The 51,713-nt window shown below is 37.5% G+C and overlaps 2 protein-coding genes across 2 annotated transcripts; one reads left to right on the top strand and one right to left on the bottom strand.

Annotated features, from left to right (window-relative positions):
* The first annotated feature begins 14,864 nt into the window (after positions 1 to 14,864).
* On the top strand, positions 14,865 to 16,454 carry LOC109239111 (berberine bridge enzyme-like 18). Its single transcript, XM_019405633.1, has one exon. The coding sequence runs from the start codon at positions 14,865 to 14,867 to the stop codon at positions 16,452 to 16,454; it is 1,590 nt and encodes a 529-aa protein (XP_019261178.1).
* A 5,964-nt stretch (positions 16,455 to 22,418) lies between these two features.
* LOC109239122 lies at positions 22,419 to 37,490 on the bottom strand. The gene is made up of 8 exons (XM_019405644.1): positions 37,177 to 37,490; positions 36,949 to 37,084; positions 34,953 to 36,247; positions 33,032 to 34,515; positions 30,824 to 30,954; positions 29,961 to 30,730; positions 27,424 to 27,536; positions 22,419 to 23,099 (listed from the first exon to the last, which is right to left on the bottom strand). Exons 1-8 carry the CDS (start codon positions 37,246 to 37,248, stop codon positions 22,793 to 22,795), a joined length of 4,308 nt encoding a protein of 1,435 aa, XP_019261189.1. The 5' UTR covers positions 37,249 to 37,490; the 3' UTR covers positions 22,419 to 22,792.
* Between the last annotated feature and the right edge of the window lie 14,223 nt (positions 37,491 to 51,713).

Genomic DNA, 51,713 nt, shown 5'->3' with positions numbered 1-51,713 from the left:
TTGGGGGACTTTTCAGTATACTTTAGTTTTGCTGATGCTAATATAGCTGCTCAGATAATGACATGACCATCACTAGATGGTTGCCTTGTTCAAGGGAACGAAGACAGGTTGAAGGAAGAAGAGACGGCTACAGAGAGAGAAGGGCAGGGAATTCAGCAAGAGAGCTAAGTCTGCAGGAAATTTCAGCCATGGGGGATCTCAAGCATGAGGCAATCGCCAGTTCTTCAGGAAATCAAAATCAGGACCTGCTCCATCTTCAGCTAGTGCACCAGTGCAGAGGTCCAAGTTTAATAAGAAAAACCAAAATTGCAGAGCGACAGGCTCACAGTCACAGACTAGTGTGGGCTACAGAGTCCTTGAGTATGATAATTGCAACACGTGTGGTAAGAAGCATCCAGGGGTGTGTCATTTGGGCACAAAAGGTTGCTTTGGGTGCGGTCAGCAGGGCCACTTCTTGAGGGATTGTCCATCAGCAAAGCAGAACAATGTAGGCAATGTAGCTCAGTCCACTAATTCAGCAGCCCCTCATAACTCTCAGGCCCAATAAGGGCGTGGTGCAGCAAAGTCTAGTAATGTAGGCGGTGGTCGAAACCGCTTGTATGCCCTGGCAGACCATCAGGATACGGAGGCTCAGGGAGATGTTGTCACAGGTATGCTAACGATATTCACTTTTGATGTTTACGCTCTTATAGATCCGGGATCCACCCTATCTTATGTAACTCCATATATTGCTAAGAAATTTGGGATAGAACCAGAAAAGTTGTGTGAACCTTTTGAATTATCCACTCCAGTTGGAGAATCAGTTATAGCAAGATGTGTCTATAGGGATGTTCAGTCAAAGTGTATCATCGTCTTACTGTAGCAGACTTAGTAGAATTGGACATGGTAGACTTCGATGTGATCATGGTCATGGATTGGTTAGAGTCTTGTTATGCCACAGTGGGTTGTAGAACCAAAATAGTAAGTTTTGAATTTCCCGGTGAACCAGTCTTAGAATGGAAGGGTGGTGCAGTAACACCTAGGGGTAGGTTTATTTCCTATCTTAAAGCCAGAAAGATGATCTCCAAAGGGTATATCTATCACCTGGTTCGAGTTAAGGATGCAGATGCTCAGATTTCCACTCTCCAGTTGGTACCAATTATAAATGAGTTCCCAGAAGTGTTTCCCGAAGATCTTCCCGGAGTCCCTCCCGATAGAGAGATCGACTTTGGAATTGATCTACTCCCCGGCACTAAGCCTATATCTATTCCACCTTATAGAATGGCTCCAGCAGAGTTGAAACATCTAAAATTCCAGTAGAAAGATCTTCTAGATAAGGGATACATAAGGCCAAGTGTCTCACCTTGGGCTGCACCTGTCTTGTTTGCCCGGAATAAGGATGGGTGTTTGCACATGTGCATTGACAATCGTCAGTTGAATAAATTCACCATCAAGAACAAGTACCCTCTTCCCAAAATAGATGATTTATTTGATCAACTTCAGGGTGCCCAGTGTTATTCCAAGATTGACCTCAAATCGGGATACCATCAGTTGAAAGTTAAGGAAGTCGATATTCCAAAAACAGCTTTCAGGACTCTGTATGTGCATTTCGAATTTTTGGTAATGTCATTTGGTTCAACGAATGCACCAGCAGCTTTCATGGACCTTATGAATAGGTTCTTCAAGCCCTATCTTGATTTGTTCTTTATTGTGTTTATTGATGACATCTTGATTTATTCCCGTAGCGAGACTGACCATGCAGAACATCTCAGAATTGTGTTGCAGACACTGCAGGATCAAAAGCTATATGCGAAATTTTCTAAGTGTGAATTCTGGTTGAAATCAGTAGCGTTTTTGGGCCACGTCATCTCAGGGGAAGGCGTGAAAGTAGACTTTCAGAAAATAGAGGCAACCCACCTCAATATCCGATATAAGAAGTTTCTTGGGTCTAGCAGGCTATTATAGGCGTTTCGTAGAGGGATTTTCTTCTATCTCGTCCTTTGACTAGATTAACTTAGAAGAAAGCCAAGTTTCAATGGTCGGACGCTTGCGAGAAAAGTTTCGAGGAGTTAAAGAAGAGAATGACTTTAGCTCCAGTATTGACACTACCGGAAGGAACCGAAGGGTTTGTTGTTTATTGTGATGCTTCAGGGGTTTGTCTTGGGTGTGTATTAATGCAGCATGGTAAAGTCATAGCCTACGCATCGAGACAACTCAAGGCTCACAAGAAGAATTATCCGACTCATGATCTTGAATTAGCAGTTGTGGTGTTTGCGCTTACGATCTGGCGCCATTATTTGTATGGGGTGCATGTTGACATTTTTACAGATCACAAGAGCCTCCAGTACATCTTCAAGAAAAGAGAATTGAATCTACGTCAGAGGAGGTGGCTCGAATTACTTAAAGAGTATGATGTTGATATCCTCTATCATCCGGGGAAGGCTAATATTGTAGCCGATGCTCCCTGTCGGCGTTCTATGGGAAGCTTAGCTCATGTTGAGGCAGACAAGCGAACTATTATGAAGGAAGTCCACCACTTAGCAAGTATAGGAGTTCGACTTTTGGACTCCGAAGATGGTGGCGTTGTTCTTCAAAACAGGGCTGAATCCTCCTTAGTAGCCGAAGTGAAGGAAAAGCAGTTCAGTGATCCCTACTTATTGCAGCTGAAGGAGGGAATTCACAAACACAAGACTACGGCTTTTGAACAAGGGGGAGATGATGGTACTTTGAGGTACAGAGGCAGACTATGCGTTCCAGACGTAGATGGGCTCAGAGAGCGGATTATGTCAGAAGCCCACAATTCCAGGTATTCTATTCACCCAGGTTCCACAAAGATGTATCATGATCTTAAGGAGATTTATGGGTGGAACGATTTGAAAAAGAACATAGCAGATTTTGTGGCTAAGTGTCCAAACTGTCAGCAGGTGAAAGTCGAACACCAGAGGCCTGGTGGTTTAACTTAGAGTATAGAAATTCCCGTTTGGAAATGGGAGATGATAAACATGGACTTCACAACAAGTCTACGTCACTCGTTTCGGAAGCATGATTCAATTTGGGTGATTGTAGACCGACTTACCAAGTCAGCTCACTTCTTGCCCGTGAAGACTACGGATTCAGCCAAGGATTATGCCAAGTTGTATATACAAGAAATTTTCTGATTGCATGGGACTCCTTTGTCCATCATCTCAGATCGTGGTGCTCAGTTCACAGCGAACTTTTGGAAATCCTTCAGAAGGGATTGGGCACAAGGGTGCACTCAGCACCGCTTTTCATCCTCAGACAGATGGCCAGGCGGAACGCACCATTCAGACTCTTGAGGATATTTTGAGGGCGTGTGTTATCGATTTTAAGGGTAATTGGGATGATCATCTACCCCTCATTGAGTTTGCTTATAATAACAGCTATCACTCTAGCATAAAGATGGCACCGTACGAAGCTCTGTATGGGCGAAGGTGTAGATCACCAATTGGTTGGTTCGAAGTTGGCGAAGCGGAGTTGTTAGGACCCGATTTGGTCTATCAGGCGATGGAGAAAGTCAAATTGACTCAAGAGCATTTGAAGACGGCTCAGAGTCGCCAAAATTCCTATTCGGACGTGCGGCGTAGAGACTTAGAGTTTCAAGTGGATGATTGGGTGTTTTTGAAAGTTTCCCCCATGAAAGGCGTTATGAGATTCGGGAAGAAGGGGAATCTTAGTCCCCTCTATATTGGGCCATATAGAATCCTGCGAAGGATCGGAAAGGTGGCTTATGAGTTAGAATTGCCAAAAAATATTGCGGTTGTACACCCAGTGTTTCACGTGTCTATGTTAAAGAAATTCATGGGAGACCCTTCTCTTGTGGTTCCTACGGAGACTATAGGGGTTAAAGACAGCCTGACTTACGAAGAAATTCCAGTGGCTATCCTTGATCGTCAAATCCGCAAGCTCAGAACTAAGGAAATTGCTTCGGTGAAAGTGCTTTGGAGGAATCAAAAGGTTGAAGAGGCTACGTGGGAAGCCGAAGAAGACATGAAGTCAGATACCCCTATCTCTTTGAAGAGCAAGCAGAGAANAATTGAATGACTCGCTGGCTGATGATTGCTCACTCCTCTTTGATCCTCCACAGCTAAGCTGCCGATGTCGCCGCCATCGAGCGCTCTGTTTCTCTTCCATCAAATCAAGAGAAAGAGAGCTCTCTTCTTTTTCTTTTCTGTTTCCGGGACTCAGATTGTTTTGATATGCACACATAAGTTAATTTTTCAACATATTTTGAATTTTATTTTTGGTTGTTACTGGTTGATGCTTGACTAGATTAGTATGGTTGAGCAGACCCACAAATATTTGGAGGGGGAAGGTTAGAAAGAGGGATCCATCTCCGGGTTATCTCTTTCCATATTATGTTTCTTTGTCGTGTAGAAATAACGACAACAATCTAGTAAAATTTCACTAGTGGGGTCTGGGAAGGATAGAGTGTACGCAGACCTTATCCGTATCCCAGAAAGGTAGAGACGACCCTCGGCTCAAAGACAATAGATCCGTGACAACAACAGAAACCAGAAAAATAATATCAGCAACATGAGAGACAGCAAATAAATAGAAAAGCAGTAACACAAATATTATGCAAAAGTGTGAAACATAACATATACCGCTATCAGTGCTAGATAAAACACTATCATACTAGAGGGTACAAAGAGAAAAACCAGGACAAAGAGGAAAATCGCTCGACTACCCCTTGACCTACAACCCTAATGCTCGACCTCTACACCTTCCTATCAAGAGCCATGTCCTCGGGAATCTGCAGCGCGTCATGTCCTGTCTGATCACCTCGCCCCAATACTTCTCTGGCCGCCCTCTACCTCTTCTCGTACCTGCCAAAGTCAATCGCTCACACCTCCTAACCGGGGCATCTAGGCTTCTCCTCTGCACGTGCCCAAACCATTTAAGCCGCGCTTTCCGCATCTTGTCGTCCACCGGAGTCACACCCACCCTCTCCTGAATATCTTCATTCCTAATCTTATCCAGCCTATTGTGCCCGCCACATCCATCTCAATATCCTCATTTCTGCTACTTTCATCTTCTAGATATGTGAATTCTTGACTGGCTAACACTCAGCCCCATACAACATGGCCGGTCTAACCACCGCTCTATAAAACATACATTTGAGTTTCCATAGCACATTCTTGTCACACAGGACTCCAGACGCTAAATTCCATTACATCCATCCCGCCCCAATACGATGCGTAATATCCCCGTCGATCTCCCCATCTCCCTGGATTATTGACCCTAGGTACTTGAGGACATGAAAAAAGGAAGAAGAAAAAGAAACAAGATTTGTCTGTTTCATTTTTGTCGTGAAAATCCTTTTTGTTTTTAACTTATGATATGCCATTCAATGTGTCTTTAGTTTTCATTTTATTACGAAATCTTCTAAATTTTTCAAATTGCTTTTAAGTTTGCTGCTCATAATATTTTCTTTTTGATAAAAATTTTAGTTGGTTATCTTATCATGGCCATAATTTTCCAGCCATAGATGAAAGAGAAAAAAGAAGGAAGAACAAGAACTGGAAAAGACGAAACAAGGAAGAAGAAAAGTTATGGTTGAATACTTGAATTAAGAGAGAAAGAGATGTTGGAATCATAAGGTGGTTGGATAGTTGGGTCAACGGAATGGGCATGAGTCTCTTAAAATTTGGGTTGATATTTGTCCGGTTGGCAGATTAATTGAGGGGTCCATTGCCACATTGGAGATCTGTTAGGGTTAGGGTCGATTTAATCTACTTTGCTAACGGTAGGGCCATATTTGACGAAAAGTAGAACGAGGGATAAACGTGAAAAATTTACCAAAGTAGAGGTACAAATATGACCTTTTTCCCTTTACTAATATTCAATGGAGGACAAATACATAGTAGAATTTTAACCAAAATTACATCATTCAACGAAACACTTACACACTAGCTCCGCCCCGTGGACTATCTCGATAGCGCCCGATGCTAGTGTTCATGGTTTGATTTATATGATTTTTAATGAGAAAAGGTCAAAAATTGCCTTGTTATCATAAAAAATTAGTCAATTTTATCTTTTATTACACTTTTGTTTTATGTCTACTTTTGTTGTTAACAAATTCGTCTTATATTTACCCTTATCATTAAGAAAATTCCAACGTAGAAATGAACGGATTCTAATAGGAAAATCATATTTACTTTATAACAAACCAGGCTGATCAGGTGATCCATTCTTTCCCTCATAAGCAAAATCATTTCGGAATCAGTTCGAGAAGCAATGGATAAAACTGAGAGTATTTAAGAAGTTTCATACGCCAAAAAAATCTGGCTGTCAAGATTTCTCTTTTATCATCATGTATCACGACACAAATCGCACTAACTCGTGATGCCACCTCATCTCGCTAGGTAAGCCAACTAACATATAACATTATCCAAACCGAAGATTATCAATAAATAAAAAGATAAGAATAGGAAATCTGAGACAAATTATCCAAGATCTAGCGGTACAAGTCATAAGCAACTACGATTAAGATTTACAACTTTGGTATGAAGAACATACATAAACAGAAATATAGAATTCTGGGCTACCATGAACAAGTGGCAGCTAATAACTGAAACGTTGATATCTTCAATGCTCGTCCTCAAACACTGCACCGGCTAAGCTCCAAAATCTGCATGCAAGATGCAAAAAGTGTAGCATGAGTAATTTCAACCTCACGTACTCAGTAAGTATCAACATTAACCTCACCGAAGTAGTGATGAGGTTTTAGGTCAAAGATACTTATTTATCAAACATGTGCAATATATATATATATATATATATATATATATATATATATATATATATATATATCAGATAAACAGGTTGTTCATCATTCAGAAGAGGGAGTATTCATAACCTTACTTCCTATGTTAAGTTCAGTTATCAGATATCAGTTATTAGTTATCAGTTATCAGTTATCAGTTTCAGTTTCAGTATTCACAGTTCTTTCCTTCAGTTGTTTTACATACAAGTGCAATTCAAATGTACTGATGTCCCTTTTTTCCTGGGGCCTGCATCTCGCGATGCAGGTAACGATTTACAGGTTGACGACTCTGCTTGCTAGGACATCTCGTATCAGCTATTGGTGAGCCCCAGTCTTCCGGGGCATTATCCCTCTCTTTTTCAGTCATTATAGTATTTCAGTTAATAAGGTATACCGGGGACCTTGTCTCGGTAAACAGTTAGCATTTCAGTATTCTTTAGAGGCTTCGTAGACTATAGTTCAGTCAGTCGGATGTTAGCAGGCTTTTATGTGTTAGCCTTGTCGGCTACCTGTTTATACTTGCAGACTTTTCAGTATTTTCCGCATCTATGATATTTGAGTCAGACTCTTTAGCAGATTATCATGTTGTATATTTACATCTAGTTTATAGATATACCACATGTTCATCCAGCCATACAGTTGGTTCGCTCGGTCACATGTAGTCAGGCACCGAGTGTCGTGTTACGGCCAGGCCATGGTTCGGGGCGTGACATGAGTTCGGCCGTGGAATCGAGGTAAGTGTTGTGACTAACCTTAGCTTAAGGGATTAGGTATTGTTGCCTTTTTTGCTACGTGTTTAGTTGTTGAGTACGACGTATAGTTGAGGTGACGAGTATCTATACGTTGCTGTCGGGTCATAGCATGCGAGTGAGTCTTGTACTTGTGACTGTTTTATTTCTTTATACGTACTGTTCATGCTTAAACTGGTTATTCTTCATGTTAAATAAGTCTTATTATGTTTTCGTGATATTTGATATTGGTTGAGTATTGACTCAAGTTTGAGATTTATATTGTGAAGTTAAATGTTGAAACGAGGTTGGTTATTGATGATTCCCTTGCTAGGTTGTTATTGTTTCTGTTGTTTTGGGTGAGGAAGAGTGTAAAGCACGAAGGGTGATGCCGTGCAAGATATTGTGAGTGAATGTTAATGCACGAAGGGTGATGTCGTGCCGTATTCTGATATTGATAATGCACGAAGGGTGATGCCGTGCCATGCTATGAGAGAGTTAATGCACGAAGGGTGATGCCGTGCCGTTTCTATTGTTTCTTATGATAAGGACGAGAGTAAAAGCACGAAGGGTGATGCCGTGCCATTCTTATCTGATTTATATGGTGAGGTTGAGAGTAAAAGCACGAAGGGTGATGTCGTGCATTTTTTCGTTACTGTATTTACTTGTTGTTACTGGTTCAAGGTGTACTAGCTGTTTAAATCCTCTAATGTTATGGTTCTTATTTTTGCAATCCCCTCAGCTTGTTTTCCCCTTCCCATTATTTTCTGTTAAAGTTCCGTTATTGTTATTTCCTCGTATATGATTTAACTGCACAGGTTCATGTTATTTGTCGTGTCTTAGCCTCGTCACTACTTCGCCGAGGTTAGGCTCGGCATTTACCAGTACATGAGGTCGGTTGTACTGATACTGCACTCTGCACTTTCTGTGCAGATTTCGGTGCTGGACCTCGTTGATTAGAGTTGGGTTGCTGCCTTCAGTCCATCAGGAGACCCAAGGTAGATCTGCCAGCGTTCACAGACCTTGGAGTCCCCTTCCCTCTATCTTAGTTTATCCTGTTTTCCTTCATTTCGAGAACAGATGTATTTTCTTTAAACCAGTATTTGTAGAAACTCTTAGAAGTTCATGGATTGTGACACCAGATCTTTGGGTAGTCGTGTAATAGTGTTTTAAACTGTTATAGAATTTCCGTACTTCTTATTGGTTTAGTTTAAATTATTATTAATTACTGTTTTGGTTAGTGATTGGTGTGATAAAACTGCATCTGTTGGCTTGCCTAGTATTCTAAGAGTTAGGCGCCAACACGATCCCGACGGTGGGGAAATCCGGGTCGTGACAACACTCCGCAATAGCGGGACCGCAGAACCAGAGCCAGCCTGCCTAAGCACTTCCGCAGAAGCGGACTTCTGTCCGCAGAAGCGATGACGCAGGTGCGGCCGTGCGACCGCAGGTGCGGAATCGCTTGAGGCAGTGTGGTCTTTTAAAACGGGAATTAGGCATTTTTGCTCATTTCTTACACATCTTGGGGGCGATTATGGAGCTGGTTAGAGAGGGATTTTCATCAACTAATTGAGGTAACTAATTTTTATCAAATGTGAGTTAAATACATAGTTCATGGATAGATAACATGTAAATTAGTGAAAATTATGGGTTTAGGTGAAAACCTAGGTTTTTGATAAAAATGAGATTTAACCACGAAATTTGTTATGGAATTCAGTAAAAATTATATATTTGAGTTCATGAGGTTATGGCCTTATGGGTAACAACTTTCTTCGAAAATTTTCGAAATCCGGGCACGTGGGCCCGGGGTGAATTTTAGGGATTCTTCAAATAGGCTTGGAAAATCCCTTTGATAGTTAGGATATGAACTTCTAAAGATGTATTAATGATTTTATATAATATTTGACTAGTTTCGAGTCGTTTGGCACAGAGTTGAGGGTTTGGGCACAATCTTGGACCGGAAAGTAGGCTTTGAGGCGAGGTAAATCTCTTTTCTAACCTTGTAAGAGGGAATTTACCCCATAGGTGAACTTAATTAATATATGCTTCTATTTGTGGGGGCTACGTACGCACGAGGTGACGAGAGTCCGTACGTAGCTACTAGTCATGCTTATGTCCGGGTAGCTTAGGTTTACACCATGCTTTATTGACATCGTTGTTTGATTATGATTATTAATTGTCTTGAATAGAGCAGAGATTGAGGACTTTTAAGATTTTAAAAGCTTCTAGTTGAATTTCTTATTTTGGAAAGAATTGAGGGATATTTTGATGACTTGAGAAATTTATGTTCAACCGCGTCGTAAGTATATTCCGCGAGCGGGGTAAATTTTCCACTACTCTCATGGGAGCGGGTTGTTTGCCTCGGCAAGTTAATAGATGCATCTATGGTTCGTGCCGTTCGACCCTCAGCAGTGCACACAGTATATGTATATGTATATTTGGATCGGGCATGTATGTCCTCGGCATAATTCGTGCGTAATAATACTGGAAGTCCCCTTTATATTTGATATTAATTCATTTGCTGACAAATTACATGTTTAAATGAGGGAAATGATTCGGTTCTTACTAACGGTGAAATGATTGTTTATTTATTTCATACTTTGAGTTCTATTGGTATTTATATATATCATGTTTAATTAGAATTTCATATTATTATATTGTTGACCCATAGTAAGTGTCGAAGTCGACCCTTCGTCACTACTTCTTCGAGGTTAGATTAGATACTTACTGGGTACATGTTTATGTACTCACGCTACACTTCTTCACTTAAATGTGAAGGATATGAGGCAGTTGCTTCTCAATATCAGTCTGGCGCGCACACTTGATTACCACTTTGAGACTTCACGGTGAGCTGCCTTCCGAGCCGTTCTGCAGCAGTTGGAATCTTTCTTTTGCTTATATTTTCTAGCTATTTCACTTCAGACAGTAGACTAGTATTCTTTTGTATATTCTACTAGAATGCTCATACACTTGTGACACCAGGTCTTGGCACACACTAGTAGACTTGTGGTTTTGTTTTTATTTCTATGGTTATTATTGCACTCAGTTGCTTTCGTTTTAATTATTTTAAATCTGTTATTTATTAATTAAAATTAAGGAAAGTTGTTTGCTTGAAAAACTTATTAGAAGGGGAAAATCACAAGATCGTTCACTGTTGGTTTGCCTAGCAACGGTGTTGGGCGCCATCACGACCTATAATAGAATTGGGTCGTGACATTAACTATTTCCTTAGGCAACTTAATTATCAGTTACACAATCTGAACAAACAAATTTCTCGTATTTAAATAAGAAACGAGGAACAAATTTCTATTTCGTGAATCATCAAACGGAAGAAATTAAAGTGACCAGAAATGGTTACTCTTGGTTCAATATTTTTTACCCTATTTATTCTAGGTTCAACAATCCCAATGTCCCCAGGGTAAGCACGCCACTACACAAATATCAACAACAACAATGTCCCCAGGCCATCACAAGTCATCACGAATAATCCCGACATAGCCCAGCTTGTCTCGCCACGTGTGCAATAATAAAGTAAATGCCCGCCTTGTCTCACCACACGTGCATAGTAATATTCGCACCTTGTCTCGCCACATGTGCAAACACACAGATATAGCCCGCCTTGTCACGCCGCATGTGCATAATCAACAGTAACAAATAGCACGGCGAAAACCTCGTGCAAACACCCGAACAAAATATCCCAACAACATCACGTGCCAACAACACAACAACGCAATAGAATGGCCTTCACAACATGTACCCATATTCCATATTATTTTCACTAAACAATCTCAATACCACAACCGCGCATAGCCCTCGGCTCAACAAACTGAGTACCACAGCAACAACCACAACAATACACGAGAATAAGACAAGTAAATCAACTCAAAAGCTTTAGAACACAAAGAAATGGTAGAACGAACTCACAAAGAATAAACACAATAGATAATACCAGTCACAATAAGAGTAGCTCAACAAGGGAGAATTTATATGTAACAGTAACTTCACAAGTACAATTCGACAACAAGGGAGACGACATGAGTCATGAATTCCAAATAAGGATAAGGCAACTATGATAAAGGATAACTAACTTCTTTTATGTTTGAGCAAATTACGGAAACGGTAACTCAATTAAGGATAAACAACGGATAAGATAGCATGGTAATTAAAGAGGCAACAACTTCACTTAAGGCACATGAGAGTAAAATAGGCAATAAAGGTGGAACATGAAGCAACTAATTTCAATTTAAAAAAACATGTAGAGGTGAAACTAGTAAATAGGGAACTTAACATAACAAAACAACTTCATATCTAATGAACATAAGAACCTAAGATCCCTAGAAGGTCAACTTTCCACAAATAAGCCCGAGCACGTACTCGTCACCTCGTGTACACGGACTTTACATGATACAATTAGCATAGAAGACTCAAATTCTAAGGGGTACGTAGTGAAAGTACAAGAGGGGAGTGAATTGTATATATTTCTTTTTTAAACTTAAACTCTATTAGTTGACTGATTTACCAATTAGTCGACTTGATGCAATTACCTAACAGTTATAGTAGCAGAATATAAAACACAGAAAGTAAGTGCAGGAATCAAAGACACCGGAATTTTATACTGGTTCGGATTCAATGTGAATCCTAGTCCAGTCCCCTTGGGTTGCACGGGAGTTCTCTTTAGTAAATGCGTTTCTTCGAGTACAATGGAAATGATGTGATAGCTCAGTTCCTATAACACTCGTCTTCTTTTGATACAATGCCTCACTAGTGTTATACTCTCCTTTTTCTCTGACTTGTTACACAGCAGGTCTCAAAGAACTACAATGTTTGTTTGCAGTAGAATAAAGAGAGAATTTTGGTTTGATCAAAGTATATTTTTTCTAAGGTTGAAAACTAAGTATAAATACTTTGGTGAAGACTTTGAGCAGGCGATATTTGACAACCCAAGGGATTTGATCCTTGGAAAGAGATTGATTCTTTCCAAGAATAAGATTGCTAGCCGTTGCTCTTCCTTGATGAGAGGAGATTGATCACCTTCCTTCTACAGCCGTTGAAGATGAGGATTTGCTCCTTGATTGTTGGTCTTTCCAAAATTGGCAGATCAGCTACTCTCCTTGATTTGCTCCTTGAATATATTGGCCTTGATTGACGCCTTAGTTTTAGGCTTTCAAAGATTCTTTCCATCGCAGCTATCCACAATCTTTGCCGATTGATATCTTTCCTTAAGCATTCAGATTGGCTTCAACAATCTCGTAGTAGCTCCTTGATTCCTTGATCTCTTCTGATTGATTTCCCTGCACAAATATATTATTGGTATTATTAAAATTAGATCTAACACGTAGTTTCCCCCACACGAAGTTAGGCAAGATATTTATCTCAAAGAAGATAGACCGACACTCTAAAATGAACTACTCGAGTGAAATGACCTGCGGACGGCTCAAATCTAACCAAAATAACTTCAAAGCATAAATAAAACTCATAAGAAACCATTCCGGATAATAAAGCTTCAATTTTTATCAAAAGCTAAAAATCAACCCCAAAAGTCGACCCCCGGGCTGCACCTCAGAACCCGACAAATTTCACAAAACCCGAACACCCATTCCGATACGAGTTCAACCATACTAAAATTATCAAATTCCGATACTAATTCGTCCCTCAAATCACCATTTTACATTTTGAAAGTTTTCTTAATCCCCCATTTTTCCTCAACTCAAAACACTAATTAAATGATAAAAATAAAGATAGAATCATGGAATATAATAAATTCTAGGTGAAGAACACTTACCCAATTTTATTTGCTTGAAAACCCCACAAAGAATCGCTCAAAACCAAGCTCTAGAACTCCAAAAATGTTAAAAATGGTTAACCCTCGGAATAGAGTACTTTTATATTCTGCCAAGTGATTAATGCACCGCTATCGTGGAATTTCAATTGAGATCGTGAAGAGGAAATGAATACCTCCCAAATTAATGCTACGCGATCGCGATTAAGGAAATCAGGAACCAGCAGAACAGCAATCCAAAAATGGAAGGAAACGGCCCGTAGCCCATCCGAAACACACCCGAGGCCCCCGCGATCCCGTCTAAACACACCAACAAGTTCCATAACCTAACACGGAATCGCTCGAGGTCTCAAACCACATCAAAGAACGTCGAAACTACGAATCACACCATGAATCGAACTCATGAACTTTCAAATCTTCCAACTTCTAAAACTCGCTGAAACCTATCAAATCAACCAGGAATGACGTTAAATTTTGCAAGCAAGTCCTAAATGACATAATGGAGCTGTTTCAACTTTCGAAATCGCATTCTGACCCCGATATTACTCAAGTCAACTCTTGGTCAAACCTCTCAACCCTCCAAAACTTCAACTTTTCCAACTTTCGACAAAATGCTTCAAATTACCCTATGGACCTTCGAATCTAAATCCGGACGCACGCCTAAGTCCAAAATTACCATAGGAGCTGTTGAAATCATCAAAACCCCATTCCAGAGCCGTTTACACAAAAGTCAAATTCCAGTCAACTCTTACCGCTTAAACTTCCAAAACTAGAATCCTTCTTCCAAATTGACTCCGAATCATCCGGTAACTGAACTCGACCACACATGCAAGTCATAGCACATAATACGAAGTTGTTTAAGACCTTATGCCGCCGAACGGGACTTTAATTCTCAAAACGACCGGCCGGGTCGTTACAAAGAATCAATAAGAATATTATCCTATTATACCTTTTTTCTCTCGGCTGCAATCTTAATATCTAACGCATTTTATTAATGAGTTTAATTTTTATATACTGATAGTTTAAAAATATTTGTATACTATCAAATCGTAAAATAGGCTATGATATGTTAAATAACACTAAAAATTCTTAACACTATCAATAAACATAAGTTACATATTTTATTGATATGAAAATTAAAGTTCTAGTTGCTCTTCCAGCTAATAAACCCAAAAAGAGAGAGTTTTCAATGAATCTATTTGTTCAATAGTAAAAAAGAATAAATATAAAAATACATGATATAACGTCAATGGTACATCGATTGCTATGTCGTCCTTTAACAAGCTAATAGTTGATTGATTCATGCACACAACACATCGAAGTAAAACGGAATTGAAGATTCTTTTTATTACCCAAAACAAAACCAACAAATAAGCAAATTAACAAAGACCAGCATTAATTTTTTGTTTTAATTAAGAAGGTTATTAATGGTAGTCGTATTAGGTTCAATGAAAGTAATAATTTTTTCCTAAGACAACTTAATTATCAGTTACATAATCTGAACAAAGAAATTTCTAGTATTTAAATAGGAAACGAGGAACAAATTTCTATTTCGTGAATCATCAAACGTAACAAATTAAAGTGACCAGAAATGGTTACTCTAGGTTCAATATTTTTTACCCTATTTTTTCTTCCTTTCTTAGTCAGCTCTATACATCATCGTAAACTTGATGATGCCAATGCCAATTTCTATAGCTGCCTCTCCCTTGAATCTGGAAATCAACCACGCATTTACAACATTGTTCATACTATATGGTCAAAAAATTACCAATTTATACTCGAATCTTCGATACATAATGCTAGGTTCAACAATCCCAATGTCCCGAAACCTTACTTCATAATCGTCCCAGAAATTAAAGAACAAGTACGAGCAGCCATGATTTGTTGCAAAAATTCTGGATTTGAAACTAGGGTTAGAAGTGGTGGACATGATTATGAAGGTCTTTCTTACATTTCTTACAAACCCTATTGCTTAGTTGACCTATCGAACCTTAAAAGCATCGATATCGACGTGCAAGGAAAGACTGCTTGGGTGGAAGCTGGGGCGACACTAGGGGAACTTTACTACAACATTGCGAACAAAAGCAAAACCCTAGCTTTCCCAGCTGGAACTTGCCCTTCTGTAGGTGTTGGAGGTCATATTAGTGGTGGTGGACAAGGTCCATTGATGAGGAAATACGGCCTTGCAGCGGATAACGTGCTAGATGCAACGATCCTCAACGTTAATGGTACGATTCTTGATCGTACTGGCATGGGCGAAGACCTATTTTGGGCCATTCGAGGTGGTGGTGCAGCTAGTTTCGGGGTGGTTCTATCGTGGAAGTTACAATTAGTCGAAGTTCCCCCAGTTGTTACTTTCTTCAACATAGCTCGAACTCAAGAAAAAGGTGCTACAAAGCTTGTTAGGAAATGGCAAAAGCTAGTAAATGAATTCCCTAAAGAGCTTTTCCTAAGAATAAATATAAACCCTAAAAAGAATTCTTTAGGGCAACCATCGATAGAGGCTACATTTAACTCGTTATATTTAGGGACAAGACGCCAACTTCGAAGATTAATGAGAAGGAAGTTCCCTGAATTGAAATTAAAGTCGAGGGATTGTGAAGAAATGAGCTGGATTGATACAACAATAAGGATAGATCATTACAGAAATGGATCAACAATTCAAGATTTGTTAGAAAGGAAAGACAAGAGACCAACATTTTACAAAGTCAAGTCAGACTATGTAACAAAGCCTCTATCTAAAAAAGCATTAGAAGGGTTATGGAATGTGTTCAATTCAGGATTTGGACTAATGATATTCACCCCTCATGGTGGAAAAGTGAGTGAAATATTAGAGGATGCAACTCCATTTCCACATAGAAAGGGTTATTTATATAACATACAATATTTTGCAATGTGGCTTAAACCAAACCAAACTGTAGAACAGATAAAATTGGATTGGATCAAAGGGATTTATGATTACATGGGAGAGTTTGTTTCAAAGCCAAGAACAGCATATCTAAATAGCAGAGATTTGGATTTGGGAAAAACATTAAATGGGAATGAGAAATACTCAGAAGCAAAAAGTTGGGGTGAAATGTATTTCGGAAGTAATTTTGAGAAATTGGCTCGGGTGAAATATAGTGTTGATCCAGGAAATTACTTCAGGAATGAGCAAAGTATTCCACCTCTTGCTCCATAAATTTTTAAAATTTGGTGGATAAGAGATCGAGCTGAAGAATTTTCAAGTTTAGTTTCTCCTTTTCTTTTTCTCTCTTTTGTTAACTATATAAATGAGATATAAATGAGTTTTTATCAGAAAAATGTAGATAAATTCCAAATATATATATATATACACACATATATAATTTGTGTTAAATTTAAGTTAGTTCTATAGCTGAATTATGTCTTTTTCAATCTATGTTTTTTTGCCTATATCACTTTAATTTGCCACTCGAAGTCTGTGATTTTGTCATCTAAACTGTAGAAAATTGGTTTTTTCGCCATTAAATTGATGTTCGAATCAGATTAAGGTGCAAATGCGATGATCTTATAAAAGGTAACAAAGTAATGTATTGTTTTTAAAATAATAAAAAACATCAATAAGACAGAAAAATAACCCCTCGACTAAGGTAGCCAATCCTCCGATCGATGGTACACATTTGGAAAAAATATAGTACAATTATTAGAATATGCTCGTCTATAGATGTATGCAATTTTCCACTTCAAAGTAAAGTTTGGATTGTGAAACTTCGTTTGTTTCAAATATTATTTTCTTTAATAAAATGGTCGTGTACCCTGTCGAAGACCTAGTGTTAATGAAAAATTAAATGACAAGGGTAAAATTGTTGGATAGTTTTAGAAATCCCCCTCATGTTTTGTTCCATTACACTAACTTCCTTCGTGATTTATGATATTATGCTTACCTCATTTTTTATTTTTCTTTGTAACAATTCTTTTTGTCTATTATTGTTAATATAAATATGATAACTTGACTAATTTGTCCTTTCTAATATACTCTTTTTTTAAAATTTATCCTGTAAACACTTACCAAAAGTGAAGCTTTTCAGAAAATCTTCATCTAACAATTTAATTCAACCTCGAAAAGAACATTTCAATTCGATCGGTGTCACGACCTAAAATCCACTTAGTCGTGATGGCACCTAACCTGGCCCGCTAGGTAAGCCAAATACAATCAACACAACTCAAAATAAGTAATAAGAGATTAATGGATAAAATAATTGAACTTTCTATACAAATCCCAAAGACTGGTAGTACAAATCATGAGCTTCTAAGACATAGAATTTACAGAAGCTGGTACGAATAAATACGTCATTTGCTTGAAGTTTACATAAACAGATTAGCAAAAATCTAAAGGTACCAAGGACAAGTGGCAGCCATAATTGGAACGCATGTACATCTTCAATGCCAGCTCCCGACATACACAGCGACTCTAGCTCCAAAATCTGCATGCAAGATGCAGAAGTGTATGAGTACAACCGACCCCATGTACTCAGTAAGTATCTTGACTAACCTCGGTGAAGTAGTGACGAGGCTTTTTAGTTAAAAGATACTTACTAATATAACTTGTGCAGTAGAACAATAATAGAACATAACAGAATAGAGTACAAGGAAACAAATATGCGAAGCAATAAATGATTTCTAGAAGAACCACGATTAATATTCCTCACTATCACGACCATCCTTTCCTTAGAGTGATAACCAGCAAATCACGGTAATAAATCTATAACTTTCATAGTGTGAGAAACATACTCAAGACATCAAATCAATTGGCACGGCAACACCCTTCGCGCATTTATCTCATCCTCACCAAATATAAGTATAACAGTACCAACCAGGTGAAGAAATACCGATAACAGTAAAGACAAAGTAGGAAATACAGAAGTAGCAATAATGAACGAGGCAATACATATGGACGACAGAAATGGACTAGGTTGGAGGCATAGGAGTAATGACAGTAATTAGGAAAGAAGAACATAATTTCACCTAACTAGCATAGTAGAAAGCATAGATGTAGATATAAAAAATAAGAAGGGAAAACATGATCTTTATAAGCTAACAAATAGAGGCATGAATGAATAACATGCATGGTAGAAGGCTTATACTAAAGTGCAACAAAATAGATACGATATGGAAATGGATATAGTAGCAGGAAGGAAGGCATGATATTTGCAGTTAAACAGATAGAAGGCATGGACAACACAACAACAATCGAGATAGAGGACAAAGACAGAACAACAACGCCAAGTCACGTAGATAACATAGGTGCAACAGTAATAACTCCAGGTAAAGGCATGAATGTGCACACAAGGAAAAGATATCACAACATAAGGCATGTCTCTCGTCCTCGCCTGCACGGGAACACCCTTCGTGCCATGAACTCATGATAATATAAAAATATGATAATATAAATGAAATGGCATGGTATCACCCTTCGTGCTTTACACTCTCCCTCACATGATAACAGATATGCAATGGCACGGCATCACCCTTCATGCTTTTACTCTCAAATGAAATGGTACAGAATCACCCTTCGTGCTTTACACTTTTTTTCACAAGATAAAACATATGAAATGGCACGGCATCACCCTCCGTGCTTTACACTCTCCCTCACATGATAATATATATACAATGGCACGGCATCACCCTTCGTGCTTTACACTCTTCCTCACCAAGCATATGTATATCAATGACAAACAAGGTATGAAGCATAAATAACATCAAGGAGAGTGGTTAAACGAATATTCCAAATGAACCTCAAACACAACTTTCAAGCCAACAAGAGTTCAATAAACCCTCAAGAACCTTATTGTTTAAGTATTTCAACAAATCTCAAAATTGATCTACAACTCAAGTATAGAATCTAATATCTCAAGAATAACTGTCATCGCAATGTATTAGTGATTTAGCATAAGGATGACCGAACTAGACACATCAATGTTTCTCAAAATTTCGTCAAATTTTAATCAAGTTATAATAAACTAGATCTTGGTTCTAACATTGAATTCCATATTCTTAGTAATCTAGAAGTCAAGTAAGACATGAAGCAAGAAGGCCACCTATAAGGCGCAATTTATAGTATAATTTAACCCCGAGCATGAACCCTGGCACATGCATAGATGTTTGTCACCTCATATATGTATCACCCCTGCATGTAGCAAATAATGGCAATTAGTAGAAAAAATTCCCTCAACAAAGTTAGGCAAGACACTTAACTCAATCAAGCCAAATCGATAAACTAGAAGCGTCACCCCGCTCAAATCGACCTCCGAACGGCTCGAAACTAGCCAAAAGCAACTCAAAATCATCAAATAATGTTTATAGGAAGCAAACTCAAATGATAAAAGCCGAATCTTTAATCACATACTCAAAGTCAACCAAAAAGTCAAACCCAGGCCCGCACCTCAGAACCCGACAAAACTCTCAAATTCAAATAATCAATTCAATTACGAGTCCGACCATACTAATTTCACTCAATCCCGACTCTGAATCGATGTTCATAACTCAAAATTTAACTTTAGAAAAGTTTAGACAAAAACCTCCAATTTCTCTTTTGAAATCATAAATCAAATCCCAAAATGAAGATAGATTCATGAAATATAATCAAAATCGAGTAGAAAACAACTATACCAATACATGTGATAAAAATTGCCTCCAAAATTGCCAAAACCTAAGCTCCAAAACCATGTGAGAAAAAGTGACTAAATTCCGAAACAAGAAAAATAATGCACTAGCTGTTATGGCTCGAACCAGATCCTAGATGACCCCGAAACTCACATTTGATAAACCCAACATAATCCTTGCGAGATTAAACTCAAGATAGCCTTTGAATCGCCCATTTAGCCTTAAAATGAGGGAGATATGATGTTTTGAAGTTTTAAATGAAGTCTGAAAATTTAAGAGAAAATGATATTTTCGTAATTATTTTACACCAAAAAATCAGCAATGAAAGAATTTTTATTTTAGCACCCAAAACTCATTCGCAACCTTCCGGTCACAAACCATATATGCGTTTCATAAAACACTCTATGAACCTGCTCGCGCACTCAACACCGAAAAGAGGTCCTCTTGACCCGATATTGACCATGGTTAAACTCCAAATCCTTAACTTAACTAGTTTCTCAACCAATAATCCAAAACACACCCGAGCCCATCGGGACCCATTTCAATCATACCAACAAGTCTTAAAACACGAGATGAACTTATTCGAAGCTTCAAATCACATCAAACAATATAAAAACCAAGAATCGTACCTCAAATCAAACTTAATGAACTTTTGAACTTGCAACTTCAAAAACTCGTGCTGAACCATATCAAATCAACTCGGAATGACCTCAAATTTTGCACACAAGTTTCAAATGACATAACGAAGCTATTCCAACTCCCGGAACCAAAATCCAAACCCGATATCACCAAAGTCAACTTCCGGTCAAACTTATGGACATTCCAAAACTCCAAATTGCCAACTTTCGCCAGTTAACGCTAGAACCTTCAAGAAACATCCAAATTCAGGCATACGCCCAAGTCCAAAATCACCATCCAGAGCTGAAGAAACCATCAAAACTCTGATCCGGGGTAAAATACACAAAAGTCAAACTTGGTCAACTCTTCTTACTTAAAGCTTTCTAGTTGAGAATTATTCTTCCAAACCAACTCCGGATCACCTGAAAATCAAAACCGACGATTCACACAAGTCATAATACATCATATGAAACTACTCAAGGCTTCAAACAGCTGAATGGAATGCAATTACTCAAAACAACCGGTTGGGTCGTTACAATCTGAAAACCCTAAAAATACTTGAAAAACACGGATAAAGAGATGAAAATTGAATTTCGGGCGAAAAAAGTTGATAACATACGAATCCTTGAAATAAGGAACAAAAATAAGGGAACCTTATAGAAATGTCCCGAATAAGTTCTAACTTACCAACCTCTAGCCATTAATGATAGACTTATCAAAACTAGCCAAGCACATATAAAAATTTAAAACCTAAATAAATAAGGTTCTTTCTCTCCAAGAATCACACGCAAAGATCGTTATTTTAAGCGTGATCAGCAACATTATGCAAGAGGGAAAGAAAATTTCATGGATGAGGTAGCAAATAAGGTGATGAAATACAAAAAAAAATGTATACATACAATATTCTAAAAATCTAAGCAAAAAGACTTTTTCGATTGGTATGGTTGAAATTCATTGAAATCATACAGATAAGCCAATATACAAAATTTGAGGAAAATTGGAGGTGATTTGGACTGATTTGGTATCAAAATTCATTGTTAAAATCAAGTTCAAAAAATTCTTCTGCGACACATGTATGTATCTCACACACAGGTATACATGGATATATATGTGATACACATTTGATACAAATATGATACATATGTGATACACATTATTTTTTTTCATGTTCACCTTCTACTTCGAATTTTCAATTCAAACCACCTCAAAACTCCACCAAATCATCCCAAAACTGAAATTCAAGCTCCTTAAGATGTAGCCAATCTATTATAATAATATTCACTCAAAAGAAAGCAAAATTTTAACTTTTTTTGGCTACAAATAGCTAATTGGCTAATATTAGTAATTTTTGTAATAAGCTACTTATAAATGGACATAGCTGGTAGTTTGCCAAAAATAACTGTGACTCGTTGCTCACAGGCTAATTCTATAAACTAAAACTGATCTTTTAACTACAAAGGTAAAGTAATCAAACCATATTATTTCTTTGTTTATATTTATATATAAAAAGCAGGAATCAATTATCAAATTCTTACATAAAGAACTGACACGACGTTTTTGGAAGTTCTCAATGTCAAAAGAATATTGAGCAAATTCAATTATATATTTTCAGAATATTTCTTTCCTGTCGATGTCAAATTCTAAGAGAAATGATAGAGATGTCCAATGTGAACTAACTTCCTATAATTTCACAGTAAAACAAATCACATGATATAGTGTAAAATTTTGGACCTTAAGTATAGATGGAAGGTCAACAGAACTTATATATTACTACAAGGTATCCTACTCTTTTCCACCCCCTCCCCACCCAAAAAGATGGAAATTATTTTCACCGCCCCTCGGTTACATTGTCGCTTTAATCAAATTTGACTTCATAATTCCTCTGCAGAACAGCTTGTTCAGCTTAGCAAACAAAACAAAAATCAACTCTACGCAAATCACAGCAGAAAGTTGTGGAGAGCAACAGTCCACTACTACACAATATATGTGGTATTGCAAATGAACTTCCTCGGTTCAACCATTGTCCGAAATGTAAGCCATGTACCACTGGAACAAGGGCATTATCCAACAATCCAGTAAAATCCAAATACAAAAATGACACCAGATTGTTGGAAAAAGAAATGGCAAAGGTTGACCAAAAACTACCTTTGTAAATTTCTTTACAACTCCTCGCATACCTTGCCTACTAAAAATTATCTACATCAATAAAGACAAACTGGCAATTTTTCATTTATAGCTCTCCCAAAATTTTGTTCGGCATCCCTGAACATTTTCCGTTCAGCAACTAGTCAAACCGGCAGCATCTACAAGCCTAATGAATAACCGCTGTTCGCTGCTCAACGAAGCAAACCACTTTCTTAGGCAATCGGTTGGATCACATTGATTTGCAGGTGATGCAACTTCAATGTTACTTTCAGCAAGTTCTTCAAAGCTGAGAGGAATTAGGCCAATTAAAGCAATACCAATGGAGAACTGAAGGTGAAGACCCCTTCTTTTGGAGTCACATTGGCAAAGTAACGCACACAAAGAGCTTCTTAATCTCTGAATCCTAACATCTTCACATCCAAAAGCATCAAGACCAGACCTGCAAGAGATTTTTATATAAAATGCTCGTTAGCATGCAATGAATAAACAAAAAAAATCCAAGTAGAAACACCATTTTAACCATAATATAAATACAATTAAGAAATACCTACCAATATATAAATACAATTAAGAGATAAAAGGTTTGAGGTCATAGAAACTAACCCTACATCCAAAGGTTCAATTTATTTCATCAAATTCACTGATGAATGATGATTAGCATCCACTCATTCACACACCTTAAAAGAAGGTACCGAGATCTAAAAGAATTAACCAACCAAATATTCAGGTGCCCAAACAGAAAGTGAATTGTAGTATTCAAAAAATCAATTCATACCAAAATCTGGTTGCAAAATCATGCATACAAACAACAAAGGAAATTCAAATACCCAACTACTATGTGAAATTTCATCTTTTATATTGCTGATAAGAAGTTGATAATCTGTGGCAAATGCAAGACTGAATTTGCTCATTCATCTCTCTAGGCCTAGATAACTTTTCCAAACTCCCCCTCAGAATTCTAACTCATTTTAAACGGTGATTACAAAGCAATAAAAACCTAATTTTCTCAATACATCATATCTAACACTATCATCTAATGAAATATCTAGAGATATAGATTTTTTTCTCACTTCAATGTTTCCAGTTAATGTCCGTATCCATGTCTTAAAGCTTTCTCTGTAGGAAACACCTAAACATAGAAGAACCTCTAGTTAATGCAAGATTCTTTTTACCAAATCAATGAAATAGTAAGTTTACTGTCAGTCCGAAAGAGATCAGGCCAATAGATATGTCCATTTTAATATTAAAATATTATTAGTTGACTCAGTACCTTTAATTTGTTTTCAAAATCATTTTTACTATTTTTATAAAATAGAAAGGGAAAAACTGGCTATTTAAAACCTGACCCATTTTTATTTCAATTATAGCCAAAATTGGCTCCCCTAATTGACCCAATTTTGAACCCAATTTCAGACCAGCCCAATCCCATTTAACCCAACCATTAACCCGTTTTAAATTACCCGACCCAAGCCCTTTTGATCTGGGCCATTGATCTCTGAGATCAACGGCTCCTATCCACCATTCCATAATTAAACCTAAACGACTACCCTAATCCCCCCATTCTCTTCTCTCAGCCGCCTCCAAACACTCTCCTCTCTCAAACTCTCTCGAAGGTTCCTGAAACCCTAATCGTCTTCTACCATTTCAACCTCAAACTCACCGGAATCCATGGCATCTCAAGCCATGGATGGCCTACACTCATCTCCCTCTGCTCTTGAATGCTTGGTGTTCGAAGTTTCGAGGTCTGACCTCGATGGTGTCCGAGATTGAGAGAGGAGAAGCTTTATGCAAAGTTCTCCAAGTGTGAGTTTTGGCTCGGTTCAGTGGATTTCTTGGGGCATGTGGTGTCCAGCGAGAGTATTCAGGTCGATCCGAAGAAGATAGAGGCGGTTCAGAGTTGGCCTAGGCCGTCCTCAGCCACGGAGATTCGTAGCTTTCTTGGGTTGGCAGGTTATTATCGTCGGTTTGTCCAGGGGTTTTCATCTATTGCATTGCCCTTGACCAAGTTGACTCAGAAGGGTGCTCCATTTGTATGGTCGGACGAGTGTGAGGAGAACTTTCAGAAGCTCAAGACAGCTTTGACCACAACTCCAGTTTTGCTTTTGCCATCAGCTTCAGGTTCATATACCGTGTATTGTGATGCTTCGAGAGGTTGGATTGGTTGTGTATTGATGCAGAAGGGTAGAGTTAATTCGACACTTTTCAGACACTTTCAATTACATAACTCTCAGTTCAACACTTTTACACATATAATCTCGTAGCTAATAACATCATTCAAACTTGTTCCAACCTTCGGAACACTCAAAACAACATCGAAATATCAAATTTGCATCGGATTCAAGCCTAAGAATCCCAAAATCTTCTAGATTACGCATTTGATCAAAAACCCAACCAAATCACGTCCGAATGACCTGAAATTTTGCACACACATCCCAATTGACATAACGAAGCTACAGCAACTCTCAGAATTCCATTCCGACCCTCGGATCAAAATCTCACCTACCAACCGGAAATCGCCAAAATATCAACTTCGCCAATTCAAGACTAATTCTACACCGGACCTCCAAAACCAATTCCGATCACGCTCCTAAGTCACAAATCACCTCCCAAAGCTAACCGAACCATCGGAACTCACATCCGAGCCCTCTAACACATAAGTCAACATCCGGTTGACTTTTCCAACTTAAACCTTCTTAAAAGACTAAGTGTCTCATTTCTTACCAAATCTACTCCAAACGCAAACTAATCAACTTGATCACATAAAACACGGATAACGAAGCATAAAGAAGCAGAAATTGGGGAAACGGAGCGGTAACTCATGAAACGACTGGTCGGGTCGTCACATAAACCAAACTAACTTTTAGCCATATTTTCTATACTTCAATGACACCATCTTAAGAAAGGATCTCGAAAACCAGTTCCGTTAAAACACATATGAAATTCTCCAGTCATAACAGGTCACTAACAGGTGCAAACACTATAAATACGCCTTCACACTAGTGTAACAATAAGAGAGGATCACAACTTGGCTTGAGTTGTATTATTATTTGCTTTAGCTCTTGTTTGCACAAGGGTTATATAGCATAGACCACCAATGAGGAAACAGTTGGGAAACAATTTTGAGGTTGTTCGGCTCCCTGAGCAGATGTAATTCGATCATCCAGAGTATCAAACAGCCAACATATACATGTATGGAGGGAATAAACTGGTCAAAAAGCTTTCTGAATGTCCAAAGGGAAACATAAAATCATCCAATATCAGCAATGCAACTTATAACCCTGAATGTGGAGCACTGAAAAAAATTCAGGATAGAGAGAAATATAATATAGGATCAGGATATTGTCCTATACGGAATGCCAATGGTTAAGTTCATAAATATGTTACCTCATAATATGTTGCTTCAAAGATACAGAAACAACAACAACCAAAAAAAAACTGTGAATTCCCACAAGTGGGGTTTGGGGGGAGAGAGATATACGCAACCTTACCCCTACCCTGGAAGGCAAAGAGGCTATTTTCGAAAGACCCTCGGCTTAAAAAAAAGATAAAAAGAAGTAATGGCAATAAGTATAAACAACAAGATAAAAAGAGGACCGAAGCCAAGGTAGCAATTAAACAGTAGTAATAGCAATCTAAGAATAAAGGGATTACAAACTAACACTAATGCTATCGAATCGATCGAACTGACGGACAAGGGAAACGCTCGACTACCTACTAACCTTCTACCCTAATCCTCAACCTCCACACCCTCCTATCAAGAGTCATGTCCTCAGTAAGCTCCAGTTGCGCCATATCCCGCCTAATCACCTCTCTTAAAGACTTCTTTGGCCTACCTCTACCCATCTTCATACCCGCAAAGGTTAATCTCTCACACCTCCTAACCTCCTAACTGGCCTTTTGTGCTTCTCTTCTTAACATGCCGAAATCATCTCAACCTCGCCTCCCGCATCTTATCCTCCGAGGGTGTCACTCCCACCTTATCCCAAATAACTCCATTCCTAATCTAATCCAACTTGATATGCCCGCACATCCATCTCAACATCCTCATTTCAGATGCTTTCATTTTCTAGATATGTCAGTTCTTGACAGGCCAGCACTCTATCCAATACAACATGGTCGGTTTAACCACTACTTTGTATAACTTATCCTTAAGTTTCAGTGACACATTCTTATCACATAAGACACCGAAAACGATCCTCCACTTCATCCACCCTGATTCGAAACGATGCGTGACATCCTCGTCAATCTCCCCATCACCTTGTATATAGGCTGAAGATACTTGAAACTCTCTCTCCTAGGGATGACTTGTATATCAAGCCTCACATCCATGCCTGCTTCCTCGGTAACGTCGCTAAACTTGCACTCCAAGTACTCTGTCTTGGTCATGCTTAACTTGAAACTTTTAGACTCAAGAGTCTGTCTCCAAACCTCCAGCTCTAGTTAACACCACACCCTGCCTCATCAATCAAAACTATATCATCCGCAAATAACACACACCATGGAACCTCCCTCGGGACTTTGTCGTATGCTTTCTCTAGATCAATGAACGACATACCATATGCAAGTCTTTCTTCAAAGATACAGAAACAAAAAGAAAATATTATCCCATCCCATATGATCAGAAAATAAAACAAGTATGCAGCTCAGGCCATCTCTTCAATCAAATTGCCAATAGAGCTCACTCTCACATTTCCCCATTTAAGACTTAAGCCCTATGAGTAAAATAAATGTTGAAAATAATTTAACCATATTTCGATTATTACCTTCCAAGTTGGCCAAGAAGAGTAGTGATAGCAGCAGCATTGTGCTCCGCTGTACAATAGTCCAATAAATCCAATAGTGGACAGGCAATTTTGTCAAACATCCAATCCCAACTCTGCTTGAGAGATCAAAAAATAAAAACAGAATTAGCCAAAAACTTCTGAGGAATGAACTAGAAGTAGGAAGCAATAACCTACCCCAGACCCCACCTTATTGCCCAATAGGAACTAAGCAAGCAAATTATCATAGATTCTATTTTAAAAGTAAAAAGATATTCCAATAACATCCTCCATTGAGAAAAAGATCCAACACAAGATTGAGTGAGCATTAAAGAAGATTCAAATACAACAATTTAGGAGTTCCAAAGTTAAAAATTTGGTGTAGTAATAGGCATTAACTAACTTCAATTGTTCTCCTAAACGTCTACTAAACGAATAGAATCACCAGAGAGAATTTCGCAACTATGCAACCTAGCCATTCATTGCAATATAGAAGTACATCTTGCTAGCCCAAAATAAAAGACGACATACCATGCATAGAGATAAATTGCATAAGAACTAACTGAAAAGAAATATTAGTCCTCCCTTCCAATTAAAGGGTGTAATTCCTAATAAGATCCACATTAACACACTTTTACCATTCCTAAATGAAATCCATTTGTATTTTCTTTCTCTTTTCCATCCTACTGCAAACACAAAGTGCAGGAATCTTGGTTTTTGGCAAAAATAGGGGTCTGTTATGTAACAGCACCACATTTTTAAGTAAATGCATTTGTATCTCATTTTGGGTTAATAGGAACCGGAGTGAATTCAAACTTTTGCGCCAAAGGAATCATTGACCTAAATGAATCAAATAACCTATAATAAAATCAGAGAAAAAAAATTAAAAGCAACAAATATACTGAACAAAGACAAATGGCGGGTACAGGGACATCAGGTGGCAAAGCATGGAGGGGTTTTTGGTAGACAGGCGAGAGGATCGGAGGAGGGGTTGGTGGCTTTGAATGCACGAGGGGAGGAAAGAGAAAAGTATGCACAGGAGTAAAAGCACCCCTTTTATCCCATGAGGGGATGGAGAAAATTATACCAAGAAGAGGTTCATAATCCTGGATGCTACCCATTATCCAGTCCCATCCTCTCAAACAAACACAAATATTGGATAATTCCCGTTTTAGAACTCTTGACTAAGCAGCCCCCCTTCCCCTCCCACACTTCATTCCCGATCTATATCTTGAGGTCATACAGACCATTTCAATAACCACACTAATCATCTCCATTCCTGGATTAAATGCCATAATTTACTGAAGCTCAGAGCAGCTCTGGAAAACTACGTGTCAAAGGAAAACAAATGCAACACCAGTAGAAGAAATGTGGCTACAGCACCCTATGCACCAATGTCAAACAAGATCCAAAGTCAAAACTAAATCGAGGAGACCCATTCAGCAGAAGTGACTGAACAGCATGCCGAACCTCAAAAGGTTTGAGAAAAAAATGCTCATAAAGGTTTGAAGGTGATCTATGAAGCTACGTCCCACGTTGTTTGCTAAATACTTTCATATTAAAATGTCTAAAAGTAGCTCTACCTTTTTTATAAATAAAATATTAAAAAAATAACAAAAAACTCTCTAAAGCAATTAACAAAGGATGGTAACTAACGTTTGTACGAGAGCTCTCTGCAGAAAATATAACTAGGCTGTAAACTCATACCAATTTGTGCGCAAGAATAATCAAATGTTCAAGCGCTTCTCATTTGAGCTACAAACTGTTCATATTGCATATCCAGCACTAGCAAATTAAGGCATCAATGATTAATTTGATTGTTAAGCTAAAGCATTACTCCATTTCCATCTGCAACTATAAGAAATGGAGCAGCAATTACAACGAATAGATTTTGGCTCTCCCCTTGCAAGTGGAGTTCCCTAAATATGGTTGCTAGAAAATGATGGAAAATGATGTGCAAAATGCTGAAGCATTCTACAATAATGTACAAAATGCTGCAACGTACTACAACATCACACAACTGCCTATCAGTAGGCACTGAAAGTGCAACAAATATCTAAGGTCATGTATTAGGACCTTTTATTAACTATCTTTAACACACTAGTCATTTGAATAACCTTTCTACAAGCTTCTCCGCGCAATAAAAAGAACAGTACTATTCGAAATTATGTTTTTCTAGATACAGTAAAATTATTTTATTAAAGAATTGACACACCAAGGAAAAACCGATAGTACGCGAAAGTACTTCTCACTACCTTTTGATAAGATTTTGTTTTGACATAAGTCACTAATTATTGATAATATTTTCAGCCAGAACTCTTTTACTTATGAAGGAAATGACACTATTTCCTGCAGTAGAACAATGCCATTCACTTAAGTAAAAGTTATGATCCACTTCATGTTCCAACGTCCTATAATAGCACTCAAATATCCACACTTTTTTTTGCACCTGGAACAACACAGAAATAAAGAGAAACAACAAAGAGGACAGAAGTTCACGAGATTACAGAGTAAACGAGTAAAATAAGTAAAAATCATACCATGAAACCTGCAACAAGCTCCAGAAGTGCGAGGGTATTAGTTAACTGGCATGAATTTTCAGAAATAACAAAGGCCGACTGGACTAAATCTACGTCATCTGAGGATTCACCGGTTTTCCTTCCATCACATTTGACTCTGCGTCTTGATTTGTTCAATGATTCCATCAAATCCGACCCCACAGCAGAGCAAGTATAACTAGTAATACTATCCAAGAGGGATGATGCAACAATATCCATGGTAGCTGCACCCTCTGAAAACGGGCATTTACTACCGGAACAAATCTTAGACAATGACTCAACTGAAGATCCTATACAGGAAAGAGGATCAGGAGATGATCTATTCTCGTGAATAAGCATCACCAATGACTTCACCACAGTCATAGCTAAACCATACTCTTTGAGGATAAAGTATTTAGAACCACATAGATAGGCAAATATATGAAGAATGTTTAGAGCATCAGACCTCCGCATCCTTAAGATGTTGCAGGAAGCCTCACAAACAAAACCAACATGGCCAACCGCGGAACATACTGATGCTAGCAAAATGCCTCCAATTAGCAACAACTGAGTAGGAGCTAGTTGCTTGCACAAGCTTACACTATGACCGTCCAAAATAAGATTGATTCCTGAATTGGTTGCAAGCTTTGAATCAGAACTTACAGCAGGCACCAGCAATTTATCATGCAAAAGAAAATCCTCCATAAGAGAAAGTACATCATAAAAGTTGCAATATTCCACAAACATCCTTCTTGTATCTTCATGTGAGAGTTCTGCAAATATGGAAAATTAAAAGTAGGCTTAGTATACACAAGGTAAGCTTTTCAGGGAACATCTTAATGCAAATAAATAATAAGGCCAGAAACCTGTATATATGTGCTGAGCAACAGAATTCACAAAAAGGGTCAGGTCCCTCTCCCAATCATCTCCAAAGGCTCTCGTTGCAGTATCAAAAATGTAGAGCAGTAAGAGCGAAAAGAAAACACAGGTCTTCTCCCTGGAAAAAGTGGCAAGAAAGAAAATAAAATGTTAGCTCTTGTTTCAGAATCAACATGCATTCACATTTGAACCCATTTCTATGCTAATGAAGCATCGGAATAACACTTGCATTCACATTTGAACCCATTTCTATGCTAATGAAGCATCGGAATAACACTTGAGAAGGACAAAGGACAAGAATAATGCACATAAACTAAGGGCAATGTATGTGCCTAAGAATGACAATCAAATGCTGGCTCGAAGCATCTTAAACTCATGCAAACTTAAAAAATGTAGACACACCAGATTGCAAAACAAAATAAGGCAGCTAGAAAAGAAAACAGAATAAATTATATGACCTAGAAATATCGAAGAGGTTGCAGTTCAAGTATACAGAATAAGTTTTGACATATACTCCGATATCGAAAGTTGACTAGAAAAAGTTAGTACAGTCCATCCATTATTCATATGAGAGGTAATAATATGTACAATTGATGTCAAGTACTCCGAGATGTGAGCTCACGCCTTCTAATTTTTTTGTAATAGTTGGAAGTAAAATTTGGTATCTGAGCTGAGGGTCTCCAGGAAACAACCTCTCTATCCCCTCTAGGGTAGGGGTAAGGTCTGCGTACATTCTATCCTCCCCAGACCCCACTGGTGGGATTTTACTGGGTGGTTGTTGTTGTGGTGGTGGTGTTTGGAAGTAATTTGACAAGAGTAACAACATTGCGTCATACTACAAGAACAAAATATATACACAGTTGCAAGGTACTTCTTTCGGGAGAAAAGCACATGATTTTGGGATATCCAACTACCATGAAGTAAACATGACTATCAAATTTGGCATGAGCATAAAACATACGGCTGTAACCATTGACACACATTTAAAATTCAGTCTGCCAAGCGACATATATTTGAAAAAATTTTATTCATGGCCATGTGACCTTAGGCTAGATCATTTTTTATCTTCTCTTTGATAATTGTAGGCTTTGGACTAAATCCTACCTTCTAAACTCTTAGGGTGTGCGGAAATCATTGTATAACAGCCTAATAATTACCAAGACCGGTTTGTTTGGTTGCACAAGTGTAATTACATAGTTAGACATTTTTTATAATAATAAACGTTAACAATAAAAGTTAAAATAAACTTTTTAGATGAACAAGTAAATAAATTTTAATGTGTGACATATATATGTATAAAGGAAATATTGAATATTACTTATTACTAGGTATTCAGAATACATATTTTTTAAATGTAATTAATAATTATAAACAGGTAATTAATATCATAAAGAAAAATTGATATCTTCCTACCCATCTGAATATAATATGAAATTCATGACTACTTGTATTTTCTAAATAACAAAGGACAACATGAAGTATTTTTCTATAATTAGTATTTATGTCAATGAATAGAAAACTACGCAAGGAAGGGGAGCCTTGAAGCAACGGTAAAATTGTCTCCTTGTGATTTATAGGTCACAGGTTCGAGCCGTGGAAGCAGCCACTAATAATTGCATTAGGATAGGATGTTGTCTACATCACACCCCTTGGGGTGCGGCCCTTCCCCGGTCCCTGCGTCCCTTAATAGAAAAATAAGCAAGTAGAACATGAAATTGTTTTTACAAGTCTTTCTCATATATTTGAAGCAAAGAGAATGAGTGCAAAAAGAGTAAAATATTTGGAAAAGAAGATAAAAGACAATTTGAAAAGCTGCCTTGTTATTACACGTGTAATTACCAACAAATTTTGCCTCTCTTGCGAAAATTGGAGAGTGTAATTGCTCCCTGTCAATTACACCCAATTAATTACTCGGCCATACTAATGGTTCAAAACTGTGTAATAACACCCAAATCCAATTACAAGGTGGCTATGGCTTTCCAAACATGCTCTTGTAAACATATGAAAGAAAATGGAAGTACAACTTTAAGCATAGAGAACTTTGCTTATGCCATACTGATATCTGAAGAACAAAGTATAGGTGGATATCCCTGATCCAAAAAAAAAAAAGTATGGGTGGACGATACGTCCAATGCAAAGTAAGCATGAAACCCAACTAGGAGGGCGAATATATAACAATAGAATAGCTAGCTTACTTGTTTGAGATATCTTCAAGTTCCAAAAGAGTGACCAAAATACTCCTAAGAGAAGGATCTGATGATGCAGAGCACTGAGCATGAGAACTGCTGGTAGCACGGTAAATACTGGAAATGCTATTTTCGTCGTTGTTATTTGAAAAGATGACACAATACTTGGCAAAACCATCCCATAATGAGACCACTCTCCTTTCCAGCTCGCTCGCAGGAGCAGCTAAATCTGATCTGCACAATGCTGATGCATTTGCATAGGAACTGCAGGATAACTTACAAGATGTGTCAAGGTTTATTCTCTTAGATGAATCAACATGATCTCTTTTCTTGGAAAATGATGAATTATCTGAAGGATCCAAGGTACAATGTTTTAACTGGTTAGAATTAATTTCCACATTGATGACATCAAAACTGTCTGGTGAAACCAGAGTCCCCGTTGCATTTGAGAATCCCTGATATAAAGGTGAGCTAATCGATTCAAGTGCCTCACTGCTATGGCACTGAATCTCAGGAAGCGTAGGCGATAAAGGCATTTCAATTGCTAGACGATAAGACTCTTCATCAGTATCACTATCCAAATTGAGAAGCTTCATATAATCACCACGGACAAGTTCATCAATATCTCCCAGATCATCATCTTTCCCATCCTTCCAATCCTGGGCAGTTTCTGGAACGCTATAGACAGTTGGAGATAGACGTGTGCAGACATCAGATTGGACACCACAGCTATCAAACTTTGTCTTTGCCACACTATTCTTGTTTGAAGGATGCAGGCCTAGTTCACAGGATGTTCTTCTTTTCTTGCGAGATATAAAATGCTCGCTGCACGTATCGTGTTGCATGTCAGCTACCAAATGCTTTTTCTCAACAGCAGGTCCATCTGTCCTACTATTCAACTTACCATCATGCAGAGAGGTTTTCTCTGAAAGCTGTCTTTGCCACTTGTTACCCCCGGAATTTAAGTTTCCATTAGATTTAATGGCATCAACAGATCTCCTCATCCTCTTATAATGTGGACCTCTCCTCTCAGTAGAAATACAACTGATAGGACTCTTGACATTACTGTCAGCAATTGCTACAACATTCTCAATGCACTTTTTTCTTGCATCTCCAGGCAAACTGGATTTGATCAGTTCTACGTCCAATTTTTCTTCAGCTGATTTAGCTGATGTTGTGATGGAAGCACATCTGTCCTGTGAGCCCACCAATAGCCTATCAGAAAATGATGCCGAACTGGAATTCATGGCAGAACTCTGTAACACTTTTTTGCTGGAACCTTTAAGTAAAGGCTCCAATTTAGAGTTAATACCTGATAATGATACAGGGTTGTTCCCTCCAGACATCGGAAGCGAAGGTATATTACATTCTATCTTTTGCTTGGACAGATCAGACCCAACAGCAGCTAACTGCACGGAATCATTTCCAAAATGACAGTGCGTGTCACAAGATACCAAACTAGAATAATTGCTTTTCAAGTTGAAGCTGCAAACCTGAACAGCAGGAAGATCATATCATTAAGAGACCATCGAAATAGAGCTTGCATCCATTTAATTAGAGGGGAGAAACAGGAATAAAGACAAACCAAATATAAATTAAATGGGTGTTTATCTGAAAATGGGGCAGGTAAACAGGAGTGATCTTTCTGAACATATCACATACTATTTTCAAGATTCTGCCAAACATTCTGCAAGATTGTGCATGACCTCAAAAATAGTCAAAAAACAATGTTAATGAAGCTCAACAAATTCTTGAAAATGTTAACTAATTGTTCAAACAGTCACAGTTTCTGTTCTTACCAACTCCAGTTTTGGTAGAAAATTTCCAAGTAAAATACATACTTCCCCAAGGTTTCTTGAGAAAACATAATCAAAAACACCTTCCTTACTATATATGAGCGTCAACAATGCCAAGAACAAGAGAAACAAACCTTTTTTAGGGCATGCTCATCACCTTGAAGGAAGCAACCGTCCAGTATGTTTAGACGTCTCGAGAAGTGAACAAGCTCCTGCTTTAAGCTAACTAGATTCTGCTGTAGTATATAATTACGGGTTTTTTCGAACTTAGCTACTTTTTTAGCATGCTTTACCAGCATCTTTTCAAGCTTCAACTGCTTTTGCAACAGCTTAACTTTAGCAGTTTCAACATGCACACTACTATCAAGTGCACGAAGAGGACACTCAACAGAAGTCCTTGCAGAACTTAGCTTTTCAATTTCTTTCTGCAGTTCTTCGACCCTCTTTCTGTAATTTTTGACCTCTTCAGAAAGCTGATCAGCACGATTTTTTTCTTCTGATGCCTTCTTTTTATATGCTTCTGCAGCCTTTCTTTGCTTTTCCACTTTTTCCATCTCTGATTTAACGCGCTTTTTCTCAATCGCCACCTTTTGTTCCATTTCCTGGAGCCTTTTTGGGTCTGCATCGAAATTCCCAATTACATCTGCCATGGTAAAATCTCTCTCCACTGCCTTTGGACCAATCTCAGGTGAGAATTGAGCAGTTCCTAGAGTTGTCCCTTTACGAGGTATGATGTTAACCGTTTTACCAGATGCCATGAGTTCACCGATCTCTTTCTTCAAATTATCAATCTTTTGTCTATCATGTTCCAGCTGACGATATAGATCAGTAGCACGGCTCTTTTCATCCATGGCCATCTTGCGGTTGGTTTCTGCAATCTTCTTTTGATCAGCAGCTTTCGCCACAGCTGCATCTGCACGTTTTCTCTCTTTAGATGTGTTTTCTCTTTCTGCCTCCAGCTGCTTCTTAGCATCTTCAAACTCCAAAGTCACTGAAGCTAACTTTGACTTCACTTGATCAGCTTCCTTCTTCAGACTTTCTAAATTAAGTCTATTTCCTTCGGCTCTTTTTCTTTCAACATCAGCAAGCCTCCTTTCTTCATCAGCCTTTGTTTTCTCAACCTTCACTTTTGTCCTCAACTCGTCCACCTTTTTCCTCTCCAACTCAGCCTTCTTCTTCTCTGACTCTGCTCTCACTCTTTCTTTATCAACAAGCACCTTCAGCTCGTTTACCTTGCTTTCTCTCTCAGAGAGATGCTCCTTAAGCTCTTTAATTTCTCTACCTCCATCATTAGCCACCGATTGTTGCTTCAAGGAAAGAATCTCATTCTTCAACCCAGCAATTTCACTCTCTAAGGAAACCCTTAAAGCAGATTCCTTTACTTTTTCCTCCTTTTCATTGTACGCCCTAAGTTTCTCATCCTCAACAGCTGGGAAAAAAGAACAAAATACAGCAGCAAGTCAATGTTTGTCAATGACAAGAAACAGAGCATGTAATCAACAAGGGGAACAACCTCCCTAGCAAAGATAAACAAGACCAGAGAGAGTATGCCTAAAATTAGATAAGCTTAAAGAGAACTCCTAGCATACTAACCTTCAGACAGAAGATAAACTCAAAACTTGCTACTACGATTTCAAAAATCAAAAATCACTTAAGCTATTGGGAGGTCACATATTCTCACTGTGTATAGTAAGTACTACACACCAAGATTATATGGTGCCAATAAAGATAAAGGTTTAAAACACCTAGGGATTTTCTTAATGAGGTGTCAGGACCACTTATGCGCAGCTCGACAAATTCACCAAGCAGCTCGGTATAGTCAAACTAGGTAAACATTTACGTGCACCGATGTTTACACCAAACCAAACAAAGCAGTTAAAAATTAAAGTGAGCATGCATATCATTTTACCATGTTTAAGTTGTAAATCAGTGTATGAAGTACACATGTCTAGCCTTCACTAGTTTGGTGTAAAGACCATGTGCGAGTAAGTTTTACCGTCAAACTATTCCTTTACTTCCTTTTGTTTTGTAACTTATAAATTTCTCTATGCTTCTAATTTAAAATTAATACTCAAAATACTCATTTTCAGAAAGTAAAGGGTGAATACAAAGTAAAAAAAGTAAAAATACCTTTCCTGAGAGATAGATTTTCAGATTGCATCTTCAGAACTTGTTCCTCGTAAATGGAGAGACCTTTACGAAGCGCATTTCTCCTATCTTCAAGCTTTGCGTAGCCATCTTTCAGTTTATTGTACTTCTCTTTCCACTGCAAAGACAGTGCAAAAATCAACCATAAACTAGAGAAACAAAAGAAAACTGAATGTAAAGCAAATAGAAACCCTAAATCGAAATGCTTACGGATATACAGCAGGGATTTGTAAGCTCTTCTTTAATCATTACATCATCCGCCATTGATGTTGATTCGTACATATAAAAACCTTAATATTTACTTTCGAGAAATTTACGCATTCGCACGGAGACTAGGCATTACTGCTTGCATAAATCCCTCAGTTGAACCCTAGCATTGAAAAGGTTCGCTCAACCGCCAATACAGCTCACTAAGAAGTTAGAACCCCTTGGCTAAACCCTATTTTCGAATTCTTAAACAGTTAGAAAACTTCAGAACCGGACCGACTCAGGCATATCTTCCTCCCTTCGGGTTTTATCAGTCACGCAGACAGCGTATATCGAACCGGGTCTCTGTTCAACTCGGACGACAATATTTTAAAAAAGAAAAAAATCTAAACCAAAGTCATAAACATTTGTACAAATATTAGTTTTAGGTGTCGTTTCGTAGGAGGTATTAGAAAAAATAATGCAAGCATTAGCTCTATGTATTACTAATACCTTATTTGTTATATTTTTTCAATATATGTATAACCAATACAAGTATTAATTGTACATCATACTTGGTATTATCCTATGTATAAGTAATGCATACAAAACCATGGCATTAGTAATACCAAGACTATTAATGAATGCATTAGTATGGTTAAAGATAAAATTATCCTTAAAGCCCCTTAAAGCTAGAGATATGGAGGGCATTTTTGTAAACAACTATTTTTCTTAAAAATTATGCAATGCATTATAATTTTAATACACCACACCAAACAGTAGATAAGAAATAATATATGCATAACTAATGCTTGTATTACTAACACATGCACTACTAATCCATGCATTCCTAATACACCTTATTCTGTATTATTCTTATACACCCTACCAAACGACCCCTTAGGGTGTGTGTTCTCATGTTAAATAGTTTTAAAAATAGTTTTGAATAATGTGTTTGAATTATAAAATAAACATAAGATATATAACTTTCTAATACTATGAATGTTGATCTCATTTAGAATATCAGCAAGATTATAAGGTAACCTGATAATGTAAAAATTCATTACATATTCATTATAAGTGTGTGTACAAGTTAAAACAATTTTTAGAATGGCCTCTATCATGTCAATAAATATAGTAGGACGGAACATAAGCCACACCTTCCGCATGGGCCCGGCCATTGGACCCGGACCGCCAAATTTTTTAGCGGACCATCAAAAACGAGCTAAGGAACATTAGTCACCGCCCCACTTAAATAAATAGTGAAATCCAACTCTATGAAAGTCCTCAAAGAATATCTTATAGAAAATTTTTGTTAAATATCAAAACAAACAAGTAAAAAAATATTTTTATCACGATAATTTGTCAAATAATACAAATTGAAAATTTGAGTCTTTTGGTCTTAGCATTATGAATGAAGAGTGTGTAGGGTAAAATATGTTCATATTAAATTCTCACATAATAAAGCGATACGTGGGGCCGAAGGCAGATGAAAAGCAAGGCAAATGGCAATCGGGTCCGAAGCGAAAGCTATACTCCCGGAACTAGGATTCCTGCTGTCTTATCTTGATTTCAACGCTAAGTCTTACATTCTTGTTTAATTTATTTATCATTTTGGGATCAAATCGATTCACTTGTCTATAAACTACGTGTAAATTTAACTGTACTATTTTACTGGTAAACAAAGAGATTGGCCTATAGCTCCTACAAAATAAATAGATAAATGATAATTAATATAAACTTTAAAAATAACTATTCTCGAGTTAATTTTATTACAATAAATAACTTAATATATAGGAAAATATAGAAAGGTGTCATTTGTTGGAATGCTTTTAGAAAGAAAGAAAAAAAATGCTAATGTTAATAAAAGTACATTTTAACTTCTATTGTTTCATCCGCATTGTTTCGAGTTTGCAAACTTTAATAGAAAAATAAGCATTGATTGCATGATATTTTACAATTATTAAGTAAGTTCTTTTTTTTTGGTAAATAAAAATATTTATTTAAAACATAAACTTAGTAGTCATTACAACAAGAGATTTGTCTAGGCCATGCAATGCCTATCCCGTCCCTATCAAAAACAGAAATAGCAAATACAGGCGGATAATAATACAACATTAAGTTAGCAAAAGAGTCCAGGCCGCATCGATTCTTGGCTAAGGTGTCCGCTACCCCATTAGCTTCTCTGAATGCATGCTTCAAAGGAGGCGTGCCCGCCTCAGATAATAGGGACCTGCTGTCATCAATAATGTTTTGATAAAGACAATTTCCATTGTTTAGCATGTTGATTAGTTCCTGGCAGTCTGTTTCAATGACTAGAGGAGTCAGTCTCATTTGAATGGCTAATTTTAGACCTTGTAATAGGGACATGGCTTCCATTTGAATATTTGTGGCGTATGCAAATCCCATATTAAATCCTAGTATCCATTTTCCGTTGCTATCCTTAAAAATCCTGCCTATTCCTCCCCTGCCTGGGTTACCTAGGCATGATCCATCTATGTTTAGTTTAAAAATTCCTATGTCTGGTGGTTGCCATTTAATAAGGATCGTTCTTTTTGGTATCCGGCTAGGGCTCCAGTTGCTTAGAAAAAGGAATTCTTGGGTATTATTAATCACTTTGTTAATGTTTGGGTGTGAGCTGTTTTTTTGAAAGATCTTTTCATTTCTCGTAGTCCATATGTACCAAAGGAGAAAGGGTAAGAATACAGGCCAAGTAATGTATCGATTATAGCGCTTGCTTGAGTTTAGTTGGTGCTTTAGCCAGTAGAAAATAGAGAATTCAATATCCGAAGGTCGGTAGTTGTGTTTTATGTGGCATTGCCTCCAGATTTCCTTTGAATGAGCATAGTAGAAGAGCATGTGTTTTATGTCCTCCTTTTCTGATCCGCAAATAGTGCAGATATCAGATGTGAAGATGTTTCGTTTTGCTAGGAAGGCGGTTGTTGGGAGTCTGTTGAGGGTGAGCAACCACATGAAGTATTTTAGTTTGTTCAAGGTGTTGCTTCTCCATATCCACTTAAAGTCTAGGTTGTTTTCTTCAGTCTGGTTGTCCTTTTGGGTAATGAGGTCATAGGCTGCCTTGATGGAGAAGTGGATGTAGCCCGGGGAGTTCCAGGAGATTCTATCCTTACATGTCTGGGATTGTTGGATATAAGTGCTATGGATTTTTAGGGTTATTAAGTAAGTTCTACTCATAGAGAATATAATTTTATCTGTCTCGTGTATTATGTTTGCAGGTTGAAATAGTTATTGAGTGTAGTTGTGAAATATTATACCAAAAAACTAATAAATAAAACTTTAGTTGATTTTACAGCTCGGAATATTAGGAAATTAACATGAAAAAATATTTAGTCAAAAAATAAACTATACTTTGATGATATTATAGACAATAAATTTGCGTCAAGAAAATAATCGAGACCGAGAAATATTGCAACAACCTTAGTATTTTATTTTAAACAATGTGAATGTTACAATCTCTATGAATCCTTTGATTCTTTCTTTTAACAGTAAATATAAGAGTTTTCGAGATTAATCTTGAATTTTATTTTATTTTAATTCAAGTGCTTGAAGCTTGATCTTGATCTTGATGTATTTTATTCCAAGGGCTTGCATATTGTTCATGAATCTTCGTCTTGATCTTTTAATCCTTAAAACACTTGAATGTTTGTATCTTTTAGAGAAATCTACAATGTTTGATCCACGAGCTCTCTCTTGATTCTGGTTATGAATTCCGGTCCATTTTTTGAGTTATGAAGACCCATATTTATAGTTGTGGAAGAGAAGAGTTGTGATGAGAACAAACTCTTCCCGACCAATCATATTGAAGCATGACAATGCCACATTTGATTGGTTAGAAGCACATGTGGCGCAGTTTTATTGGCATTTTTATTTGGCTTGGCTTGGCATGCCTTGTCATTTGACATGTGGCATGATCCTATTGGCTTTTCTGTTTGACTTGGCGTGCCACGTCATTTGATACGTAGCACAAAATTGGAGCTCAAGAGAGATGACATCTTGGGCTTAATAAAGTGGCATCATCACTTGTAGCACAATAAACTTGAACTTATTTATTAAGTTCATGTATATTTAGGACTTATATAATTATCAAATTATATTAGCCCAATAAATTTATTTGGATTAATATACATCTTGAATTTAAAATATAGTCTAAATTAATTTATGAATTTAAATTCAACAATTTTATATCCTTACAGACAACAACAACAACAACATACCAGTATTATCCCACACTGTGGGGTCTAGGGAAGGTAGTGTATACGCAGACCTTACCCCTACCTTGTTAGGATAGAGAGGTTAATTCCAATAGACCTTCAGCTCGGGAAAGTATAAGCACCACATTAATGAAATTATAGACAAGAAGGGACATCACCAAAAAGCTATATAAAAGCAGAATAAAAACAACAAGATATTAAGGTGATCAACAATGAAAGAAAACAACGGTTGGTCATAAAAACCTACTACCAACAGAAAGCTAGACTACGTGCCAATGCTAATGTTATGAACACTCTAGACTACCTACTCTACTACCCTAATCCTCGACATCTATACCTTCCTATCAAGGGTCATATCCTCGGTCAGCTAAAGTTGCGCCATGGCTTGCCTAATTACCTCTCCCCACCTCTTCTTTGGCCTACCTCTACATCTCTGTAGGCCCTCTAATATCAAACTCTCACACCTCCTAACTAGGGCATCTGTGCTCCTCCTCCTCACATGACCAAACCACCTAAGATGCACTTTCCGCATCTTGTCATCAATAGGGGCCACACCCACCTTATCGCGAATAACCTCATTTTTAATCCTATCTAACCTGGTGTGCGCGCACATCCATCTCAACATCCTCATCTCTACTACATTTATCTTCTGGACATGAGCGATCTTGATTGGCCAACACTCAACCCATACAACATCGTCGGTCTGACCACCACTCTACAGCACTTACCTTTAAGTTTCGGCGGCACCTTCTTGTCAAACAAAATACTGGAAGCGAGTCTCCATTTCATCCATCTCGCCCCAATACGATGTGTGACATATTCGTCAATCTCCCCATCCCCCTGAATAATAGACCCAAGGTACTTAAAACTTCCTCTCATATGGATGACCTGCGAGTCCAGCCTCACCTCCCCTTCTCCTGCCCCCTTTGAGTCTCACCACTGAACCTACACTCCAAGTATTCTGTCTTGGTCCTGCTCAACTTGAAACCTTTAGACTCCAGGGTTTGCCTCCATACCTCTAACTGCGCATTTACTCCGCCTCGCGTCTCATCAATCACTACAATATCATCTGCAAATAGCATGCACCACGGCACCTCCCTTTGGATGTGGCTCATCGGTACGTCCATCGCCAGGGCAAACAAAAAAGGACTGAGTGTCGACCCTTGATGCAACCCCATCATAACCGGAAAATGGTCCGAGTCCTCACCCACCGTCCTCACTCGCGTCTTTGCTCCATCATACATGCCCTTAATCATCCTAACGTAGGCAACAGGTACACCTCTAGCCTCCAAACATCTCCACAAAACCTCCATAGGGACTTTATCGTACACCTTTTCTAAGTCGATGAACACCATATGCAAGTCCTTCTTCCTCTCCCTATACTACTCCATCAATCTCCTTACAAGGTGGATGGCTTCTGTAGTCGAACGCCCCGATATGAACCGGAATGGTTCTCGAAAATAGACACACTCCTCCTCACCCTTAACTCTACCATTCTCTCCCAGACTTTCATAGTATGGATAAGCAGTTTGATACCCGATAATTATTACAATTTTGGATATCACCCTTGTTCTCGTATACAGGAACCATCATGATCCACCTCTACTCTTAGATCATCTTCTTCATTCTAAAAATGACATTAAATAACCTAGTGAGCCACTCCAAGCCTGCTTTGCCCGCGCTCTTCCAAAACTCCACCGGAATTTCATCTGGCCCAGTCTCATTGCCCCTGCTCATCTTATGCATATCTCCCTTCACTTCATCAACTCTAGTCCTCCTACAATACCCAAAGTCACAACGACTTCCAAAGAGTTCCAAATCACCCAGTACAATAATCATGCCCCCCTCCTCGTTTAAGAGACTATGAAAATAGGTCTACCATCTCTGACGGATAAGCCCCCCATCCAACAAAACTCTACCTTCTTCGTCCTTTATTCACTTCACTTGGTCCAAGTCACGAGCCTTCCTTTCTGGCGCCTTGGCTAACATGAACAACCTCTTATCCCCACCTCGTCCCTCGAGTTCCTCGTACAAATTACTAAAAGCTGCAGTCTTGACCGCCGTAACTGCTAGCTTTGCCTTTTTCTTAGCCAACTTATATTGCTTATTATTCGCCCTCTTCTCCTCCTCGTCTACACTTTCCACTAGATTCAGATATGCTGCTTTCTTGGTTTTCACTTTTCCTTGCACCTCTCCATTCCACTACCAGTCTCCCTTGTCACCACCAGAGGAGCCCTTTGAAACCCCTAATACCTCTCTCGCGGCTTCCCTAATGTATTGCGCAGTCGTGATCCACATAGCGTTTGCCTCCCAACTACTCTTCCAAGCCCCTATAGTCAGCAGCTTGACCCCCAACTCCTGCGCTTTAGCTTCCGTGAAGGCCCCCCACTTGATCCTATGTTGGCTATACATCGCCCTCTTCCTCCTCTTCCTCGTGATCTCAAGGTCCATGACCAGGAGCCTATGAAGGGTCGAGATGTTCTCACTCGGGATGACCTTGCAATTCATGCAAAGACCTCTATCAGACTTCCTGCAGAGTAAATAATCAATCTGAGTCTCGACTACCTAACTCCGGTAAGTGACCAAGTGCTCCCTCCTTTTCGGGAAACTTGAGTTTGCTATCAATATAAGTATATTTTTCAAGATAATAATTATATAAAATAATGTATATCAATAGTTTAAATATTTAATTTGAGAGAAATGTGTATATTGAAATGCTTTATAAAATTATGATATGCACGTTCCTAATATGTGTTTACCTACAAAAGATAGGAAAATTTATAAACAAATTGTTTATTTTGTATAAGGAAATTTTTAATTGATTTTGATATCTTAAATACTAAAATTTCCTTTGTAGTAATTCAAATAAGAAATTTTTTAATAAGCATAGTTTTAATTGATTTTAAAGTGCTAAATATTAGAAAAATAATAAAATAACTAGTTTATCCAATGTAAACTTTATTTTTAAAAGGTAAAAAAGACGAATGACATTTCGTTAAGGTCTGTCGTGATTTTAATATATTATTGTATAAATCTTTTATTTAGAACCGTCAATATGAGTCTGACTTGCTGGGTTGGCTCAGTTCGTGATTCAATAGGACTGAGCTAATGTTTTAGGAGCTATCTTACAACGGGACATTTTTAGCCCGACCAAAGTCAGGCTGCAATCTATGAAGCTTGATGAGGTTGGGCTGGACCGACACGTAGACCAAATAAAAAGCAGTTAATATATATATATAAATTAAAATTATATAAGGAGCTAAAATAACAAGAAAAGTAGCTCAAACTCACGTGTACTAAACCCATTGTCGTATTACAAATCCCCAAGTCCTAACTCTTATAATTATAATTAAAAAATATAAAATTATATTAAATAAAATTTAAAAAAATAATAATAAAATCCTTAATTTCCTGAACTTTAAAAAGAAGGAGTCACTTTTTTCATGCTTTCACTTTTGTCTCTCCTCCATTACTATTATGTTCTTTAAGGTTAGTTCTAAGCAGATGAGTATTTTTCTCTTAATTTCTCTTAATTTTATTGTTCGGTCTTTTGACATTTTCTTAATTTTATTGTTTTGTTGTGTATTCTATCTTCATTCTTCGTCGTTTGTTGTATGATAAATGCCGAAAAATATATGTTTTCGAGTTTTAATTGTTGGGATATACTATTAATCATGCGGTTTAGACATAGTATTATATTTTATTCTTTATGGAACAATTATTTATTTAATTTATTCAATTCAATAAAGTACTATTTTAAATAGATCATTTGTTACATGTGTGTCCTTTTAATTATGTAGTAGACAATTTAGTGTATGGAATCTTAGCTCATGCACAGAAGATTAAATTGTCGGTTCTCATAATTAATAAACTATGTTCACAATCAAAGATATTGTTGGACAAAATATCTTGATGATTGTAGCACAAGATTATAGTATAATTTGTCTTGATTATGGGAGTAGTTTTACTCCAACTTCTTGTGCTAGTATACTCAATGTATATTGAACGGACCAAGTAGAGAAAAGATGTTTTTGTACTGAATATATAAAACATTTTTTCTAATTCATTAAATGAGCTTATACTCCTAATCTTGATATAATTATTATGGTCAATGTAATTTGTTTATTGTTTTGATTTATCAAAAGGTACGACTCTATTTAGAGTTAGTGTATGCCTAATAGATTGGACAATAACGAATAACATTTGTGAATAATAATTAGTTGATAGAATCCATGACTCGTTTTTGAGTTTGATGATACCCCTTTATGTAAGCTTATAAGTTTTCATGTGAAAACCCGGCCGGTGGATTTTGTATCCGTCACGTGAAATGTTTTAAGCGGAATTGTAAAGGATTTAATTAGTTGATTAAATTAAATTTCCAGTGATTTAATTTAATTAACTGGTATTTGAGATCTTAACATGGGGAGTTAAAATAAGTGTTATTGAATTTTTAAAATTCATATTGAGGAGTTCAATTGCAGTTTTTTAGTGGAATAAATTGTAATTTATTATAGTAAGAATTAATTCATGCTAATTTCGAATTAATACTATAATTGGTAGCCTCTTATTATTTCTGTGGCCCCTGCTATACCTAGTAAAAACCTGGACAAGACTTGGGTAAAAAGTGACTTGGGAGAAAAGTCATCTAATAAAGTTGGAGTAGGATTCTACTTGGAGAAGGAGAATCCTACACGTTTTTGGAGGAGGATTTTCGTCCAAAAATAAGTCTATTAAAGGAAGACTAGTTTCACCTAATAACTTACCTTTCAGTTGTATTGCTCTTGCCCACTCAATAGCAAAATCGTCCAAGGTTTTACTAGGCAAATAACAGAAGACTGCAGCCCTGGATTCTTGCTGCTTGGAAGGTTTGTGCAACTACTTCAAGAGGTTAGTGCTTCTAATCTCGTTATTATTGCGTTGTCTAGTTCACATGTATTTGATGCCTGGATTGTATGCTTGCTTCCGTTGCGCATGTTCTAACAATTGGTATCAGACGCCGTCTTACATCTAACTAGATAATGTAATACATCATGCATAAAATAATATTAAAACGTGTTATTTATTGATACATGTTTGGGATGATTATTCTATGTTAAAAACGTGATTGTATTTATTATTATCTTAAATTCTGTAATTCTGAAATTATGAATTAATATAAACATGTATAAACAGTGGTGTTATTTTAAATAACAGTCTGTTCAAATTACATTTTTTTGCTGGATAGCAAATTTTTTTGATAAAAACGTGATTGTGTTTTTGAATGATATTAATGCTGTAATTATGGGTTAATATACATATGCATAAACAGTGAATTAATACCATTAATCTGTTTTAATTGCGTTCTGTCCATAATCACAGTGTTATATTAATAAAAACTTGACTGTTTTGTATGATATTAGTTCCGTAATTTTGGATTAATATACAGAATTATGAACAACACCGTTTTTGACTAGTGAAAACATACTGTTTTTACAATTCTGTCTAAACAAGTTTTTATTAAATAAATAAAAAAAATTTATTTTGAGTTCTGAAATCACGTGTTTGTCACACCTCCTTTTCGCTACACCCGCAAGGGTGTAAAGGAGTTTTTCCACTTAAAGGACAATCGAAACGGGATTCGTTTATTAAGAGATTCAGAGTCGCCACTTGGGAGATTTATGGTATCCCAAGTCACCGGTTGAATCCCGAATCGAGGAAATTATGACTCTGTTAACAGTCCGCGAACCAGAAATCCGAGTAAGGAATTCTGTTAACCCGAGAGAAGGTGTTAGGCATTCCCGGGTTCCGTGGTTCTAGCACGGTCGCTCAACTGTCATATTTGGCTTATCTATTTGATTTCAAAACATGTTTTAATCTATGTACCTTTTAACTTTGAACCGCTTTTATTATCATTATTTTAAGAGAATTGCAACGTCGTGAAAACATGTCTCGAATCGCGTCACATAAATGCACCCGTAATTTTTGACACATTTCGACTTCGTTGAGATTTGGATTTGGGTCACATAAATGTGCACCCGTATTTAAGAAGGTAAGATTATTAAGAACACGCCTAAAAGGGACTATCGTGTTATTATCTTTGGGGAAGGCCGTGAAATTCGCTAAACGGCCCATCCCGAAGTCTAGGTTTATTGTATAAACATTTATCGAGGGCCCCGTAATTTGTTTGGTCTATTTGGCGAGGCTCATCTCATTTTATTTTGTAAAAGGATATCCTAAAGTGAACTACGATTTTTTTTGTTTTTCTCTCTTTTTTATTGTCTTCTACAAATAAAAAAAAATAAAAAAAGGGCCCTAACCAATTAGTAGTTTCAATATCCTATTATGCCAAGAATTGACTTTGAGTTTAGTACTTTATACAGGCAGCCTCATTGCTTGAACGGACTTCCCCAGCGTGGCCTTTGTACAGGCCTAATATGGAAAACATGCACCACTGGATCAGGGCTAAACCATACGTTATCAAAAGCCCAATCCAGGTTGACTTCGATTTATTAACAAGCCGAAACAGCCATTTGCCTTGTCTTTTGACCCATCGGCAGAATACCATTAGACTACCACCGATTCGATCCCAAACCTTTTGGCTTTTACTACGTTTTGGCTACTGGGATGCATACAGAAATCAAACTAAATTGAGGCTGTCACAAACACAGCTTAATTACACATTCATGAGGCTTAATGATAACTACTACTGCTACCTGGATGTGCTGGTGAATTAACAGAGTTATAATATAATACCTAATCAGATTTGCACTTGATTAATACCCACTTTGAATTTCGTGTTGAATTGAGATGACACTAATGCAATAAAACAAAGCTCATACGAATCTAGAATATACTCGAATCAACTCATCAGTCTTGTTAACACAAGTCATACAATAGTCCTATTATTTCAAATCTCGACGACTGCTACTTGCCCTGTTATAATACTACAGCCTACTAGTTCAAGTGATGCAGTTATATACGATTATAGATCTCAACAACTACTACAAACTGGAAATCCAAGGTGACAGTACAAGTCATTTTTAAAGTCCTAATTGCAGTCCACATTTAATTACACTGGTCAACCAACTGAATCACACATTACAATATTCAGCCATACAACCACAACAAAATTATTTAAACATAACGAAATAGCATATCCAGAACGGAGAATTGACTTCAATTTTTATTTCAAGTTGTCAACAAGAAGAGGTACATCAAATAAGCTTGAGACGTGTACCTGGTATTGGAATAACAAGAGAAAAGAGAGAGAGGTCAGTGATAGCAAATGTAACAGCAGCAGTTCGGGAAAGTTTCAGCAATCCAGCAAGTAATCAACCAACACAGCACCAGTGGGATCAAATTTCGACTTAAAACAACCTTCTCAAACACCCAGGACACTTCAACAGTCAAAACCCAATTAAACTAGCCCAAACAAATTGAATGAACTCCCAAAATTACCCGAAATCCAACAGAAAACTCTCTGTACCTTCAAATTACCAAAATGAACTCATAAATGTAAATCGGCTACCAAAACTAGAACCTAGTTAGGAGATTGAATGATGTAGACATGTGATTTTTGACCCTCCCCGAGATTTTTTATATTTTAGCACGTAAATATTCAATTTAGGCCTAATATAGCTATTTCAACTCATTTTGACTTTTTACTTTATTTTATTACAAGAAAAATGGGAATTATAAAAAATATCTTTAGTTTATGCATTTATCATAAATTAAAAAAAAACACAAAAATAGTACCTTATTTTTATCTTTATATAATTTCGAAAACACAAAAATAGTTTCATGTCTAGTTTAATTAATTAGGATTAGCTTTGGCATTGTGTAGTGTTTCTATCTTATTTTTAATATAAAAATAAAAAAATAAAAAAAAAGAAGTCATTGTGTAGTCTAGGGACCCTTCTAGACTCTTCTTTGGAAAAAAAAAGTAAATAAAAAAGATCCTAAGGACTTAACACAAAAAACCTAGAGACTAATGGACAAAATACATAAAATACACCTAAACCTAGACTCTACCTATAAAATAATGCTTAAAAAAATCTGAAGAGGGAGAACAAAAAAAAGACGCCCACAATCTGAAGAGAAGCAGCGCAGCTTTTGGCAAAAGACTAACGACTAAAAATATATAGACTCTACAAAGAAGCTGCAGGCGCCGCAATCGACCACCCCACCCCCTCTCCTCCTGTCATCGTCTTCTTCGACAAGGAGCACAAAAAAACGACGCCCATCACTGTTCGCGCATCGTCCTCTCCAAACGACTCCCTTCCCCATCAGATTTGGAGCTTCTGCTCCTTCACGTTTGAAGGCCCCCCTCAAGCTTCATCTTCAAAAAATGAAAAACAGACCTAAGCTAAAAGAAAGAGAAGGCAGCTGGTGAACACCAAAAAAAACGACCCCCTTCTTACGTCGTCTTCAACCTTTCCCCTCCCGGTTTCTGATTTGGTTTCTTCAACAGCAATACAAAAAAAATGACCTCCACACTTTCAGAGAACGACAACCATGAACGCCGGCGAGACATCAAAAAATGGTTTATCTCGCTGGCCGAATTTTGACATCATGTTATTTTGTGACTACGCCTAGTTTCAGCGGTTTATTTTGATGATTGTTTAAGGTTCCCGTCGAAACCCGGGCTGACTGAGATTCCGGTCGACGACTTTGCTGGTTTGAGGTTCCGCTTGTTAGTTCCGCTCGTAGTTCACGGCTCCGTTTCGGAATTCGGCAACTCTGTTTGGTCTCAGCTTGGAAATTCATGTACGTTCTTTTAAAAGCTTCAAAGGAAATTCGAAGTTGTTAATCTATAGTCCATTTTTTGCTTTGATTTTAAATGTTCTGCCTGTGCTCCTGTTATCAATCTTTGGATGATTTTAAAATTGTTCCGATGTCTCATCGTTTGGTTATGTTTGCTTGACTTAATTCATTTTGTGGGGTTTCATTTGATCTTAGGTATTAGTTGTATCCATTTTAGAAGTTGAATACACTTCATCTGTTTGGTAGTTTGTTTTGAACTAAATTCATCGAGAGCATTGTAGAATTAAAAGTAAGCTTTGGATTGTGAGTTAACACAAATCAAGTTCAGTAAATATTCATTGTCGTGGCATATCACTGAATGTAAGAACTATGTTGCTAAAAGTTCACTCTATATAGCACAATTACTATTTGCCCCTATATCTTCGCGCATTAGTTCAATATTCTTAGCCTTACATTCAATGTCAACATAGTTTAGGAAAATCATTCATAATCTCGCCATACCATGCTTAGTCATTTGTGGTGAATATTTTGTTTGAACGTTTTCATTGCCTAAAAATGAATATTGGGAATGGATTCGATTGAGCGTTCAGTGCACGAATTGACCCCTTTGCGGGGTATAGTAGAAAAAGGAGGTGTGACAGCTCTGGCGACTCTGCTGGGGAAAAAAAAAACCAGAACTTTTGTTCAGGGTTCAAGAATTCGAGCTTGTTTTATAATTTTTACTCGGCTTATTTATTATTGATATTATTGCATTATGTGAACCTTTGTGCTAAATGCTATCTGTATACCGCTTTAATATTGTTGCATTGTATATAATTGTCTTCTTACGCCACCCCTTTAGTTTTTTTTTAAAATTGGTGCATACGTTCGCGTAGCCCGCTTTTTCTAGAAAATATACCAAATAGAGCGAGGCTGGGCAAGCGACAAGGCCGGGCAATCTTCAGTGCTCCCGGTACGTCGCCCCCTCCTCGGCCCCAGTTGTCCGCTCGGGTACCCCAAGTCTAGACCAAAACCCCAGGTTTTTTTAAACTTAGAAGAACACATCCTCATGCCGGATCCCTAGTAGGAGCGCTTGTTTGCATCATGTGCACTTGACTTAGGGGACTCAACACAGGGGTTGGGTCCGTCTAGGACTGGTATACCCAAAAGAAAAGACCGTCCTGATGCATCCTACGTGCTACATGTTGCATTTATTCAAGGGTAAAAGGGTCATTTGGCGGACCAATGATAGCTGAGGGAAAATGAAAAATGAAAAAAAAAGAAAAACAAAAAGAGAAAAAGAAAAAAAGAAAAAAAGAGAGGGTGAGGTGTGAAAATAAAGCAAGTAGGGCCCAGTTTTGTTTTGTTACATTTTTTTTTATTATGAAAAAGACCAAAAAAGAAAAAAACATGAAAAATCCAAAAGATTTTGCATTTTTATCATTTTACAAAAAATCAAAAAAAAAAGAAGGAAAAAGAAAATCCAAAAAGAGTTTGCATGTTTCATCATTTTCAAGGAAAAAAAAATCTGTTTTCTCTGAATTAGTTGTTAGTTTTATTCCTCGCCCGTGTCCAATTTGCCCGAACTACGCATACCTGATTCTCGTC

This window comes from Nicotiana attenuata, unplaced genomic scaffold, assembly GCF_001879085.1.
Source record: "Nicotiana attenuata strain UT unplaced genomic scaffold, NIATTr2, whole genome shotgun sequence".
NCBI classification, from domain to species: domain Eukaryota; kingdom Viridiplantae; phylum Streptophyta; class Magnoliopsida; order Solanales; family Solanaceae; genus Nicotiana; species Nicotiana attenuata.
Note: the sequence above shows the minus strand (reverse complement) of the source record. Positions and strands in the feature narration are given on the sequence as shown.

What these genes read in the sequence shown, in the direction of transcription:
- LOC109239111 (XM_019405633.1), top strand. Translation starts at nt 14,865, where the DNA reads ATGGTTACTCTAGGTTCAATATTTTTTACCCTATTTTTTCTTCCTTTC.
- LOC109239122 (XM_019405644.1), bottom strand. Translation starts at nt 37,248, where the DNA reads ATGTACGAATCAACATCAATGGCGGATGATGTAATGATTAAAGAAGAG. An exon ending in ATGAGCATGCCCTAAAAAAG is followed by an intron (nt 34,516 to 34,952) that starts GTTTGTTTCTCT and finishes CCTGCTGTTCAG; the next exon opens with GTTTGCAGCTTCAACTTGAA. An exon ending in CTTGAAGATATCTCAAACAA is followed by an intron (nt 30,955 to 33,031) that starts GTAAGCTAGCTA and finishes CACTTTTTCCAG; the next exon opens with GGAGAAGACCTGTGTTTTCT.